The 57720-nt window shown below is 43.8% G+C and overlaps 1 protein-coding gene across 1 annotated transcript; it reads right to left on the bottom strand.

The window, feature by feature from the left end:
* Positions 1–24313: 24313 nt before the first annotated feature.
* Positions 24314–55948, bottom strand: LOC147084934 (low affinity immunoglobulin gamma Fc region receptor II-like). Its single transcript, XM_085979379.1, has 9 exons — positions 55936–55948; positions 48096–48386; positions 44302–44315; positions 41848–42139; positions 38575–38676; positions 34474–34501; positions 34253–34305; positions 26955–26992; positions 24314–26041 (listed from the first exon to the last, which is right to left on the bottom strand). Exons 1-9 carry the CDS (start codon positions 55946–55948, stop codon positions 25901–25903), a joined length of 972 nt encoding a protein of 323 aa, XP_085835505.1. The 3' UTR covers positions 24314–25900.
* Between the last annotated feature and the right edge of the window lie 1772 nt (positions 55949–57720).

Raw genomic sequence — 57720 nt, forward strand, 5'->3', positions numbered from 1 at the left:
TGCTTCTATCTTCTATGTTTCTATGTTGCTATGCTTATATAAAGCGATATGCACGACCTCAGGAAGTCCAAAACCGGCCTACTGCCATTTAACTAATTTGTAGTTGTATTCAATGTTGTAATGTAAAGTCGCACGGATGCCAATTTGCACACAGTACGATCCCACAGGAGTAGGCTATTCAGCACCTTGACATGCTCCACCGTTCAATGAGATCAAGGTTGACATGTGAACTTACTCCATATACCTGCCTTTGGATCATATCTTTTAATAGCTTTGGTTAACAGAAAGCTCTCAATCTCAGATTTAAAATTAACAATTGACCGAGCATCGATTGCCATTTGTGGAAGCGAGTTCCAAACTTCTACCACCGTTTCTGTGTAGAAGTGTTTCCTAATTTCAATCCTGAAAGGCCTGGCTCTATTTTTTAGACTATGCCCCCAATCCGAGAATATCCAATCAGTGGAAATAGTTTTTCTGTATCTACCCTATCTGTTCCCCTTGATATCTTGAAAACTTTGCTCGGATCACCTCTTAACCTTCTAAATTCTAGGGAATACAACCCTAATTTGTGTAACCTCTACTCATGCCTTAACCCTTGAAGTCTGGACATCACTCTAGTAAACCTACGGTTGCACTCCCTCCAAGGCCAGTATATCCTTCCTAAGGATTGGTGCCCAGAACTGCTCACAATGCTCCAGGTGTGGTCGACCCAGGGTTTTGTATAGCTGCAGTACAATTTCTACCCCCTTGCGTTCTAGTACTCTAGATATAAAGGCCAGCATTCCATTAGACTGTTTGATTGTTTTCTGTACCTGTTCATGACATTTTAATGATCTATGTACCTGGCACCTCAGGTCTCTTTGGACTTCCACTGTTTTTAGCCTTTCACCAATTACATAGTACCCTGTTCTTTCCTTTTAATGTCCATGGTGGATGAGCTCACATTTGCAACATTGAAATCCATTTAGAATCACAGAAACATAGAAGATTGGAGCAGGAGTAGGCCATTCGGCCCTTCTAGCCTGCTCCGCCATTCAATGCGATCATGGATGATCATCTAATTTCAGTACCCGGTCCCTGCTTTCTCCCCATACCCCTGGATCCCTTTAGGCTTAAGAAATATATCCAGCTCCTTCTTGAATATATTTAATGAATTGGCCTCTACTGCCCTCTGTGGTAGAGAATTCCGCAGGTTCACCACTCCCTGGGTGAAGAAATTCCTCCTCATCTCTGTCCTAAATGGCCTACCCCTTATCCTTAGACTGTGACACCTGGTTCTGGACTCCCCGACCATCGGGAACATCCATCCTGCATCTCGTCTGTCCAGCCCTGTCAGAATTTTATAGGTTTCAATGAGATCCCCTCTCATTCTTCTAAACTCCAGCGAGTACAAGCCCAATCGTCCCACTCTCTCCTCATACCTCATTCCTGCCATCCCAGGTATCAACCTGGTGAATCTTTGCCAAAGTTTTGCCCATTCGCTTAAGTTGTTGATACCATTTTGTAATTTAATGCCCCCATCTACGCTACCTCCAACACGATCTATCATTGTGTCAGCGGCAACTTTGGATAGATGACTTTCTATGCCATCATCTAAGTCATTAATGAATACAATGAATAGTTGAGGCCCGAAGACTGATTCCCGCGGGTCACAACGAGCCACATCCTGCCAATTAGAGTAACTACCTATTATCATAGAAACAAAGAAACATACAAGAGAGGAGCAGGAGTAGGCCATTCGGCCCCTCGAGCCTGCTCCGCCAATCAATGAGATCATGGCTGATCATCAAAATTTAGTACCCTGTCCCTGCCTTCTCCCCATATCCCTTGATCCTTTTAGCCTTAAGAAATATATCCAACTCCTTCTTGAATATATTTAATGAATTGGCCTCTACTGCCTTCTGTGGTAGAGAATTCCACAGGTTCACCACGCTCTGGATGAAGAAATTCCACCTCATCTCTGTCCTAAATGGCTTACCCCTTATCTTTAGACTGTGACCCCTGGTTGTGGACTCCCCGACCATCGGGAACATTCTTCCAGCATCTAGTCTGTCTAGTCCTATTAGAATTTGATAAGTTTCGATGAGATCCCCTCTCATTCTTCTAAACTCCAGCGAGTACAAGGCCAATCGACCCAATCTCTCCTCATAGGTCATTCCTGCCATCCCAGGTATCAGCCTGGTGAATCTTCGCTGCACTCCTTCCATGGCAAGAATATCCTTCCTCAGAAAAGGCGACCAAAACTGCACACAATACTCAAGATGTGGTCTCACCAAGGCCCTGTACAACTGCAGCAAGACATCCTTGTTCCTGTACTCAAACCCTCTCGCTACGAAAGCCAACATACCATTTGCCTTCTTAACCGCCTGCTGCACCTGCATGCTTATATTCAGCGACTGGTGCAAAAGGACACCCAGGTCTCGTTGCACTTCCACATCTAGCAATCTGTTGCCATTCAGATAATAATCTGCTTTCCTGTTTTTGACACCAAAGTGGATAACCTCGCATTTATCCACATTATATTGCATCTGCCATGCTTCTGCCCAATCACCCAACCTGTCCAAATCACCCTGGAATTTCTCAGCATCCTCCTCACAGCACACATGCCCACCCAGCTTTGTGTCATCTGCAAACTTGGAGATATTACATCTAGTTCCCTCATCCAGATCATTAATATATATTGTGAATAGCTGGGGTCCAAGGACCGATCCCTGCGGTACCCCACTAGTCACTGCCCGCCACTCAGAAAAAGAGCCTTTTATTCCAACTCTTTGCTTTCTGTCTGCCAACCAGTTCTCTATCCAAGTCAATACCTTGCTCCCTACTGCCTGTCTCCTGCTGCTCAGCCAATTTCCTAACCAGGTCAATAGCACATGGAAGCAATTATGTAATGACGAAATAATCTGTTTTGCCGAAGTTTGTTGAGGAATTAATGTTGATCTGGACTCATGGGAAAGCTCTGCTACTATTTTTTGAATAATTGGATCGGATCTATCACATCCACCTGAGTGGACAGGTGCGGCCTCAGTTTATTATCTCAACTGAAGGAGAGCACCTCTGAAAGTGTAGCTCTCCCTCAGTACTGCACTGGAGTGTCACCCTAAATTATGGGCTTATGTCCTGAATGGGGCTTGAAAGCATATCTAGAGTGCTACAATTGAATCAAGTCTGAAAAGTGTGGAGAACTTTTGGGCTAGAAATTGTGATCGGAGTCATACCTCCAGAGCATGCCTCCGACACGCAAACAAATTATAAAATTAACTGCTGCCAGCCAGGCCACGCAGAGTTGCAGTCTCATGACTCGAGGCAGAGTGCAGCGTAATGGCTCATGGATACCAGGGCTGCAGGCAGTGTGGAAACGTGCCTGGGATCACGAGGGCCTGGTCCTCGGCTAACAAAGGAGAATTCCATTCCAATCGTTTCCGAAGTGAACCCCCTCATAAAATGCATTGGAATCACAAAATGTAAAAAGTATACAATTGACAGAATTGGAATTTTAATCATAATAACCTTCATTTCATCAAACTGAAAAAAAAATTGTTATTAATTTCATACTTCATTAAAACTGTATTCCTGGCCAACGTTTTGCATAAACTCATTTAATACAGTGATTCTGCTTAATTTTGGATATGTAAATGTTTAATTTAAGCCTTAGATATCCCCTTGTGCTGAAGCAAACATGCCCTGCGCCTGCTTGCATCAATTGTAAGACTTCAGTGGGCAGTTGATGGCCAATCATTGGGGAACTCTGTGCTAGTGATTGCTTTTACGGAGTCGCCCACAGTCCACCTGTACCTTGACAGGCCTCAGGTTATGGATTACGTGCAAGCGCATGTGGAAATCCAGAACTTGAGGGGTATTTCCAAGGGATTAAAATGGCGTACGCTGAGACTACAGACACCACAATTTCAGGGCCAAGATTGTGCTCCTTTCATTTGAAAATTGCTGCCCTTTTATTGGCTTTTACTTTTCGTTAATCGATTGCTCTTTTTCATCTTATCATAGAGCCTCACTCTGTCATTGGAATGGTCCATTTGTGCCTCAGTGTTGTGGTTCAGATTTTACTGGTTATTATCATTGCCGAACATTTTTATTCCAATGTAAGCAAAGTTAAAGGTAGGTACTGGTTTTCATCACACTTCTTCCATTCTTCACTAAAACTTCAGGATATTACTTTGCATTAAAATAATATAGATCATAGAACTAATAGATGCAACATTTTCTGATGAATGAACTGCAAACGGTCATGTTCAAGTATTCCACCCAATACATGTCCTAAAGAATGGTTTCTGGGATCCGTCAGAGTTGACATATAACTGTAGGGAAAGAGAGAACGAAAGGACGAAAGAAAGAAAGAAAGATAGAAAGAAAGAAAGAAGGAAAGAGAGAAAGAAAGAAGGAGAAAGAATGAATGAGAGAAAGAAAGTTGGAAAGAAAGAAGGAAACAGAATGAAGGAAGGACAGAAAGAACGAAAGAAAGAATGAAATTGAAAGAAAGAAGGAAAGAAAGAATGAAAGAGAGAAAGAAGAGAAAGAAAGAGAGAAAGAAAGAGAGAAGGAAAGAAATAAGGAAGGCAAGAGCGAAACAATGTAAGAAAGAAGGAAAGAAAGCGAGAACGAAAGAAAACAGGGAAATTTGAAAGAAAGAAAGAAGGAAATATTTTTAAAATTCTATCATGCGATCTTGGGTGTCACTGCAAGCCCAGCATTTATTGCCCATCCCTAATTGCCCTTGAGAAGGTGGTGGTGAGCCGCCTTCTTGAACCGCTGCAGTCCGTGTGTTGAAGGTGCTCCCACAGTGCTGTTAGGGAGGGAGTTCCAGGATTTTGACCCAGCGACGATGAAGGAATGACGATATATTTCCAAGTTAGGATGGTGTGTGACTTGAAGGGGAATGTGGAGTTGAATGTGTTCCCCTTTACCTGCTGCACTTGTCCTTTTCAGCGGTAGTGATCGCGGGTTTGGGAGGTGCTATCGAAGAAGCCTTGGCGAGTTGCTGCAGTGCATCTTGTAGATGGTGCACACTGCAGCCACGCTGCACCGGTGGTGGAGGGAGTGAATGTTTAAGGGTGGGGTGCCAATCAAGAGGGCTGTTTTGTCCTGGATGCTGTCGAGCTTCCTGATTTTTGTTTGAGCTGCACTCATCCAGGCAAGTGGAGATTAAATCAATATATTAAGTGTGAGGTGGCAATTCCACAAAGACAAGTTCACGGCCAATGTGGATTGGAGCTGGCTAACATTTAGAATAAAGGTAGAAATTGCAGCCACTTTCTGAAAGGCAAACAGAATAACGGTGTTTTTGTATTCTTCTTCTGATCGGTAACTCAACCAAGCCGATACCATCCAATTCTTTTGATTGTACCATTTGAGCAATGAGTCTCATTTTCAAGTGATTGAATCTCGGTGATGTTCAAATATGTTCTAATTAATTTCTTCATGGAAATATACAGCTATTATTTCTCAAACCTGCTTTTGCTTTGCAAACTAAGGTCAAGGACCAGATGAAATGGACTTCAATGATAGCATGTGCGATTTTTAAAAAACGGTTTGCGTTTAAATGATGAAATTCTTATCGTGTTCGTGCTTTTTTGTTTAATTTACTTGCCAAAATATCTACTCATGATCGCTCAATGTCTTTTTTCCTTTAACCTTCTGAAGCAGATGTTTTATCTTTACTTGGTTGATATGAAGAATTTTGTTTTTGCTCATCTGTGAATGCACTGCTCAGGGTTAGGTCGTGGCTCTGTTTATATTATTAATTTCCACCTCTGTATCATCGCCCGTCTCGGCCCTTGCCTCAGCTCATCCGCTGCTGAAACCTTCATCTGTGCCTTTGTTACCTGTAGACTTGACGATTGCAACACACTCCTGGCTGGCCTCCCACATTCCACATTAAGTTAACCTGAGGTCATCCAAAACTCGGCTGTCCATTTCCTAATTCGCGCCAAGTCCAGTTCACCCATCTCCCCTCTGCTCGCTGACCTGCATTGGCTCCCAGTTAAGCAACGACTCAATTTCATAATTCTCACCCTTATTTTCAAATCCCTCCGTGGCCTCGCCCCTCCATATCTCTGTAACCTCCCTCATCCCCAAAACCCACCGAGATATCTGTGCTCCTCTAATTCTACCCTCTTGAGCATCCCTGATTATAATCGCCCAAATTTGGTGGCCGAGCCTCTTGTTGACTAGTCCTTAAGCTCTGGAATTCCCTCCCTAAATGTCTCCGCTTCGCTGCCTCTATTTCCTCCTTAAGATGTTCCTTAAAACCTATCTCATTGCACAAGCTTTTAGTCACCTGCCCTAATTTATCATTAAGCGGCTCAGTGTCAAATTGCTTGTCTTAAAATATGACTGTGCAGCGCCTTGGGACGTTTTGTTGCGTTAAAGGCGGTATATAAAAACAAACTGTTGTTGTTGTAACTGGTAACATGGTTTTAGCTGTTTCATTGCATTTATTAAAGTGCCCGTTCATTTCAAGATAGAGTTTAACGCACACATGTGCATCAAGATCCCCAGTAATGTGCTTGATGTTCATATGTAGCAGTTATATACAAGTGATTGACGTTATCCATTGCAGATACACAGGAGAGTTGCATTGATGGCTGCCTTGCACAGTCTTGGCACGGACTATAGCACTTGTGGGCGAGCAGGTCTTGTGTGAGTTATACAAACACGTTGCTGGGCTCTAAACAATGTTCAAATATGTTATTGCACCTGCCTTAGTATCGTTGCCAATCCAAGGGGTGGAATTGATCTTCACTAGGGGGGCTCATAGTGAAGCCAAAATCAGCAGATCCCTCAAACTATGCAAGGCCAGCATTTATTGGCAATCCCTAATATCCCTTGAGAAGGTGGTGGTGAGCCGCCTTATTGAACTGCTGCAGTCCTTGTGGTGAATGTACTCCCACAGTGATGTTAGGGAGGGAGTTCCATGATTTTGATCCAACAATGATGACGGGATGGCGATATATTTCCAAGACAGGATGGTGTGGAATTTGGAAGGGTACTTAGGTGGGGTGGTGTTCACATGCGCCTGCTGCCCTTGTCCTTCTAGGTGGAAGAGGTCGCGTGTTTGGAAGGTGCTGCCGAAGAAGCCTTGGCGAGTTGCTGCAGTGCATCTTGTAGATGGTACACACTGCAGCCATGGTGCACCAGTGGTGGAGGGAGTGAATGTTTAAGCTGGTGGATGGGGTGCCAATCAAGCGGGCTGCTTTGTCCTGCATGGTTTCGAGTGTATTGAGTGTTATTTGAGCTGCACTCATCCAGGCAAGTGGAGAGCATTCCATCACAATCCTTACTTGTACCTTGTAGATGGTGGAAAGGTTTTGGGGAGTCAGGAGGTGAGACATTCATCACAGAATACCCAGCCTCTGACCTGCGCCTGATGCCACAGTATTTAATTGTCTGATCCAGTTAAATTTATTAAAATTGAGACCCCCAGCATAATGGGGCATTGGGCGATGGTAATGCCAATGAATATCAAGGGCCGGTGGTTCGACACCAGTTTTTTTAAATTAGACATTGCCTGGCACTTGTATGGTGTGTATATTTCATGCCACTTATTAGCCCAAGCCTGAACGGCATCCAGCTCTTGGTGCATGCGGACATGGACTTCTTCATTATCTGAGGAGTTGTGAATGGCACTGAACACTGTGCAGTCATCAGCGATCATCCCCCCTTGGATCCTCTCGTCACCCCACCCTGTGCCTGTCAATGCCTCATAAAGTGCTTTCCCTCTCATGGTTAGCTGTTTACGGATTGCGATTGCTTCATGCTGCTCTTTAGACAACCCAGCAAGAATCTTCCCCCATTAGAGAGAAAAATTGTGCCCGTTTTACAAGCCGCCCGATTTTCTTTTTCAATAGATATAAAAATCGTGCAATGTGTAATGCATGCTATATCGTCTACTTTGCTCTAGGGCCACAGTGTCATTTCAACCACATTCTGCAAGCTTTTCGGGCTGTCTCCCCACTCCAAACCACTGGAGGCGTCACCCAAAACCTTCCCCATGCCTGGGAAAGGATGCCTAAATAGTTCTGATGTGAATGTTTGTTTTCTGAATGGAATTGTACTGCTGCATATACATTGATTTATTCATCAATAAATATTTAACGGCAAATCTTGCATTATCATTTATTCCATTTTATAACTTGTTATCTATAGTTTCCATTGTAACTACATTCTTTTGCATTTTTTGCATTGGTGAAAGAAAGAAAGACTTGCATTTATATAGCGCCTTTCGTGACCACTGGACATCTCAAAGCACTTTACAGCCAATGATGTACTTTTTGAAGTGTGGTTACTGTTTCAATGTGACTCCCGCTTTCGACAATTTCCTCCCAGCAAGCTCCCACAAACAGCAATTTGATAATGACCAGATAAACTGTTTTATTGTTATGTTGATTGAGGGATAGATATTGGCCAGATCACCGAGGCTAACTGCTAATTTTCGAAATAGTGGCCATGGGGTCTTTTACCGCCAGCTGAGAGAGAAGACAGGGCCTCGGTGTAAAGTCTCGTGCAAAAGATGGCACCTCTGACAGAACAGCGCTCCCTCAGCACTACACTTGAGTGTCACCCTAGAATGATGGACTCAAATCCCTGGAGTGGGACCTGAACCCACAACCTTCTGACTCAGAGGCGATGGCTGACACTTTATCAGCTGTCAGCTGGTGTGACGTTTGTAAATAATAGCCTAAATGCTACTTAATGGAAGCTCAGTGCAGTGGAGATAATGAGGTAATGGGGAAGTAGGAAGAATGGTATAATGCAAATAGACAAGACCACCTTCAATTTCTCCATCGGGAACCAAGCTATATGTGAGTGCCAGACTCTATCATGTGTCTCACTCTTGAGAGCTCCAGCAGTAATGGCCCAGAAATTCGGGTCAGGGGCTTCCGCGGGTGCAAGCCCCCGACCTGCGCTTACCTAGCGCGCCGGCCGTTGAGCTATGGGCCCCCGTGGGATTCCGATCCTCGCCCTCCTCCAACTGCTGGCATGCAGTGCTTGCGTATCCCAGGGGTGCAGTTAGTTCGATGCATCCCCTGAGATCACGTGGGCCATGGGGAACCAATCGGAGCAGGGAATGCCCATTCATAAGTTTGACAGGAAGAGCTGTCAAAACTTATAAATACTACGGGCCCCAAAACATCACTAAATCTTCAAATATTTTTTTTTTAAATCACATTTTTTAAATAAAAGATAAATTACATGAAATAACTATTATAAACAATAATATAAATTTTTGAAAAATATAATTTTATTTTCTAACGGGGCTTAAAATAAACTTACCTTGCTTTAAAGTATTTAAAAATAATAAACCTGTGGAAAAAATGTTTTAATTTTAATTAATTCACCACTTTCCTTGTTAAAAGCAGGCCTTGCGCCTGCTTTTTATGTGCAACTTCTGGAGACTTACCCTCCTGGGAAAACCTGCCAAAAAAACGTAAGTTCGATGCGCACGCGCTGCCTCTCCGGCGCGCGCATTTGACCTCTGAACCTCTTCGTCCAGGGGAATGGATGTGCCGGTTTACCACTTCCATTGGGCTTACGGGTGAGTACCCCGTGCATACTCACCCGTGGAGACCCGAATTTTTGGGACAATTATATAATGAGATACTTTAACAACAGATCTATGTATGGATATTTCCAATCTTATAATGAAACTATACAATTCTCATGCTGAATTCAGTTAATTTCATAGTAACGTAGGAATAGGAGTAGTCCACTGATGCCCACACACCTGTTTCGCCATTTTATTAGATCATAGCTGATCTGTACCTGGACACCATCTATCCGCCTTGGTTCTGTATCCCATAATATGATTACTTATTAAAAATCAATCAAAGCTAGTTTTCAAATTTCAATACAAAAAGCCTCAGCTATCTCGTGGAGAGAGCGCCTGATTTCCATTTTAGTGTGAAGAAGTGCATCATGACATCACCCCTAAACGACCTAGCTCTAATTTAAGGATATGCCCCCTTTGTGCTGGACTGCCCCCGCCAGAGGAAATAGTTTCACTCTATCTCCCCTATCATCATCTAAAACACCTCAATTAGATCACCCGTTAACCTTGAGTACTTAAGGGTATACAAGCATAGCAATTGCAACCTTTTCTCATAATTTAAACCTTTCAGTACCGGTGTCGTTCTGGTGAATCTGCACTGATCATCCTCCAAGCCCAATATTTAATTCCTGATGAAAGGTCATCGACCTGAAAGGTTAACTCTATTTCTCTCTTCATAGATGCTGACCTGCTACGTATCTCCAGCATTTCCTGTTTTTATTTCTGCTTTCCAGCATTCAGCTTTCCTCCCCCCTGCCATCTGGGAGACACGACAGATGCATTCGCACCAGAACGACTAGACTTAGGAACAGCTTCTTTCCCAGGGCTGTCATCCTACTGAACTCCGCAAATAAACTCTAAAGCCTGCACATCTGCCAATGCACTTTATTATGTTTATGTTTATGTATTACAAGCCAAATGAATGTTGAATGTTTAAATGTCTTAATTTAAATGTACACTATCGGGAGCCGCAAGCCTACATTTCATTGTACTGCACTTGTGCACTAAAAATGACAAAAAAGTTGATAATTATTATTATTATTATTATTATCTGCAGTATTTTCTGTTTGATTTAATTCCTGATGCCCGGCGCCCAAACACTGATAAAAGTGCTGTGAATGTAAGCAAAAAGAGTTGGTGGATCATGTTTTCTCCGTGAGTGAAAGAAATGTGCATATCATCAGAATAGCAGGATGTTAGCATTGGTGGAAATCTGAATTATGCGGTAGAATGCTTCAATTTCAGTGGCAGTGAGGCGATGGCACTTGGCAAGTGCCAAGGTAATGTTCATAACAGAGAATGGGGAAACGCAATTTGCAATGAGCACAGAATAACGTAGAAGTGAGGTCTTCTGGACTGAGATAAATTCTACAAGGTGTTTCCTCTTGGGTACTTCATATCAACTCCCGTAGGTTCGGTGCAAGATCGACTTGAACCCTGTTTATGCTGTAATCATTATGAGTAATGCACCAGAATTATAGCAATTGATAGGTGTATGCCTAGGCAGCGATAATCCTTAACATTTGAGACTCCTGAAGATGCCCCATATAGATAAAAAAAATAGTTTTAAAAATCAAGTAATATTCTTTATCTGCATGTTGCTTTCTTTGTGCTCATAAATCGACTTGGTAGCACACCAACTAACTATCAAAGCAACGCGAAGTTACTGTATTCCTTGCCTGCAGAGCAGCATCCGAACAGCTTAATAAGCCGCACTTTGGACATATGCTCGCGTTCTGTTTACCAAAGTTCTTGTTTGCTAACAAGCTGTATGAACGTGTTCTGGATGATTCACACATAGGTGAGACTCCTAATCCAAAAGGGCAGTTTGTGACAACGTCAATTTGCAGGTAACAGTAGGTTAGTAAAATACGGCATTGGATCTCAACATATTCAGTAAGCCTACTCGTTGTTTTCCAGTCCCTACGCCAATCAATTCCTAGGGGACGTTTTCTCTGTCTCTTACTGGGACATACTCATTAAGATGAGGTAGGAACGTGCATTGCATTGCATTCGACGAGTTGGTTCGTGTCAGTAATTTTATTGAGAATGATCGAAGGAAGGAAGGAAGGAGGAATGAAGGGAGGGAGACATAATGGAGCAAGTTAGAGAGGGAGGGAGGCAGGCAGAAAGAAACGGAGCAAAGGAGTAAAGACTTTGTGATGTAATTCTGGCATCAAGGTTGAATAATATGAATTGCATGTTTGGGTTGCTAGCTTGAAGGCTTAGAGGGTAAATGGTTTGGTTTGTGCCTCTCCATAGCTCAAAACCCCTAGTGCTCATGCACGGTGCCACTAACGCCTCCCGTGAAATTCAGCAGGAGGTAAATTGCGGTGGCAGCCAGTACCAGCCAGCGCCGTTGCACCACCGGTGATGACGTCATCGCCGCGCACAGTGCCCAAATGGGTGCCACCCAATTTGGTTATAACTTTGAGATTTATGCTGACTGAGGTGTTGCCCGACTGATCACCAGGTTCACCATTAAAATCAATGGATATTAACGCATCAGATGCTTAATGCGTTCGTCCAAATAATCTTCTCTCAGATATTTAAACGGAAACGGATAATCAACTTTAAATGTTCAAGATTTCCCTTGGGGGAAAAATTCATTTGGTTGCGGCTCCCGTAAGCACCTTAAGAGGGCGCTAACGGGACGCAACTAGCGCCCGGGCGCGGCACTGCCCACGCCTCCCGCAAAATTCAGCGGGCGGTTCCTGGTGGCGCTAACCAGTACCGCCCTGCCGCGCTGTGCTGCTGGCGATGACATCATTGGTGTGCGCAGCGCCCCGCTCACGCCCCCACCACAAACTTCGGGTGCGCCCCCTGACTTACCGCTTGAAGCTAAGTCCGATGGGGTCAGGGGACGTACCTGCGGCCGGGGAGGCGCAATTTAAAGGTGAGGTGCGGGGCGGCCATTTTTGTTGCTGGCCGCCTGCCAGCACCTTCCTGCGCTCCCAACCCAGACCTCCTGAAACCCCCCCCCCCCTGAAATGCGCTCCAAGAACCCGGCACTTCTCTTGAGTGCCGGGCTCTTTTGCCTGCACTCCCGATCCCCGGGGGCCCAGCTGGGCCCCGGGTCACGCTGCACAAGGCCCCTCCCCTTAAAGAAGGGGAGGAAGGCCTGCAAAACTGCGGCGCGACATGCCACAGCGTGTGGCGCTGCGGCACATAATGCCGCAATATTGACACACAGTGCCCCAAGAGGGATGCTGGGTGCTTCCAGTAGCGCCCTACTTCCATCTTGGGGCGCAACCACTCAATTTCCGGTGCGGGGTTGCTAATTTTTCCAGGGCGGTACTTTTAGCACCCCGGCAAAGTTAGCTGCCCAATTGAGGCGCTACTCAATTTTTAGCCCTTTAAACTGTTCCCGTTGGCAGAAGAGTCGAGAACCAGAGGACACAGATTTAAGTAATTGGCAGAACAGCCAAAGGCGACATGTTAGGATGTGGAATGCACTGATTGAAAGGGTGGTGGAGGCAAATTGAACCATGGCTTTCAAAAGGGAATTTGATAATTACTTGAAGGAAAAAAAATACAAGGCTATGGGGAAAGGGCAGGAGAGTGGGACGAGCAGAAGTGCTCTTGCAGGGAGCCGACACGGGCTCGAGGGGCCAAAAGACCTCCTTCTGTGTGGTGACCATTCTATTCTAAATTGCAGCCGTCTTTGATGAAGGATAAAAAGGAGAAAGGTTCTGTTGTTTGCTTCTTCTGACAGCTAATTCAATAAAGCCCATAATATCTGATTTTTCCATTGTCCCCGAAATATGGTCAGTGAGCCTTCATGTCAAGTGTTTGAACCTCAGTGATGTTCCAATATTGGCCTTGTTCCACATAAAAGAATTGTGACACTTTGAACATCCTCACAATTATTAAACACTAGAATCAGCGACTCGATGGGTTATGCTTCCCACAGGATCACGGTTGAACAGTGAATCTTGCAGAGTAATGCAATTCGGTGAGATGAGAGGCTGAGCGATCTTCCCTGTGCCTTTAACATCGAAGCAGGCATGGCGAAGATAAATCGGAAAGCACTGATTAAAGTTGAACATTCCTTTTTTTGTTCATTCACGGGTTGTGGGCATCGCTGACAGGGCCAGCATTTACTGGCCATCCTGGACTGAGAAGGTGGTGGTGAGCCGCCTTCTTGAAAAGCTGCAGTCCACGATACTTCTTTGATGCGGTTTGGTACAAATGAGTGGCTTGCTAGGCCATACTCAGAGAAGCACGTGAGATTCAAACATGATTTTGTTGGTCTGGAGTCACATATAGGCCAGACCAGGAAAGGACGGCAGATTTCCTTTACGAAAGGACATTAGTGAAGCAGATGCTTTTTTTTACAACAATCTGGTAGTTTCATAGAAATATAGAAGATAGGAGCAGGCTTTGGCCATTCTGCCCCTCCAGCCTGCTCCGCAATTCAATGCGATCATGGCTGATCATCCAAATTCAGTACCCTGTCCCTGCCTTCTCCCCATATCCCTTCATCACTTTAGCCTTAAGAAACATATCCAACTCCTTCTTGAATATGTTTAATGAATTGGCCTCTACTGCGCTCTGTGGTAGAGAATTCCACAGGTTCACCACTCTGGGTGAAGAAATTCTTTCTCGTTTCTGTCCTAAATGGCTTGCCCCTTATCCTTAGACTGTGACCCCTGGTTCTGAACTCCCCATCCATCAGGAACATCCTTCCTGCATCTAGTCTGTCCAGTCCTGTCAGAATTTTATAAGTTTCAATGCGATACCCTCTCATTCTTCTAAACTCCAGCGAGTATAAGCCCAATCGACCCAATCTCTCCTCATACATCATTCCTGCCATCCCAGGTAGCAGACTGTTGAATCTGCGCTGAACTCCTTCCATGGCAAGAACATCCTTCCTCAGATAAGGCGACCAAAGCTGCACACAATACTCAAGGTGTGGTCTCACCAAGGCCCTGTACAACTGCAGCAAGACATCCTTGTTCCTGTACTCGAACCCTCTCACTACGAAGGCCAACATACCATTTGCCTTCTTAACCGCCTGCTGCACCTGCATGCTTACCTTCCGCGACTGGTGCACAAGGTCACCCAGGTCTCGTTGCACTTCCCCTTCTCCCAATCTGTTGCCATTCAGATAATAAGCTGCCTTTCATGATCATCATTACTGCTACTAGTTCTTTATTCAGATTTATTGAATTAACATTCCCCAGCTGCCATGCTGGGATTTGAACTCTTAGTCTACTGGTCCAAGACCCTGGATAACTAATCCAGTAACATAACCACTATGCTTCCATAACCTAAATGTGACAGTTGAAATCATCAGTGTACTGAACGCTGCAAATTCAAATGTCTGTCTGGGCAATATCCATCTGTTTCTCGCCTGCCTTTGCTTTGCAAACTAATGTGAGGATCCAGATGAAACCCACTTTAATAACAGCATATTATGTGGAGTTTTTTTTTAAATTGCATGGGTGCAAATGATGAAATTATTATTGTGGTTGCTATGGTTTCCTAATTTACTTGCGAAACTAGTTGCTGACGATTACGAAACATCTTTGTTCGTTTATCGTTATGTTGCAGATGTTTACCCTCAGTTGGTTCACATGGAGAACTAGCAAAGTTTTTCTCATTTGTGAATATGATGTTTAGGGTCTTGGAGTGGTTCAGTTTATATTCTTGATAGGTAACACATTTGTTGTTATGAAACAAAGAAAAACTTGCATTCCTATAACGGCTTTCACGATCACGTCCAAAAGTGCTTCATCATCAATGTAGGAAATGCGTCAGCCAATGTGCGCACAGGAAGCTCCCACAAACAGAAATGTGACAATGACCTGATAATCTGAATTTTTTTTTAGTGATGTTGATTGAGGGATAAATATTGGCCCCAGTACACCGGGGAGAATTCCCTGCTATTCTTTGAAATAGTGCCTTGGGATCATTTACATCCACGTGACAGAGCAGATTGGGCATTGGTTTAATGTCTCATCCGAAAGATGGCACCCACGAAGGGGCAGCAGGGGAGTGAGCAGATGAGTTTATGGGCACAAATAAGCATATAGTTTCCCCCAATAATATTTTTGATGTTCACATGAGGTAGTGGGACAGCAGGGATATGTGTTCATCATTGTAGATGGTGAGCAGAAACACATTGATGGCAGCCTTGCGCAATCCTGGCTCTCACCGCAACAGCTGTGGACGATCAGGGCTTGGGTGAGTTATGCAGAGAGTGCTAAGTTCTAAACAGTGCTCCGAGCCGGTTATTGTTCCGACTTAATAAGGGTGCAAAGTCTAGGGGGTAGAATTAATCTTTGCTGGTAGTGTAATTAAACTTATCCAGTAAGAGTTTTGGGCATAGAAATTGACTATAGCCCCGTTTGGGGTGCCAGCCTCGCCAGGGCGCTAAAAGTAGCGCCCCGGAAGCCGTCGCGGCCGCCCACCGGAAATTCAGTTGGCGCACCCCAGAGGGAAGCGCGATGCTACTAGAGGCGCCCCGCATCCCTCTTGGGGCGCTGCAGCTGAATATCGCTGCGGCACATCGCGCTGCATTACTGCAGGCCTTCCTCCCCTTCTTAAAGGGGAGGGGCCTTGTGCAGCGCGATCTTGGGCCCAGCTGGACCCCCGAGGATCGCAAGTGCCGGCAAAAGAGCCCGGCACCGAGGAGAAGTGCTGGGCTCTTGAAATGCAGTCGGCACTCCGCGGGGGCGGGGGGGCTCAGGAAGCCAGGGATGGCATAGCGGAGAGGTGCTGGCAGGCGGCCAGCAACAAAAACGGCCGCCCCGCACCTCTCCTTCAATTAGCACCTCTACCGCCACAGGTAGGCCCCCCTGAACTGGTCGCACATAGCGTCCGGCGTTAAAGCAGGTGGCGCATCTAAATATCGCGATCGGGGCGTCAGCTGGGCGCTGCGCACAACGATGACGTCATCGGTAGTGGCGCCACGCTAACGGCGAGTGCCGCCATTAGCATCCCGCTGAAATTAGCGGGAGGCACGGCCAGTGGCTTACGACCCACTTCGCGCCCTCTTAAGGCACTAACGGGTGGCGCAGCCCATGGAATTTCTAGGCCTTGCTATTTTCCGCAGACACGGCAGCAATGCATTTTCAGGGTTTTTTTATCGCTCCATCCCTTATATGCTCGTTAGGATTTTGACCTACAGCCATGCATCATAACTTTATTAATTGGAGAGTAAAGAGCAACTTGACATCAGAATGATTTAAAATAAACAAAAATATACTAATTTTGGTCAAATAAAGACTTGCACTTGCATAGCGCCTTTCATGACTTCAGGACGTACTAAAGCGCATTACAGCAAATGAAGTACTTTTGCAGTGTAGCCACTGTTATAATGTAGGAAACGCGGCAGACAATTTGCACACAGCAAGCTTCCACAAAGAGAATTTTTGAAAACTTTTAAAACAGGTAAGTTTATTTAACAGTCCCGTAAAAAACTAATTATTTTTGCAAAAAATTTAAATTTTGTTTAAAGTATTTAATTTATTGTAATTTCAACTCATTTTAAAAATGTGATTTAAAAAGAATGTATTTAATGTTTTACCGTGTTTATGGGGTGATCTCCATTCATTTATTTGACGGGTCCATCTGTCAAGTGCATGAAGGGAGAGTCCCTTCTTCTATTGGCTCCCCATGGCCCAAGTGATCCCAGGGACGTTTGCGAACCGCATGCACCTCTGGGCTACGTGGACCCTGCACATTTCGAGTTTGTAGAGACCCAGGAATGGAAGTGTATGCACCTTGGGAGCCCTCAGGTAAGTCGATAGATTTTTTCCAAATCGGAGGCCTCCGCACGCAGGAAGCCTCCGATCGGAAAATACGGACCAATTCTCTCGTCGATTGCAAGTCCATTTTAAGTTACAAATATCAATCAAACCCGCCACATACTCGTAGGCTCTTGCAGTCGGATGCTTTACTTTACATTTTTACTGTTTGCTTCAGTTGAATTTGGTTTTGTTTGCGCATTTTTCGACTGTTAACATATTTAAGCATTTCAAATGAGATGAGTCTTTGCCATTTCTGTTGAACCAGGCGGAGCTTCTGAAGTGCGGTACTGAGTCCTTGATTTCATTACAGATGACACAAAGCTGGGTGGGCATGTGTGCTTTGAGGAGGATGCTGAGAAACTACAGGATGATTTGGACAGGTTGGGTGAATGGGCAGAAGCATGGCAGATGCAATATAACGTGGATAAATATGCGGTTATCCACTTTGGTGGCAAAAACTGGAAGACAGATTATTATCTGAATGGCAATAGATTGGGAGAAGGGGAAGTGCAACGAGACCTTGGTGTCCTTGTGCACCCATCGCTGAAGGTAATTATGCAGGTGCAGCAGGCGGTTAAGAAGGCAAATGGTATGTTTGCCTTCGTAGTGAGAGGGTTTGAGTACAGGAACAAGGATGTCTTGCTGCAATTGTACAGGGCCTTGGTGAGACCACATCTTGAGTATTGTGTGCAGTTTTGGTCGCCTTATCTGAGGAAGGATGTTCTTGCCATGGAAGCATCTCAGCGAAGATTCACCAGGCTGATACCTGGGGTGGCAGGAATGACGTATGAGGCGAGATTGGGTCGATTGGGCTTGTACTCGTTGGAGTTTAGAAGAACGAGAGGGGATCTCTTTGAAACTTTTAAAATTCTGATGGAACTGGACAGACTAGATGCAGGAAGGATGTTCCCGATGGCCAGGGAGTCCAGAACCAGGGGTCACAGTCTAAGGATAAGGGGTAGGCCATTTAGGACAGAAATGAGGAGGAATTTCTTCACCCAGAGAGTGGTGAACCTGTGGAATTCTCTACCACAAAAGACAGTAGAGACCAATACATTAAATATATTCAAGACGGAGTTGGATATATTTCTTAAGGCTAAAGGGATCAAGGGGTATGGGGAGAAAGCAGGGACCGGGTACTGAATTTGGATGATCAGCCATGATCGCATTGAATGGCAGAGGAGACTCAAGGGGCCGAATGGCCTACTCCTGCTCCTATCTTCTATGTTTCTACGTTTCTATTGATACAAGTACTGAGTTATTCATTAGATGTTTTTAATTTGAAGGTGCAAAGGTACCACGGTGGATGTGCACAGCGTGTCCACCTATGATGGTGTCAGAAAGAGGTGGCATTTCCTTCAACTATCTTTTTAAATATTAGCCCGAGCTTCTGCAACCTTTGAAGATGTGAGTGTAGAAATGCTTTCATTAGTTGTTGCATATAAGCCTACTGATGTATGAATGTTCTTTTAGATGTATTCCCTGAGCTGTATATTTTTTAGAGGTCTTCACATGGGAAAAAAACATCTTCACCGCACTTTTGTGCTGCAGTTTCCTTTCCTTCGCGCTTGGTCCTGCAACCTCGCCCTTCGCTAAAACATTCATTTCATCCTCTTTCGTTCTCTCTAATTATCCTTCATCCCTCTGAACCCCTCCTCTGCCCCTTGTTCTCCCCTTTCTCCAGCTCCTTGCTTATTCATCTCCCTTTGCACTCACCTCCTACCACTCCCACGACTCCTAGATTCCCATCTTCACCCTCCCTCTATCCTTATTCTCTCACATTGCTCCCCTCCCTTACTTATCTAGCTACCATCCTCCTCTCCCACCAGCAATCTGTACTCCGCCTCCACCTTCATTTGCTGTCCCTTTCTCCTCTCCCTTTTCCCACTTCATTTCACACCATCCTACGCTCCTCCAGTTAATGCATCTTCCTTCAATGCCTCTCCTCTTCACATCTAAGCTATTTGCTTCAACCACCTCCTGTTGTAGCGAGACATACATTCTATCCATTTTTGAGTATAGGAATGTCTCCTTGTTTCGCTGTTGGATGTATTACTCCACACTCTTGGCCTGAACACTTCCCTTTGCAACTGGACCATGGACTTCCTAACTAACAGACTCCAGTCTGACAAATTAGGTAACCACACCTCCCCCCCCGACCCTGAACACGGGGGCCCCACAAGGATGTGTGCTAAGCCCCCTCCTCTACTCCCTCTTCACCCACGACTGTGTGGCTGTTCAGGGATATACAATATTTAGGAAGGATCGGCAAAAAGGTAGGGGAGGTGGGGTAGCATTGCTGGTAAAGGAGGGGATTAATGCAATGGAAAGGAAGGATATTAACTCGGATGAAACGGAATCTGTATGGGTAGAAATGAGAAATAGCAAGGGGAGGAAAACGTTAGTGGGTGTGATATATAGGCCTCCAAATAGTAATATGGAGGTGAGGGAAGGCATAAAAAGGGAAATTAGAGAAGCGTGCGATAAGAGAACAGCTGTCATCATGGGTGACTTTAATTTACATATTGATTGGACTACCCAAATTAGTAATAATTCTGAGGAGGAGGAATTCCTGGAATGTTTTCGGGACGGTTATCTGGACCAATATGTCGAGGAGCCGACTCGAGATCAGGCCGTTTTAGACTGGGTATTGTGCAATGAGAAGGGACTTATCAGCAATCTTCTTCTACGAGGCCCCTTGGGTCAGAGCGATCATAATATGATCGAGCTCTCAGTCGAGATGGAGAGTGAGGAAATTGAATCAGAGACTAAGGTCCAGAACTTAAATAAAGGGAATAACGAGGGTATTAGACGGGAATTGGGTAAGATTGATTGGGTGGTGTTTCTGGGGGGATTGACAGTGGATAGACAATGGCAAGCATTCAAAGATAGAATGGAAGAGTTCCAGAACATGTTTATACCGGTTTGGCATAAAAATAAACCTAAAAAGGTGACTCAACCGTGGATAACGAGGGAAATTAGGGACAGCATAAAATCAAAAAAAAGGGCATATCAACTGGCAAAAAAAAGCACCAGACCGGAAGATTGGGGGCAGTACAGGATACAGCAAAAGAGGACAAAGGGATTAATCAGGAAGGGGAAAATAGAATACGAAAGTAAACTTGCAGCAAACATAAAGACAGACTGCAAAAGCTTTTATCGGTATATCAGGAGGAAAAGACTGGTAAAATCCCAAGTCGGTCCCTTGCAGTCCGATTCGGGAGAATATATAATGGAGAATAAGGAAATGACAGACCAATTAAACTCATACTTTGGTTCTGTATTCACAAAGGAGGACACAAATAACCTCCCAGGAATATCGGCAAACATAGGGACTAATGAGAGGGAGGAGCTGACAGAAATTAGTATCTCCAGGGATATGGTGTTGGGTAAGTTGAGGGGACTGAAGGCCGACAAATCCCCGGGGCCTGATAAACTACATCCTAGGGTACTTAAGGAGGTGGCCCTGGAGATAGCAGATGCTCTAAGGATCAACTTCCGGAACTCCATTGGCTCGGGAACAGTACCCGTGGATTGGAGGGTAGCTAATGTTACCCCAATATTTAAAAAGGGGGGTAGAGAGAAAGCAGGGAATTATAGACCAGTAAGCCTTACATCGGTTGTGGGCAAAATGCTAGAGTCCATTATTAAGGATAAAATAGCGGAGCACTTGACAAATGGGGAAAGGATCGGACAGAGTCAACATGGATTTACAAAGGGTAAATCGTGTTTGACTAATCTGCTGGAATTTTTTGAGGAAGTAACTGGTAAAATAGATGGGGGAGAGCCAGTGGATGTGGTGTACCTTGACTTCCAGAAAGCCTTCGATAAGGTTCCACACAAAAGATTATCATGCAAAATTAAGGCTCATGGGATTGGGGGCAAAGTATTAACGTGGATAGAGAACTGGCTGGCGGATAGAGAACAGAGAGTTGGAATAAACGGCTCGTTTTCGGAGTGGCAGGCAGTGACCAGCGGGGTGCCGCAAGGATCTGTCCTGGGACCCCAGCTGTTCACAATATATATAAATGATCTGGATCAGGGAATTGGATGCAATATTTCCAAATTCGCTGACGACACTAAACTAGGAGGAGGGGTGGGCTCTGATGAGGATGTCAGGAGGCTACAGTGCGATTTGGACAGGTTGGGGGAATGGGCGGATACGTGGCAGATGCACTATAATGTGGATAAATGCGAGGTTATCCACTTTGGGGGTAAAAACAGGAGGGTAGATTATTATCTAAATGGCAATAGATTGGGAGATGGGGAAGTGCAGAGGGACCTGGGTGTTCTTGTGCACCAGTCACTGAAGGAGAGCATGCAGGTGCAACAGGCGATTAAGAAGGCAAATGGTATGTTGGCCTTCATATCAAGGGGGTTCGAGTATAGGAATAGGGATACCTTACTACAGCTGTACAAGGTGCTGGTGAGACCGCATCTGGAGTATTGTGTACAGTTTTGGTCGCCCCATCTGCGGAAGGATGTTCTTGCCATGGAAAGAGTGCAACGGCGATTCACCAGGCTGATACCTGGAATGGCGGGAATGACCTACGAAGAGAGATTAAATAGTTTGGGCTTGTACTCACTGGAGTTTAGAAGATTGAGAGGGGATCTCATCGAAACATATAAAATTATGGCAGGCCTGGACAGGCTGAATTCAGAGAGAATGTTTCCAATGGCCGGGGAGCACAGAACCAGGGGCCACAGTCTAAAAATAGCGGGCAAATCATTTAAAACAGAGATGAGGAAGAATTTCTTCACTCAAAGAGTGGTGAGCCTGTGGAATTCCCTGCCACAGAGGGCTGTGAAGGCTAATTCAATAAATATTTTCAAGAGAGAATTGGATATATTTCTGAAGGCTAAGGGGATTAAGGGTTACGGAGAAAAGGCGGGGACGGGGTACTGAACTGGTAAGATCAGCTATGATCTCAGACCAAGATCAGCCATGATCTCATTGAATGGCGGAGCAGGCTCGAAGGGCCGAATGGCCTACTCCTGTTCCTATCTCTATGTTTTCTATGTTTTCTATATTTTCAACACCATCATCAAGTTTGCAGATGATACCATGGTAGTAGGCCAGATCACCAACAAGGATGAGTCAGCCTACAGGGAGGAGGTCCAGCATCTCGTGAAGTGGTGTGCCAATTACAAACTGGCCCTTAACATCAAGAAAACCAAGGAAATCATTGTGGACTTCAGGAAGTCTAAAGGCAGAAGTCACACCCCCATCCACATCCATGGGGCTGTGGTGGAAAGGGTGGACAGCTTTAAGTTCCTCGGAGTCCACATCACTGAAGACATCTCCTGGTCCCTCAGTACCTCCTCTTTGGTAAAGAAGGCCCAGCAGCGCCTATATTTCCTAAGGAGGCCTGAAGGGATGTAACCTGTCACACCTGATCCTCTCTAACTTTTACCGCTGCACAATAGAGAGGATCCTGATGAACTGTATCACAATGTGGTATGGCAGCTGTAGTTCCTATGATCGGAAAGCCCTGCAGCGGGTAGTCAAAACTGCCCAACGCATTACCGGCACCCGGCTGCCGACCATAGGGAACATTTATCAGAAACGCTGTTTACGGAGGTCGCTGACCATCATCAAACACCCTACACACCCCAGCCACAGTTTGTTCACCCCGCTGCCATCTGGGAGACGCTACAGGTGCATTCGCACCCGAACAACCAGATTTAGGAACAGCTTCTTTCCCAGGGCTTTCATCCTACTGAACTCTGCAAATAAACTCTAAAGCCTGCACATCTGCCAATGCACTTTATTATGTTTATGTTTATGTATTACAAGCCAAATGAATGTCGAATGTTAAATGTCTTAATCTAAATATACACTCTCGGGCGCCGCAAGACTACATTTCGTTGTACTGCACTTATGCACTAACAATGACAATAAAGATGATTATTATTATTATTGTTATTATAATCTATTTTGTTTTTGATCTCCCGCAAGTGGAAACCTAATTTCACATTTACCCTGGACAAATGATTCATAATTAGATTGACCTCGATCAGATCACCTTTAAAACTTCTCTGTTCTAAAGAAAAGAGTCTAAAGCTGTTCAATCTTTCCCGAATGCTGTAATCTCATTTATGTTAGCATCTTGTAAATATTTTGTTCATTTTTTCCACTGATTCTGTGGCCTTTTCATAATGTGGAGGTCTGATCTGTGCAGCGTGAACAAGGTCCTATACAGGTTCAACATAACTTCACTAATTTGGAACACTACTCCCCTGAAATAAATCCAAGTGCTCTGTTAGCAGTTTTAATTTTTTTGCTGATCTGTGATGCTGCATTTAATTATATGTTCACCTTTACCATTAGTTCATTGTACTCTTCGCCACATTCAACTTCTTATATTACACGGAATAGGTGACATTTCTATCAATGCATCACATCACATTTATTTATTTTAAAGTGAATTTGACACTTATCTTCCAAGTCTACAATTTTTCTATACTGTATTATGCTAATACAATACTGACGTCATCTTATTGTATTTGCATATTTAATTAAATCTGACTTTGCAAAAACAGAAAGAAACTTTCAAGACGACAAAAAGTTTACTCGCTACATTATTCATGTTACAGATTTGATAAACTCTTTCCTTCACTTATTGAAAACTATATGCAGCCAGTGAGGTATTTAAGAGGAAGATATTTTGAACACCCGTAGATAGTTAACACACCATTTGACAAATCTCTCATCTCCGAAAATGAGCCACTGCATTATTCCAAAAAAGTGCAGCAAGCAATTCAGTTAATCCGAAGTACATTGTGCCCTTCTCAGAGCAATAATGCATTTTGCTAAATCTCTCCCTGTCTCTCTCTCTCTCTCTCTTATCTTAATTAATCCTTGAATGGCTGCATTGTTGAAAATGTATTATCATTGATATCCAGAATTGATTAACAGGCACATTCTCTGAGCAACAGATTAATTATGTTGTCTGTAATTGATTAGAGGGGATATGACTGATTCGATAATTTAAAACGGTATATAGCTTCTTGTCCCAGGAAATAGACGACTGATGGCCGAATCCTTAAAACGTTCTCGGTCCCGAGGACACTTCTACAAATGTATATCCTTCCTACATCTAATAAATAGGCATTTTCAAGCGTAAATATTGTTTATTGTTCCAGCTTCATGCAAATCGAAATTAAGACATTGCTTTCAAACTTTTTTAATCAACTGCTTCGCATCGTAAATGTCACAAATGATAAGAGATGCCCACAGCATTAGAACAAAAGGAATAGGAGCAGGAGTAGGACATTTGGCTCTTGGAGCCTGCTCTGCCATTCAATAAAAGCATGGCTGATCTTCTACCTTACCTCCATTTTCCTGCAATATCCCCATATCACTTGATTAACTTAATATTCAAAAATCTATCGATCTCTGTCTTGAATATACTCAAAGACTGAACCTCCACAGCCGTCTGGGTTAGCGAATTCCAAAGATTCACCACTTCCTGAGTGAAGAAATGTCTCCTCATCTCAGTCCTGAATGGCCGACCCCTTATTCTGAGACTTTGACCCCTGGTTGTAGACTCGCCAGCCAGGGGAAACCTCCTCCCTGCATCAACCATGTCAAGTCCTGTAAGAAATGTGTATGCTTCAATGAGATCACCTTTCATTTTTTCTATACTCTAGATAATATTGGACGAATCTACTCAATCTCTCCTCATAGGACAATCCCCCCATCCCTGGAAACAGCCTGGTGAAACTCCGTTGCACCCCCTCTAAGGGAAGTATATCCTTCCTCCTGGAAGGAGACCAACACTGTACACAATGCTCCAGGTGTGGTCTCACCGGGGCCCTATATAATTGCAGTAAGACGTCTTTACTCTTAAACTCAAATCCTCTTGTAATAAAGGCCCTCATACAATTTGCTTTCCTAATTGCTTGCTGTACCTGCATGTTGACTTGCAGTGATTATTGTACAAGGACACCCACATTTCCCATTCTCCCGCCATTTAAACAATACTCTGCTTTTCTATTTTTCCTACCAAAAGGAATAACTTCACAAATTTCCACGTTATATTGCATTTGCCATATTCCTGCCCACTCATTCGCCTGTGTATATCCCCTTGGTACCTCCATACATCATCCTCACAACATACATTCCATGTTATGATTGAAGCAATTAGTATAAAACATGTTGCTACGTGTAACAGCTTGCATGTGAAAAGCATGCAATCCTTTATACCTACTAAAAAAAAACATGCTGAGCTAAAAAAAAAGGAGGCTATATAGTTGTAGATTTTTGTGTTTACCACTAGGGCATTAAGCATGTTCTGGGCAAAGCAGAAAATTGAAAATCCGGCGGGATGAATCGCCTGTAATAGAAACCACCTCATTTTCTATTTTGATATTAATGGAAAGGAACTCTGGCCAGTTCTGTTAGAGTTGTGCATAATATACTGCCGGAATTTCGAGCCTGCCGTTCGCCCTGGTAATGCTTAATCTCCAAGCGTTAATTACGAAAATCGCGTCCCTACTCCCACCATCCGTCCCGAGAAAGCAGTTGTCTCCACAGGTCTTGGTGAGTAACATATATCAAAGCTGCTGAGAACTTTTATTTCTTTTTCACTTCGGCATACACAATGCTGTCCGCAGCAGTGGCCAAGGCAGCTTCTTTCTGATTCAGAGCTTCCATATTCAAAGTAACATAGGTGAGTTCCTGGTGGTCACTCTCTGGTACATCAGCAGACGCTCCCTGCGATGAATAACATGAAGAAATGGCAGAAGTAGATAATATACGGATAATGTGTTTCTTTACTCCTCTCCAACTCTCGTCGCCTCGCAATATCAATATTTTTCTCTCTGTCTCACTTCCTCTGCCTCGCTCTCTCTCTCTCTCGCTCTCAGCTATCTTACTCTCCATCTAGCTCTCTGCCTTTGACTGTCTATCTTTCTCTGTGTCGCTGTGTCTCACTGCAGCTTTCTCTCTCTCTTTCTCTCACTCTCTGTTTCTGTGTCTGTCTCTCTCAGAGTCTGTCTGTCTGTCTCTTTTGTATCTCACACCTCTGACTCTCGTTCATTCGTCTGTCTGTTCATTCTGTCTGTCTGTTCATTTTGTCTGGTCAGTCTGTCTGTCTGTCTGTTCGTTCTGTCTGTCTGTCTGTCTGTTTATCTGTCTGTCTGTCTGTCTGTGTGTCTGTCGTTCTGTCTGTCTGTGGTTCTGTCTGTCTATCATTCTGTCTGTCTTTCGTTCTGTCTGTCTGTCGTTCTGTCTGTCTGTCGTTCTGTCTGTCTGTCGTTCTCTGTCTTTCGTTCTCTGTCTGTCGTTCTCTGTCGTTCTGTCTGTCATTCATTCTGCCTGTCGTTCTGCCTGTCGTTCTGCCTCTCTGTCTACCTATATATATTTCTATCTATATATCTATCTGTCTGTCTGTCTGTCTATCTATCTATAAATGTATCGATCTCTATCTCTGTGTCCATCTGTTCTTCTCTCGGTCTTGTCTTTCTCTCTCCTTCTCTCTCACTCACTCTCTATCTCGTTCTTTCACTCTCTCACTCTCCCTCGCTCACTATTCTGTAGGTTTCCGACTCTCTCTACAGGAGCCAGCTTATCGGTGTTTGCAAAGCAAGAGGCATAATGATTGGTATTTGAGAAAAATTGAACTTACGTTTTTGTCAGGATCTAAAGGAAGATTCGCAATCTCATCTGAAAAGAAGGACATTTATTTTGTGAAGTCTCTGCCTGCTTTTCCAGTGAGTTTCAAAGGGCTAGAATGCCAACTGGCTGCTCGGGCAGACAACTGCCGTTGCCATGCTTTATAGCAAATGCCTAGTTACTAAATTCCTTTAAAATCAGTTGATGGGCAGTTCATGCCCGCACTGAAAATCTTCCCCGATATTAAAAAATATCCTCAGTAATCACTCATTACCACAAATTTAGCGCAAAATTAAAATCATGTTTAGATATTTGTCTTTACCAAATGGGTAATAACAATCACAAGGCCACATTTCAGAAAGCAAAATATCGCAACAAGTATAACATGGCACTTCATTTCAAAGGAAGGGAAATCTGGCGGGTTACGTTACAAGCAGGGATCAGTGTTGGGGCCTCAGCTATTTACAATCTATATTAATGGGCGAGGTGAAGGGACCAAGAGAAAACAGGGAGGGGGAGAAGTACCTGGACTCTATGTTTCAGGAGGTAGTCACAACTATGAAATTAATTAATTCAGATGGAGTCCGTGGTCAGGGACAGGATGGTGTGACTATAAGTGAGGCAGGTACGGGGATCCAGGAGGTAGTGTTGAAGGAGCCGCAGCCCATGCTCTTGTCAAACAGGTTCGAGGTACTTACTCCCTGTGAGGGACGGAACGGGGACTGCAGGGAGGATGAGCAACCTGGCCACAGCACCGTGGAACAGGGGGCCATTCAAGTGAGGGGAGTAAAAAGAAATGTTGTAGTGGTAGGGGATAGTATCATTAGGGGGATAGATAGGGTTCTCTGCAGTCGAGGGCGGGAGTCCTGAAGGCTGTGTTGCCTGCCCGGTGCCAGGGTTAAGGACATCTCTTCTGGGCTGGAAAGAAACTTGGAGTGGGAGGGGGAGGATCCAGTTGTCGTGGTCCATGTTGGTACAAACGACGTAGATAGGACAAGGAAGAAGGTTCTGTTAAAGGAGTATGAGCAGCTAGGGGTCAAATTAAAAAACAGGACCTCAAGGATAATAATCTCTGGATTATTAACTGAGCCACCAGCGAATTTGGCTAGGATAAATAAAATTAGAGAGTTAAATGTATAGCTCGAAGACTGGTGTGGGAAAAATGGGTTTTGCTTCTTGGGACACTGGCACCAGTACTGGGACAGCAGGGAGCTGTTCCATTGGGACGGACTTCACTTGGCCAGTGCTGGGACTAGAATCCTAGCGAATCATATAACTAGAGCTGTAGAGAGGGCTTTAAACTAATTAGTGGGGGGAAGGTTTCTAGAGAGCAAATAATAAAAATGACAACGGGGAAGGTTATAGACTTAGGTAGCAGTGGGGGAATTAAAAACCAGAGCGTGTCAGAAAGGGACAGAAGGTATGGAGTAAAAGATACAGTAGCAAAAGGGGAAAAAGCAGGAACTAAGTGTCACAAAACGTATTTGAAATTTCTTTATCTGAATGCACGTAGCATTTGTAACAAAATGGACGAGTTAATGGCACAAATAACTACATATGGGTATGATCTTGTGGCCATTACAGAAACATGGCTGCAGGGTGACCATGACTGGGAATTAAACATACCAGGCTATTTAACAATCAGAAAGGACAGGCAAAAAGGAAGGGGAGGTGGGATGGCTATGTTAATTAAGGATGGAATCACTGTAATACAGAGAAATGATATTGGGTCAAAGGATCAGGATAGTGCAACAGTTTGGGTGGAGATAAGGAATAATAAGGGGAAAAAACACTAGTGGGCTTGTCTATAGGCCTCCGAACAGTTGCAACTCTGTTGGACGGAGTATCAATCAGGAAATAGTTGAGGCTTATAATAAGGGAACAGATATAATTATGGGGGATTTTAACTATCATATTAACTGGACAAATCAAATTGGGCAGGACAGCCTTGAGGAGGAGTTCATTGGGTGTATTAGGGATGGGTTTCTTGAGCAGTGTGTAACTGAACCGACCAGGGCGCAAGCAAACTTAGATTTGGTCCTGTGTAATGAGACAGGATTAATTAGAAATGTCTTGGAAAAGGATCCTCCATATTCAATTAGAGGGTGAGAAGGTTGGATCTCAAACAAGCGTGCTGAGCTTGAATAAAGGAGACTATGCAGGTATGAGAGCGGAATTGATTAGAGTGGACTGGGAAAATAGATTAAAGGGTAAGACGGTACATGATCAGTGGTGTACATTTAAGGAGTTATTTTAAAACTTCCAAAAAATATATATTCCACTGAGGAAAAAAGGGCGTAAAAGAAAAGATAGCCATCCCTGGCAAAGTAAGGTAATTAAGGATAGTATCCGACTAAAAATAAGGGCATATAAGTTAGCCAAATCTAGTGGGAGGATAGAAGATTGGGAAGTCTTTAAAAGACAACAAAAAATAACTAAAAGATTGATTAAGAAATGGAAGATAGATTATGAATGTAAATTAGCAAAAAATATAAAAACAGATAGCAAAAGTTTCTATAGTTATATAAAAAGTAAAAGGGTGGCTATAGTAAATGTTGGACCCTTAGAGGATGAGACTGGGAAATTAATGGTGGGAAACATGGAGATGGCTAAAACACTGAACAAATATTTTGTATCAGTCTTTAAGGTAGAGGACACTAAGAATATCCCAACACTGGACAAACAGGGGGCTCTAGTGGGGGAGGAGCTAAATATGATTAAAATCACTAAGGAAGTGGTACTCGGTAAAATAATGGGACTCAAGGCGGATAAATCCCCTGGACCTGATGGCTTACATTCTAGGGTCTTGAGGGAAGTGGCGGTAGAGATTGTGGATGCATTGGTAATAATTTTCCAAAACTCCCTGGACTCAGCAAAGGTCCTGGCAGATTGGAAAACTGCTAATGTAACACCCTTATTTAAAAAGGGTAGTAGGCAGAAGGCTGGAAACTATAGACCTGTTAGCCTAACATCTGTGGTTGGTAAAATTTTAGAGTCCATTATTAAGGAGACAGTAATGAGATATTTGGATGAACATAATTTAATCGGACAAAGTCTGCATGTTTTTATGAAGGGGAAGTCATGTCTGACAAATTTGCTTGAGTTCTTTGAGGAAGTAACATACAGGGTGGATAAAGGGGAACCAGTGGACGTATTGTATTTAGACTTCCAAAAGGCATTTGACAAGGTGCCATACAAAAGATTATTGCTCAAGATAAAAAATCACGGGATTGGGGGTAATATTCTGGCATGGGTGGAGAATTGGCTACTTAACAGAAAGCAGAGAGTTGGGATAAATGGTTCATTCTCAGACTGGCAATCAGTAACTAGTGGTGTTCCGCAGGGGTCCGTGCTGGGTCCCCAACCCTTTACAATCTATATTAACGATTTGGAGGAGGGGGCCGAGTGTAACATATTAAAGTTTGCAGATGATACAAAGATGGGAGGGAAAGTAGTGAGTGAGGAGGAAATAAAAAACCTGCAAGGGGACATAGACAGGCTAAGTAAGTGGGCAGAGATTTGGCAGTTGGAATACAATACTGGAATGTGTGAGGTTATGCACTTTGGCAGGAAAAATCATAGAGCAAGTTATTATCTTAATGGCAAGAAACTGGAAAGTGCTGTAGTACAAAGGGATCTGGGGGTCCTGGTGCACGAAACTCAAAAAGTTAGTATGCAGGTGCAGCAACTGATCAAGAAGGCCAATGGAATGTTGGCTTTTATTGCTAGGGGGATAGAATATAAAAACAGGGAGGTATTGCTGCAGTTGTACAAGGTATTGGTGAGACCGCACCTGGAATACTGCATACAGTTTTGGTGTCCTTACTTAAGAAAAGACATACTTGCTCACTCGGTTAATCCCGGGGATGAGGGGGTGGACATATGAGGAGATGTTGAGTAGATTTGGACTCTACTCATTGGAGTTCAGAAGAATGAGAGGAGATCTAATTGAAACATATAAGATTGTGAAGGGGCTTGATCGGGTGCATGCAGTGAGGAGTTTCGCAATGATGGGTGAAACTAGAACTAGGGGGCATAATCTTCGAATAAGGGGCTGCTCTTTCAAAACCATGATGAGAGACACATCTTCACTCAGAGGGTAGTAGGTCTGTGGAATTTGCTGCCCGAGAAAGCTTTGGAAGCTACATCATTAAATAAATTTAAAACAGAAATAGACAGTTTCCTAGAAGCAAAGGGAATTAGGGGTTATGGGGAGCGGGCAGGAAATTGGACATGAGACGAGGTCCGGAATGGTCATGGCCCTGTGTGTAGCGAAGCGGGCCCAGGGGCCGTGTAGCCTGGTCCTGCTCCTACTTCTTGTGTTCTAATTCTGTGTTAGATTTCAGGAGATGGTTCTATTCACAGGGATTAGTGGAGACATCGAACAGGCTGCCAGCTAGGTGTCCTTTAAGAGTAAATTGGGCCTGTTCCTGGCTGGGGTGGAGATCACCTTTTACAGAAGGTAAGTACTGTGGGAAATATCGGGACAGAGTGATCTCCTGGACGAGTTTCGATCGCCTAGATGGGGCGGAGAGGAATTTCCCAGATTTTATTCCCCAAATTGGCCATTGGGTTTTTTATCTGGTTCTTCGCCTCTCCCAGGAGATCACATGGGTTCGGGTGCGATGGCGAGTGATAGTAGATTTGATGTTAGGATCAGATCAGCCATGATCTTATTCAATGATGGAGCAGGCTCGAGGGGCCGATTGGCCTACTCCTGCTCCTATTTCTTATGTTCTTATGTTCTTAAATGTATCCAAAATTGATCACAATACAATGCAAAGTGGGACAGTAAACTGTGAGGAGAACTAAAAGAGTCTGCAGAGGGATGCAGATAGATTAAGTCAGTGGGCATTAAGGTGGCAGACCAACTGTAATGTAGGGAAATGTGAGGTTATTTACTTTGGTAGAAAGAATAGAAAAACAGAATATTTTATTAACGATGAGAAACTTTCAAATGTTGGTGTTCAGAAAGATTTGGGTGTCCACGTGCAAGGAACACAGAGAACTAGCATAAAGGTACAGCAAGCAATATGTAATGGAAATGGCATGTCGGCCTTTATTGCAAGGCGGGTTGGAGTATAAGAGTAAGGACGTCTTGCTACAATTGTACAGAGCCTTGGTGAGACCACACCTGGAGTACTGTGCACAGTTTTGGTCTCCTTATCTGAGGAAGGATATACTTGCCTTGGAGGCGGTGCAACGAAGTTTCATTAGATTGATTACTGGGATGAGAGGGCTGTCCTATGATGAAGGATTGTTTAGAATGGGCCGATATTTCTGGAGTTTAGAAGAATGAGAGGTGATCTCATTGAAACATACAAGATTCTGAAGGGGATTGACAGGGTAGATGCTGAGAGGATGTTTTGCCTGGCTGGAGTGTCTGGAACTAGGGGGCATAGACTCAGGATAAGGGGTCGGCCATTTAAGACAAAATACGGAGGAAATCTTCACTCTGACGGTTTTGAATCTATGAATTCTCTACCCCAGAGGGCTGCAGATGCTCAGTCGTAGAGTATAATCAAGGCTGAAATAGATACATTTTTGGAATCTAGGACAATCAAGGGATATGGAGATCTGGCGGGAAAGTGGAGTTGAGGTCGATGATCAGCCATGATCTCATGGAAAGGCGGAGAAGGCACGAGGGGCCGAATTGCCTAAACCCGCTCCTGTTTATTATGTTATTGTGTTCTTATGTAGGCATGCGTCCCTTCCATGGAGCTAGTACCTTTTCCACCCCGTTCAGATGGTGCCAGGTAGCCAGGCTCCAAAGAGCTAAATTTGAATCCACGACATTATTAATTGATTCACATATTTGGGGGACAAATTTGTACATGGGTGTGACGCAATAAAGGCATTATCGCTCCTGTCATCTGTAATCCGCTCAAGTCTTCAATCAGTTCCATTAACTTGAATAGATTGGAATATCAGACGTGTCGTACAACTGTTCACATTCAAAGGCATTACCATCGCTGAATCCCCCACTATCAACATCCTGGGGGTCACCATTAACCGAAAACTTAACTGGACCAGCCACATAAATACTGTGGCAACAAGAGCAGGTCAGAGGTTAGATATTCTGCGGCGAGTGTCTCAACTCCTGACTCCACAAAGCCTTTCCACCATCGACAAGGCACAAGTCAGGAGTGTGATGGAATTCTCTCCACTTGCCTGGATGAGTGCAGCTCCAACAACACTCAAGGAGCTCGACACCATCCAAGACAAAGCAATCCCTTTGATTGGCACCCCATCCACCACCTTAAACATTCACTCCCTCCACCACCGGTGTACCATGGCTGCAGTGTGTACCATCTACAAGATGCACTGCAGCAACTCGCCAAGGCTTCTTTGGCAGCACCTCCCAAACCCGCGACCTCTTCCACCTCGAAGGACAAGGGCAGCAGGCGCACGGGAACACCACCACCTCCAAATTCCCCTCCAAGTCACACACCATCCTGACTTAGAAGTATATCGCCGATCATTCAACGTCACTGGTCAAAATCCTGGAACGCCCTCCCTAACAGCTCTGTGGGAGCACCTTCACCACACGGACTGCAGCGGTTCAAGAATGCGGCTCAGCCCCACCTTCTCAAGGGCAACTAGGGATGGGCAATAAATGCTGGCATTGCCAGCGATGCCCTGATCCCATAAATTAATTTTTAATAATGTGAATCCGCCTGTTTGTTTACAGGCCCGTGTCAAATTTCACCCGCATTGTATCTAATTCAATCGTATGCAGGGTATTATTTTGCATTTTTCATTCCATATTATTTACACCAGTGCATTAATAACTAAAAGCCGATCCAGCTACAAGTATTACAAATTAAGCCATTAAGATATCTGTCACTGTTAGCGTCGCATAGAATCATATTGACCTGGATCTTACGGTCGGCAGCGTAACTACTCCAAACGCAATGCGCACTTAGCTCAATGTGCCAAGCACTTCCTCCGAGCTTTACACGGAAACTACAAAAATTGCCTGAGCAAAATCTGAAAATGATTCCCTTTCCGGCCGCATATAGCTTTTAGAAATTCTTGGAATTGACAGGCGGTATGTGTCACGCCCTGCGCCTGTTTGCATAAGCTGTTAAAATTGTAATGTTGCTGAGCAATTAGCCCTAATCTTTGGCCAGCAATTAGAATATCCCCATCGGTGCAAATCATCTGTCAAGTCGGAACGGAACAGAGAGCAATTTCGGGATGATGTGCACCTGCATTCGCATGTGGAAATTCCGAACGTGCTGCACATTTCCATGGCAAATTCTGGCCCATTATAATTAACCTTTTTCATTAAAGCAACACTGCACTTACACGTGTTATCAGCGTCTTCGTGACTCGTAACACCACCTGCAGAGGCTGCCCTACTGTAACATACACAAACATGTTATATTATCCTAAATATAGCCCCAAATTAATGTTTAGTCTCTGCACCATTACCTAAGATGCAATGAACTTGAGTGATTAAAGTATAATTGCATAATTTGCATAAAACTATGAGTATCAAAATAAAGCGTGTCTCATGGTGTTCTCACCTCTCAATATTTTGCCTTCTTAATTGTCCTGCAAGGTAACAATGGGAACATATAAATCACTATGTTAAATTTCGCAATAAAGTGACCCAAACTATCAAAATTTCCACTGTTCAATATTAATACAAGTGAAGTAGATTCAATTGTTTAATATGCACCCTTCCCAGAAGAAATCAAGGAATGGAGACGTGCATACGCACAAAAGGTGCAAGAAAATATGGAATGAGAAAGAAAAAAACAGTTTCCTCTACTTGGTTACCTCAGCAACAACGCGAACTGCTTGCTGTTATAGGTCTAGAAATTCGTCTCTTCCTACCCCAAAATATTGACAGCAAAGTCGGAAGCTATTACCACCTTAAATAGTATTGGGCCTAAATTTGCGTTGGAAGTGCACCTCCAGAGTACGCCTCCGACCCGAAAAATAAATCCAAAAGTACCTGCTGGCTCTCAGGAAGGATATACTTGCCTTGGAGGTGGTGGATCGAAGGTTCACTAGATTGATTCCTGGGATGAGAGGGCTGTCCTATGGTGAGAGATTGTGTAGAATGGGCCTGTACTCTCTGGAGTTTAGAAGAATGAGAGGTGATCTCATTGAAACATTCAAGATACTGAGGGGGATTGACAGGATAGATTCTGAGAGGTTGTTTCCCCTGGCTGGGGAGTCTAGAGCTAGGGGTCATAGTATCAGGATAATGGGTTGGCCATTTAAGACTGAGATGAGGAGGAATTTCTTCACTCAGAGGGTTGTGAATCTTTGGAATTCTCTGCCCCAGAGGGCTGTGAATGTTGAGTCTTTGAGTATATTCAAGGCCGAGATCGATAGATTTTTGGACTCTAGTGGAATCAAGGGATGTGGAGATTGGGCGGGAAAGTGGAGTAGAGGTCGATGATCAGCCATGATCTTTTTGAATGGGGGAGAAGGCTCTAGGGGTTGTATGGCTTACTCCTGCTCTTACTTATTATGTTCTTCTGTCACGGGCATCGGAGTTGTTGCGTCCTTGGGCTGCATAAAGGCCCACGGATCCCAGTTAGGCAAGCGGTTAGGAAGCGTCCCTCGGTACACGTGAGCCAGATCAACACCCCATAATAGACTGATGAACAAGGTCAGAGAATGCGGAGTCAGGGGACAAGCAGCAGACTGGATTGCTGGCTGCCTTCAGGACAGAAAGCTTGGAGCAGGAGTAACGTGTAGCTGCTGAGAATGGCAGGTGTGTCTAGAACGAGGGGTCACAGTCTCAGGATACGGAGTAGGACGTTTAGGACTGAGATGAGGAGAAATTTCTTCACACAGAGGGTGGTGAACCTGTGGAATTCTCTACCACAGAAGGCTGTGGAGGACAAGTCACTGACTCTATTTAAGAAGGAGATAGATAGATTTCTATACACAAAAGGCATCAAGCGGTATGGGAATATGGTATTGAGATAGAGGATCAGCTATGATCATATTGAATGGTGGAGAAGGCTCGAAAGGCTGAATGGCCTACTCCATGTTTCTATGTCTCTATAGAGGCTACGGGATTTTTTCCGTCCACCTGAGAGGGCAGACTTGGTTTAATATCTCATCTGAAAGACGGCACCTCCGACAGTGCAGCACTTCTTCAGCACTGCACTGAGGACTGTCAGCATGGATTTTTGTGCTCAAGCTTCTGGAGTGGGACTTGAACCCACAAACTTCGGACTCAGGCGAACTGAACCACAGCTGACACTATGAAGGGTAAAGGGTAGCTATTCACAGTGGCAAAAGCTGGGTAGTGGTGTTCCACACGGATCAGTGCTGGGACCACTGCTGTTCACAATTTACATTAACGAATTAGACTTTGGAATCAGAAACACAATTTCTAAGTTTGTGGATGACACCAAATTTGGGGGGAAAGTCAATACTGAGGAGGACTGTGAATTCTGTGACTGCAACAAGTTACAGGAGGACATTAAAAAACTTGGAGAATGGGCATGTAATTGGCACATGAATTTCAACACGGAAAAATGTGATGTATTACATTTTGGGAGGGAGGTCACTGATCACTTGGAGGATGTGAGGCTAGGTCATGTAGAGGAATAACGGGAGCTAGGAGTAGAAATACACAAATCTGTAAAAGTTGCGACACAGGTTAGCAAGGCAATAAAAAAAGCAACCCAAGCACTACGGTTTATTTCTAGAGGGATAGAATTGAAATGTAGGGAAGTTATGCTAAACCTGTATTGAACATTGGTTAGACCACACTTGGAGTCGTCGTCGTACCTGTCTTCACACTGTTCCCTTTGGGGAACAGTATGACATGGTGGAAGGATTTCTGGCCTCAATTAACGCTCCTTCCATGACCGTAACCATCTTCGTACCAGCCATTAGGGTGGTTAGTCCTATGGCGGGAGGGTTTTACGGGCTCCCACAACCCATATGAGGGGGGGGCCACCCACACCCACGGATGCAAGTATCCCACTGGATGTCAACCCAGAATTTAGAGCCGGTGCTCCGACTCCACTTGCCGGGACTGTCTGGAGCGGGGTTTGAAACCCTACACCTTCTGGCCCAGCGGCGGGGATGCTACCGCTACGCCAAAGGCTCACTCCCACTTGGAGTACTGTGTACAGTTCTTTCGCCATATTATAAAAAGGGTATAGAGGCACTGGAGAGGGCGCAGAGAAGATTTACAAGGATGATACCAGAAATGTGAGGGTATACCTATCACGAAAGGATGAACAGGCTGGGTCTCTTTTCTCTTGAAAAAAGAAGGCTGAGGGGTGACCGAATAAAGGTCTTTAAAATTATGAAATGTTTCGATAGAGTGGATATAGAGAGAATGTTTCCACTTGTGGGGAAGAGCATAACTAGAGGCCATCAATATAAGATAGTCACCAAGAAATCCAATTGGGAAGTCATCAGACACTTCTTTACCAAAAGAGTGGTGAGAATGTGGAACTCGCTACCACAGGGAGTGGTTGAAGCGAATAGTATAGATGTATTTCAGGGAGGCTGGACAAGCATATGAGGGAGAAGGGAATAGAGGGTTACGCTGAGAGATTTAGATGAGGAAAGATGGGAGGAGGCTCGAGTGGAGCATAAACGCCGGCATGGACTGGTTGGGCCGAATGGCCTGTTACTTTGCCGTATATACTATGTAATCATATGTAAACACATTAGAAGGGAGAATCTCCATAAGCAAATGAGAAATCCCCAAATAAATAAGTAATTTACACAATTCTAATAAAAATAAATATTCTCATGTTCAAAATTAATTAAAAGCTCCAAATTCAGCATTTAAAATAAAAATTGAATTGTACGGAAAATAATTTTAATCCAGGCCAAAATTTAGATGAACTAACTTTAAAGGTTTTTGTATATTTTTATCATTTAGAAAATGTAATTTAACATCTATTTTTACCCTTATGCTGGTAAAAGCAGGCCCAGTGCCTGCTTTTACCAGGCGTCAGTGTTTTCCTGGGCACTCACTGAAGTAGATGAGTCACCTCAGGAGTAGTGACCACCAAATGACAGGGTTTCAGGTCCAAATAGAGAGAGAAAAGGTTTATGCATAGTTGAGTAAGCGGGTTGAGGCAAGGTGGAAAGACAGCTTGACAGGCAGGTCTGTAGATCAGCAATGGGATTTTTTTTTAAATTGCAAGGGCATGTAATAAATATCTATCATGTGAAAGAAAAAGAGAGCAATTCTGGACCCCGTATGCGCACAGTTTCTTTTTAATCCCGAGATAGTCAAATCCAAATCTGCTCCAGCAATAGAGTTTTTTTTATGGCGCATGCGATGATCACCTGGACAGGTACCAAATTCCAGTTTACCATGCACGGGCAGCGTTATGCAAAAACCTGGAACTTGTGGGGCCATTCTGGGGGCTTCCCGATGGTGTGTATGCTGTGCATACGCCGTCATCGGCCCCGCAATATCCGGGTCAATATTTTCCAATGATCCGACTAGGCAGAGAAGCCTTTCCAAACCATGCAGTCAGAACTCTTCTACATTTGCCTTACCGTCACCTTTCACAATGTTAATGCTGGACTGGGTTTGCAGGCTGTTTGCAAAGCCCGACCAGTTTTTTGATGATCTTAGTTCACGTGAAAATTTGTACTTTCTTTCCCCCACGATCACTTACTTCTCTTCGCAAGCAAGAACCAGGTCAACGCCACAACCAGTAAAACGATGGTCCCAGCAGCACATCCCAGACCAATGTTGAGCAATAAACTGTTATCTGCATCTATACAGAGATAGAAAGATGGAAGATTGCTAAGATTTAATCAGCACACAAGAAATGTCAGCATTTACTTCCAGCTGAATGTCCAGTGCATAAAAGGGCACTAGATGATATTCTCTGCTTGACTGACTGCTTTGCGTCAGTGACACATTCTACCTCACGCCCGAAATTAAGTTCATTTGACGTGAGTATGATTATATGGGGATGAAATTGAACATGGGCAGAAAATTCAAAGAAAACGTCAGTGTGGCACTGTTCGCTTATTTTACGCCCCGTTTGAGATCCAGTTACATTGCGCTCGAAATTCCACTCGGGCGGTGGCGCAGGATCAGCGATATCAGATCGGCCGTCCGTTATATGAAGCTCATGATATTCAATTCCATTGCCGACTGATACCGCCAATATGGCGCCCGTTCTGCGCCAATGCCCGAGTCAAATTTCAAACCCCCATATCCTCACATCTCTCTGTATAGAGGGACTTTTCCTGCTGTCTCCCCTCTAGTATTGCATTTACTACACTTCCTTATAGAACCCTAACTATTGACACTAGTTTGCTTCTATCATGATTTTAAATTTTCATCGAAGCCAACTTCCGTGCTTTCATAATTTAAAAAACATAGGCCCAGAAATTCGGGTCCCCACGGATGAGTACGCACGGGGTACTCACCCGTAGGCCCAATGGAAGTGCCGATTTCGTTCATGCACTGCGCAAGCATGAGAAAACGGAACTTCTGTTCCCTTGAAGGAAGGGGTTCACAGGTGGAATGCGTGCGCCGGAGAGGCAGCGCGTGCGCATCGAACTTACATTTTTTTTGCAGATTTCTCCGGGAGGGTAAGTCTCCAGAAATTAAACTTTTAAAAGCAGATGCAAAGCCTGATTTTAACAAGGTAAGTGCTGAATGAATTACAATTAAAATATTTTTTAAACAGGTTAATTATTTTTAAATACTTTAAAGAAAGGTAAGTTTATTTTTAGCCCCGTTAGAAAATGTAATAAATTTTTTCAAAAATTAAATTATTGTTTAAAACAGTTATTTTTCTGCCCTCGCAGCGCATTCCTATGCAGAGCTAGACAGGTAGCTAACAACTTGATATCTTCCCATAAAAATCACAAGGCTTGACTTTTCTTGTAAAGCTTTACTGAAAGATTCTTATTGTAAAACTGAAATACAACACAGAAATGGAAGCACACATTAGTATACAAGTGCATAACTGATATGCATACACAAATTTAGGTACGCCTGAGCAACACAGTACATTTGGCATGTAAATTACCAAACACGTGGAAACACAGCTTACTGTGAATACACATTTAGCAAACTGGAAGGCATTCTCTTTAAATTAGTCCTGTACATAGTGCATCAAAATACAGCTTCTTGTTAACCAGCTAGACAGAGAGCGAGCACTTCACGGCTAGCTGTGTAAGTTTGCTTACAGTGAAAAGTTACAAACTAAACATTTTCTGCAACATGCAGTATACACTAATCATCTATAACATTCTCAAGTACTTACAGGCAAATAATATCCAAGACTCAGGCATGGGAACAATACAACTTCCCAGAGCATGTGCCGCTGTAGGTCTGTAGTTTACTTTAATGCACTTACTGTGCTTTACAGCACTTTACTGCACTGTTACTGCAGTTGCTAGGTACCAAATAGCCACTAGGTGGCAGCACACAATGGGAATCGACCCAACTTACGCAAACCCCTGAATTAACTGGAAAACTAACATAAATTGCCACAGAGAGACAGCACAGTTATTTGATGCAATTTATTATTATTTTAAAAGTGTGATTTAAAAACAAAATATTTGAAGTTTTAGTGATGTTTTGGTGCTTATAGTATTTATAGGTTTGACAGCTCTTCCTGTCAAACTTATGAATGAAGCACTCCCTGCTACCATTGGGTCTCCATGGCCCACATGATCCCAGGGGACGCATCGAACTAACTCCGCCCCTTGGATATGCAAGCACTGCACGCTGGCAGTTGGAGGAGGCCCAGGATCGGAATCCCACGTTGGCCCAAAGCTCAACGGCTGGCACGCTAGGTAAGTGCAGGTCGGGGACTTGCACCCGCGGGAAGCCCCCGACCCGAATTTCTGGGCCATTGTAATTGTAATTTTTATAATGGCCCGCATTTTCCAATCACAGTGTCCCTGGGATTTTGTGGGCCTTGGGGAGCCAATCACAGAAGGGAATCTCCATTCATACGTTTGACAGGAAGACCTGTCAAATATATGAATGGAGATCAATGAAAAATCATGGCAAAACTTTAAATATATATTTTTTAAAAACACATTTTTAAAATGACTTGAAATTACAATAAATTAAGTATTTTAAACAAAAATTAATTTATTGAGAAAAATAATCCAAGTTCTTTATGGGGCTACAAATAAACTTATCTTTTTTTAAAAGTATTTTAAAATGATAAATCAGTGAAATGTTTTTTTCTTTTTTGAACTCTTATCCTGGTAAAAGCAGGTCTTACTCCTGCAGGTACACAGCGCATACCCACCCGTAGGAATCGGAATATCTGGGCCAATAAAACTAGCCTGTCTATTTGAAGGAATTTTTCATATCTCTATCTCATCATACCAGGCAGCATCACTGTGAATTTGCATTGCGCCTTCTTTAACTTGTCAATGTCATTCAATTTCTGACCTCCTTACTTGGGTGGAGACGGCTCATATACTCCGAGTTAGCCTTCCACGCCCACCAGACCATGCATTAAATGGAGCAATGCCCAAGTTAAAATGGGCAAGAAATTCGACTGCTGATTTAGACGGGCGGCATATCCGATTCCGCCGCTTTCAGATCTCTGCCCTGGGGAATTTCTCAGCGAATGGATGTTAAATTCGGGAGCTCTCTGGCGTTTCAACGCTTATAAAGAAAGAGCGTTAAATAACGCTTCCAGCTTTTAATTTGTGACCATTATTTTTGGATAACAGGCGGGGGGGGGGGGTGCGGTTCAGCCTCTGCAGACTATGCATAACAAATGGGAACCTTAAGCCAGCAGATAAAAAAACGATCCCCAGTTAACTTTTGCAGCGAAATATGTATATCTCAGTTCGATTTAAAAGGTATTGGTCACCTATATTAACAAGATATGAGCGAAGGAGACAGACATTGAGATACAAGAACACACAACCTCGTTTTGAAATGTGTTGGTCCCTACCTGTCTCCGTAATCGGGACATCTTTACTGAATGGCGAATGCCTCAAATGTCCTGCGACCTTTGTTTGATATCGACAACTGTAATTTCCCTCAGAGCCTTTGCTTCGGGTATTTATGTTGAAGGTCACATTCCGCTCATCACCAGTCACAGTACGAGACTGTACAGGATTTTGTTTCTGATCTTTGTACAAGAGAAATGTACCCCCTCTGGAACGAATGTCACCTTTGCAGGAAATGCCAACATTTTCCCCGTTTGAAACTGCACCGGAATCTGGGTCCATGTAGAAAGTCGGCTGCGGCAGTTCACCTGTATGAAAAATACCGCATGAAATTGTGTGTCAAAAGTCTACTCAATAACATATGAGGCCACTTTTGTGAAAATGGAACAAAATCTGTCGCCTTCATTCCAATGCATACTTCACTTTTTATTACTACTTCAAGAAAAGGACAGATGGGACACAGGGTGAACCAGAATGTGCTGATTTTTTCTATTATGCAAGGTATTTGATTCAGTCTGTTTTTTTCTGCTTTCAATAATGACCTTTGGGTAGCCGCTTACTGAACATCTCCATTCAATCTGCAAAACCCGACCTTCTTTTGGCTCAACGCTTTAAATGACCTCCCATTCCCAGGCCGATGTTCCATTTATCTGATTCTGTTGGAACTCGGATTAATCGGCTTCTGAAAGGTTTTCATGTTTAGTTCATTCAGTACACAGCAAATAAATGTTGTTGGCATCATTGGAGAGAGAATGAGAGAGAGAGCGAGAGGGAGATTTCACTTAGCAACAGCCAGTGTTCAAGATTGATGTTTATTGTATTGCCATAATATAAACATCCAATCACCTAACATTGGGCCAGAAATTCGGGTGCCCACAGGTGAGTATGCGCTGGGTACTCACGCGTAGGTCCAACGAAAGTGCCGGTTTTGTGCATGCACCGGAACCAGAACTTCCATTCCCTTGAAGGAAGGAGTTCGGAGGTCAAACGCATGCGCCAGAGAGGCAGTGCGTATGCCTGGAAATTCCGTTTATTTCCAGGTTTCTCGGGAGGGTAAGTCTCCAGCAGCTACGCTTATAACAAGCAGTCACAAGGCCTGCTTTTAACAAGGTTAAGTGGTGAATTAAGTAAAATTAAAACATTTTTCCACAGGTTTATAATTTCTAAATACTTTAACGAAAGGTAAGTTTATTTTTAGCCCCGTTAAAAACTGCAATTACTTTTTTCTAATATTTAAATTATTGTTTAATATAGTTATTTTATGTAATTTATAGTTATTTTAAAAATGTGATGTTTTTTAAATATTTATTTGAAATTTTAGTTAGGTTTTGTGTCCGATCTCTATTCATAGATTTGACAGGTCTTCCTGTCAAATTTAAGAATACAGATTCCCTGCTACGATTGGCTCTCCATGGCCCATGTGATCCCAGAGGACGTTTCGAACTAACTGTGCCCCTGGGATAAGCAAGGACTGCGCGCCGGCAGCTGTAGGAGGCCCAGGATTGCAATCCCACGCGGGCCCACAGCACAATGGCCGGCGCGCTAGGTGAGTGCAGGTCGGGGGCTTGCACCTGCGGGAAGCCTCCGACCCGAATTTCTGGCATTGCAAACTAATCAATGGGATGTTGATGTACGAGAATTGTAAAGTTGTATGCATGCAAGACGTCTGAAGTACAGTGCAAAGATCAGTAACTACTGAATGTTGATGTATGAGAAATGTCAACTTGTGTGGGTATGAATCGGCTGAAGGAAAATGCATTGACTGGAGGCTACCAAATAAGGCCAGACCACTTCTAATTTGATACAATGAACAGTGTATAAAAAAGGAAGCATGTGTGTTAAATTTTGAGAAAAAGAGAGAAACCTATTTGAGTGCACGCTTACTCTCGGAACTGCTGACAACTCTCTGCTTGTGAACTATGTTACACTCTGAGGAAATTATACTCCATGTTTAGATTGATTTTTAATTTAATGTAGAAAAAAATAAAGTGATAAATAATCATAACACAGAAGCCTTTACTACTCGACTGAAAAACAGAAGACTGTTTAAGAACAGATGCCTGTATACTTTTAATACTTCAGGCTCTCATTTATGTTCCCTGATACCGACAGTGCAAATACTCTCAGTAATCAGAGCATTGATATTAGCATTCCTACACCCTATAATCTCCAGCGTTTCCTAAACGATACTGCCTGGTTAAAAATCACACAGTGAATTGCATTTGTTGCTGGTATTCATTTTTTTGCAAGCATAGTAAAATTTAAACAGGTTCTAAATAACCAACATGCACAGTGGTGCTCGTGGTATCCAGTAGACGGTTTGAAATTGCATATCAGCCTCTCAAAATACGATTACCCTTTTCTCCCAGGTAAAAATAATATTAAGCGTAAAACAGATATGTGGCCAACTTGGGGCAACTCATTGTCACGTCCCATAAGCTGTGCAATTACTGTACTAAAAACAAAGATTCTAGCAAAGTGGCAAAGGCTAAATAGATTGTAAACTGGGTTACAAATTAAAAATGTGGGTTCTGCGCATTTATGTTGTGACAGAGGTAGATCCAGCTAGCCGAAAATTATAAGAATGGGACATTTTTGATCTGTTAGTTAGATAAGCATTTCTTGTGCAGCCGTAAGCCCACAGCCACACCAGCAGCTGCGAGAGCCAAAAGGTGCCATTCCGGGCCTGGGAAGTAAGTCTTATTAATTGCATATCATCTTGAATTTCCTCTTGTCATAGTGAAAGCGGAGGTAGTTGAGGTACTGGATGTGCTAAAAATTGATAAGAAGGTGGCACTAGAATGGCTGGCTGTGCTTAAAGTAGATAAGGCACGAGGACCAGATGGGATGTAGCCTAGGGTGCTGAGGGAAGTAAAGGTGGAAATTGAGGAGGCACTGGCCACAATCTTCCAATCCTCCTTAGCTCCGGGGGTTGTGCCAGAGGACTGGAGAATTAAAAAATCAAATTAAAATGTAAGGATAAATCCAGCAACTACAGGCCAGTAAGTTTAAACTCGGTGGTGGGGAAACTTTTAGAAACGATCATCAGGGACAAAATTAACAGTCATTTGGACAAGTGTGGGTTAACTAAGGCAAGCCAGCATGGATTTGTTAAAGGCAAATCGTGCCTAACTAATTTGATTGTGATTTTGATGAAGTAACAGAGAGGGTTGATTTGGGCAATGCGGTGGATGTAGTGGACATGGACGTACAAAAGGCGCTGGTTAAAGTGACAAATAAGAGGCTTGCCAACAAAGTTGAAGCCCATGGAATATAAGGGACAGTGGCAGCATGGACACGAAGTTGGCTAAGTGAAAGGAAACAGAGAGTAGTGGTGAACAGTTGTCTGCGGGATGGAGGGAGGTATATATTGCTGTTCACGAGGTTATTGCTGCAAGGACCACAGCTTTTCTTGATTTATATTGATGACTAGGACTTGTGTACAGGGCGCAATTTCAAAATTTGCAGATGACACAAAACTTGGATATATAGTGAACAGTGAGGAGGATAGTGATAAACTTCAAGAGGACAAAGACAGGCTGGTGGAATGGACGGTCACGTGGCAGATGAAATTTAACGCAGCAAATTGTGAACTGATACATTTTGGTGTGAATAACAAGGAGAGGCAATTTAAATTAAAGGGTACAGTTCTAAAGAGGGCTCAGGAACAGAGAGACCCGGGGGTCTATGTGCATTCATCATTGAAGGAGGCAGGTCAGAAACATAGAAACATAGAAGATAGGAGCAGGAGTAGGCCATTCAGCCCCTCGAGCCTGCTCCTCCATTCAATGAGATCATGGCTGATCATCCAAATTCAGTACCCTGTCCCTGCTTTCTTCCCATATCCCTTGATCCCTTTAGCCTTAAGAAATATATCCAACTCCTTCTTGAATATATTTAATGAATTGACCTCTACTGCCTTCTGTGGTAGAGAATTCCACAGGTTCACCACTCTCTGGGTGAAGAAATTCCTCCTCATTTCTGTCCTAAATGGCCTACCCCTTATTCTTAGACTGTGACCCCTGGTTCTGGACTCCCCCGCCATCGGGAACATCCTTCCTGCATCTAGTCTGTCTAGTCCTGCTGGAATTTTATAAGTTTCAATGAGATCCCCTCTCATGCTTCTAAACTCCAGCGAGTACAAGCTCAATTGTCCCAATCTCTCCTCATACGTCATTCCTGCCATCCCAGGTATCAGCTAAACTCCTTCCATGGCAAGAACATCCTTCCTCAGATAAGGCGACCAAAACTGCATACAATACTCAAGGTGCGGTCTCACGAAGGCCCTGAACAGTTGCAGCAAGATATCCTTGTTCCTGTACTCAAACCCTCTCGCTACAAAGGCCAACATATCATTTGCCTTCTTAACCACCTGCTGCACCTGCATGCTTACCTTCAGCGACTGGTGCACAAGGACACCCAGGCCTCGTCGAACTTCCCCTTCTCCCAATCTATTGCCATTCAGATAAGAATCTGCCTTCCTGTTTTTGCCACCAAAGTGGATAACCTCACATTTATCCACGTTATATTGCATCTGCCATGCTTTTGCCCAATCACCCAACCTGTCCAAATCATACTGGAGTTTCTCTGTATCCTCCTCACAGCACACACGCCCACCCAGCTCTGTGTCATCTGCAAATTTGGAGATATTACATCTAGTTCCCTCGTCTAGATCATTAATATATATTGTGAATAGCAGGAGCCCTGGGACCGATCCCTGCGGTAGCCCACTCGTCACTGCCTGCCACTTGGAAAAAGACCCGTTTGTTCCAACTCTTTGCTATCTGTCGGGCAACCAGTTCTCTATCCAAGTCAATACCTTGCCCCCAATCCCATGTGCCTTAACTTACAAGCTAATCTCTTATGCGGGACCTTATCGAAAGCCTTCTGAAAGCCCAAATACACGACATCCACTGGTTCTCCCTTATTTATATTACCAGTTACACCCTCAAAACATTCCAGTAGATTAGTCTAGCACGATTTACCTTTTGTAAATCCATGTTGACTTTGTCGGATCCTGTCACTGTTTTCCAAGTGCTCTGCTATTACATCTTTTATAATGGACTCCAGCATTTTCCCTACTACCGATGTCAGGTAATTCCCCATTTTCTCTCTACCATCTTTTCTGAATAATGGGGTAACATTAGCTACCCTCCAATCCATGGCTACTATTCCAGATTCCATCGAATGTTGGAAGATGATCTGCAATGCATCTATTATTTCTAGGGCCACTTCCTTATGTACCCTAGGATGTAGATTATCAGGTTGAGAAAGCATTTAAAAAGGCTTACGAATTCTGAGCTTTATCAGGAGAGGCATAAGAGTACAAAAGTAAACAAATTATGATGAACCATTAAAAAACACAGTTACGGCCTCAATTCGAGTATTGTGTCCACATCTGGGCCCCGCACTTTGGGAAGGATGTGAAGATATTAGAGAGGGCGCAGGAAAAATTTACAACAATAGTTCAAAGGATGAGGGAATTCAATTACGTGGATAGACTGGAGAAGCTGGGGTTGTTCTCCATAGAGAAGGGAAGTTTGAGAGGAGATTTGATAGTGGTGTTCAAAATCACGAGGGGTCCAGACAGAGTAGATAGAGAGAAACTGTTCCCATTGGTGGAATGCTCGAGAACCAGAATTAAGGTGATTGGCAGAGGAACCGGAGGCGAAATGAGGGAAAGCTTTATTTTACGCCACGGCTGGTTAAGATCTGAAAAGCACTGCCTGAAAGGGTGGAGGAAGCAGACTCAAAATGGCTTTCAAAATGACGTGGCTTTCAAAATGGAATTGGATAAGTAACTGAAGGAAAAAAGATGGCAGGGCTATGGGGAAAGGGCGGGGTGAGTGGGAATAGATGAAATGCTCTTTCAGAGAGCCGACAGGGGCTCGACGGGCCGAATGACCTCCTTCTGTGCTGTAATCATTCTAAGGTTCTACTGTGAAATAATATAACCTTGTAGAAAAGTTATATAAAATGATGTTAATAGTGCATGTACTAAACTTGTTAATAGAAAAAAAAATCGTGTGTGAATTACAAACGGAGTTATTGTCGCCGGACAACCCTTTGTTGTGACGGTAACCATTAAGAAATCCACTCACACCATGTAAAGTGGTTGGGTTTGAAATCGAACACCCAAGATCCAATGTAACTGCAGCCCAAGTGTCCTTCTGTTCCACTGGATCGTTTCATTGCTGAGTAAGCACAAATTGTTCTAATCCCATTGGGAGAATAGGTTCTGTTAACATACCTCGAATAATTAACTGAACAGGGTTGCTCGGTTGTGAAGATCTCCATTGTCCATTCTCCGAGTGTAGACATTCACATGTGTAAATGTCATCAAAGCCATGATCTGCGGTGAAATCAAATGAGGTATAACATTGTCCTTTAGCAGCAACATGTTCCGTGAATAAACCTTGCCTTTGGTAATAACAGTTCATTGTGAGGGGACACTGACAGCGACAAGTCATAGTTATTTTCTCTCCGTATACAATGACTTCATATGGTGGATTCACAGAGAAGATTGGCTTCGGTAAATCATCTGAGGAAAGCGCAGTCAAAAGAGTTTAAACACCGAAAAGCTTCAATCAATTAACATCGATATTATCATTGTAATAAGCTAAGTTCAATCTGTCCTTTACCAGTGTATGCCCCTCGAACAGAAATGATAAAAGTTTCAGGAGATAGCGAGCTCTCCGCTTTCTAGATCATTGGAATTAATGAGCAATTTTTTAATTACTGTAACAGTGACATGATGTTTGAAACAACATAACAAGAAAATGCAACTGCAGTCATTTTAAAAACTGGTAAATTAGGTGGATTAGCGCCTCCCGTTATCACCCACAGGGGCAGACCAGGCTGTTTTTACTGCACCCCGCTCCCCGGTGGTCTAGCAGGGCCCCGATACCTGCGGCGCTAGGTTCCACCCTATTAATCAGGGGAGGAATCCTGCAATGAGGCAGCGGTATGCTCCAACGCATGTGGCGCTGTTGCACGTAGCCCCCCGATCTTCAGTTATGGTGCCCCAAGAAGGAGGTGGGGCACTTCCAGTCACTCTCCACATTCTGCTTGGGACACTACTAATGAATTTCTGGCGGGGGGGGTGCTAACATTTATGGGGCGCTACAATCAGTGCCGGTGACTTTGACATCCCAAAATGGTCGCCAACAAATTGATCCACCCAATTACTGAACATCAGGCGCTGCGTATAACGGGCGGCCGATCCGATGCTGCCCATTTTGCGCCCCGCCCAAGACAAATATCTAGACCATAATAATAGTGATGGACAGTGATAATAAGTAAAATTTTACAAAATGCGTACAAGCCGTAATTGCCTTTCAAGTAAGTGCAATTTTTTTTGGAATATCAGAATTTAAGAAACAATTGCGGGAAGTTGCACAATAATTCCTGCAATAGATCAATGCGCCCTGGAGTTAAATGAAATCCCAACTATCAAATATTAATTTCAGCTAACTGATGGCTATATTAATGAATTGACTATTCATTTTAATGTCGCATACTTACATATTATTTTCTGTCCGAACAACGTCTGGAAATGAACTGAAAGAGAAAAAAATGGATCAATGAAAAGTTTTGCCCATCAATAGCCTGTGGACCTGTCGCATTAACCAACAGCTCCCAGAGCTCGCATGTTATCACTTCCGAAATTGCCATCAGACTTTCTACCCCAGATATATGTGTACCTTTATAATTCAGTACAGGTAAGGTACAAAATTACAATTGACTCTAAATTATCAAACATAACAAGCATAATTATATTACTACACAATTAAACAGAACGTATACACCGAGAAAAACATTTTGAAATGTCACTTTGTGTTGCGTAGTGGATATAAATGTTAATACATTTTGGTCTAGACTATTAGAAAGAAGGAAGGAAAGAAAGAAAGAAAGAAAGAAAGAAAAAATCAGACGGAAGGAAAGAAAGAAAGAAAGATCATAAAAACATAAGAAAATAAGAAATAGGAGCAGGAGTCGGCCAATTGGCCCCTCGAGCCGGCTCCGCCATTTAATAAGATCATGGCTGATCCAATCTTGCCCTCAACAACACTTCACCGCTCTCTCCCCATACCCCTTGGCTCCCCTGTAGTTCAAATGTCTGTCAATCTCCGCCTTGAATATATTCAATGACTCCGCTTCCACAGCTCCCTGGGGTAGAGAATTCCAAAGATTCACGACCCTCTGAGAATAAATTCCTCCTCATCTCCATCTTAAATGGGCGACCACTTATTCTGAAACTATGCACCTAGTTCTAGATACCCCCATTAGAGGAAACATCCTCTCAGCATCCAACCTGTCAATCCCCCTCAGAATCTTATATGTTTCAATAAGATCACCTCTCATTCTTCTTAACTCCAACGTGTATAGGCCCAACCTGCTCAAACATTTGTCAAGAGAGAGAAGGAAATAAAGTAAGAAAGAAAGAAAGAAAGAAAGAAAGAAAGAAACAGAGTTAAAGTTTTAGGCATATAAATGTAATGAGAACTAGCAGATATTAGAGATGAAGAGTGTTAAGTCTGTGTGTCCCAGTTATGCTTATTATAAATCACTGGACACAGAGCACAAGAATAACTTTTAACAGGTCTTTACTATTCAGAGGTCAGGGCTGAACTGCCCAGCAAATCCCTACACAACGTTTATATACCGGTGTGGTCACCACCGGTATTACAGTATACAGCATCCAAGAGAATGTAGTACATCGCTTAAGGTAGTTCTCTTAAGGTGGAACAGGTTACATACACCACAATCCTCTCTTTTTAGCTTAACAGTTATATCCCCATTTAACATAACATAATAACATATAGACATATATATATACAACTTCATGCAAAACAGTTCAAAGATTCAGTCTCTGAGGAGGCCTCCTGATTCGAGTTGGATAACGCCTTTCAGGGGTCTCTGATTTTCGTTGCTGGGGTGACTCATCTAGTTGCTCTCTTATGGATTGGACATCATCCTCAGGTACATTCACTTCTGAGGTAGATGCTTCAGGTTCACTAACTTCTTCCATGGTTGTCTCTGCCGTAACCCTGGGTTCGACACTTGTTCTCGATTCTACCAGTTGGTCAGCATGACGCCGTATTACATTTTCACCAATATCTACCGTGTACATCAGGGGTCCTTGTCTGGCCCGAATTGTTCCAGATTGCCATTTCTCGTATTTATAGTCCCGGGCTAACACTGGTTGTCCTATTTCGAAACTCCGAGTGGTCTTGTTATTTATATGCTGGAACTGTTTGTTTTCAACTTCCCTCCGCACATTTGGTTTTAACAAGTCCAACCTGGACCGCAACCTCCTGTTATAGAACATCATGGCAGGACTTTGGTTTGTCACTGCATGAGTGGCGTTTCGATATGCCAGTAGGAATTTGTCCACCTTGTGTTGTAGTGGAATCTGATCTTCGTTCATGGCCTTTATTGCTTTTTTGAACGTTTGTACAAATCTCTCAGCCAACCCGTTTGTAGCCGGATGATATGGGGCAGAGGTATAATGTTTCACCCCATTCTTCTTCATGAATTTCTGGAATTCTTCTGACACGAACTGCGGTCCGTTGTCTGATCATATTTGTTCTGGCAATCCATTTCTGGCAAATATCGTTCTTAGCACCACGATCGTCTTTTCCGAGGTAGTGGTAGTCATCTTAATCACTTCTGGCCATTTAGAATGTGCGTCCACCGCAATTAAAAACAAGGAGTCCATGAATGGACCAGCAAAGTCAATATGTAACCATTGCCATGGGGTTGAAGGCCATTCCCATGGATGCAGCGGTGCAATCGGAGGTGCATTTTGCACTTTTTGGCACCCTGAGCAGCTTTTCGTCAGATCTTCTATCTGTTGTTCGATACCCGTCCACCACACATAAGCCCTTGCAAGGCTTATCATCTTGACTCCCCCCAGATGACTTTCATGCAGTTCCTTTAGAACTCTCTCTCTTAACTTAGGCGGAATAATCACCCTTGTTCCATACATCAATGTTCCTTGACAGACGGACAGCTGTTCTCGTCTTGCTGAGAATGCCGGTAACAGTGGATCACCATGTGCTGGCCATCCCTTCACTGTCACTTCGTAGGCCCGGGACAGTGTCGGGTCATTCCTGGTTTCTCTTTCAATACTTGCATTGGTGACTGGTAAACATTCGATGAAGGTTGAGTGAAATAACTCAACAGGGCAGAGTCAACCATCGGTGCCTTCTCCTCTGTAGGTAGTGGCAGGCGCGACAGCCCATCAGCATTACCATGCTGCTTTGTACCTTTGAATTCGATCTGATATTGATGTGCCCCTAGGAAAGGGACCATCTCTGGAGTCTCTGTGCTGTCATCACCGAAACACCCTTCTTAGGGTTAAAAATGGATACCAACGGCTGGTGGTCTGTCAGAAGCGTAAATTTTTGGCCCTGCAGGTAATGATTAAACTTCTTTACTCCCCACACAAGGCTGAGAGCCTCCCTATCTATCTGAGCATAGTTGCGCTCAGCGGAGGTCAATGATCTGGATGTGAACGCAACTGGCCTCTCCAGGCCATTTGGCAACTTGTGTGAGAGTACTGCCCCAATACCATATGGAGAAGCATCACAAGCCAAACGAATAGGCAGCGTTGGGTTGAAGTGAGCCAACACTTCCTCTGAGGTGATCAATGCCTTGCATTTGAGAAAGGCCCTCTTACAGTCCTCGCTCCACTTCCATGGTACTCCCTTCTGCAAAAGAGCATTCAGCGGGTGCAGCACCGTGGATAAATTTGGCAGAAACTTATGGTAATAGTTAATCAACCCTAGGAACGACCTCAACTGGGATACATTATCCGGAGCGGGAGCCTTCAAAGCAGCTTCGATCTTGTCAGGAGAATTATGAAGCCCCTCCTGGTCAATGACATGACCACAGTACGAGATCCACTTCTGAAAGAACTCACATTTCTGGCGATTAACTCGAAGTCCATTTTCTTTCAATCTGGTGAGCACCAGTTCCAAATTTGCAAGGTTTTCCTCGTCATCATCTCCTGTAATCAGAATATCGTCCAGGTAACATTGTGTGCCTGGAATTCCCTGTAATACCTGCTCCATGGCCCTCTGCCAAATTGCTGGAGCCGATGCCACTCCAAAAACCAGTCCATTATACCGGTACAAGCCTCTTTGCGTGTTGATCGTGAGATACTGGCGTGACTCTTCCTCAACTTCCATCTGTAAGTACGCCTGCGCCAGGTCTATCTTGGTGAAGTGTTTCCCACCAGACAATGAAGCGACGATATCCTCAATCCGCGGAAACGGATACTGCACCGTGTGAAGCACCGGATTAACAGTGATCTTGAAATCTCCACAGATGCGAACCTTCCCCGGTTCCCCTGGCTTGTTGCTCGATGAACACTTCATGACGGGAACAATGGGCGTGGCCCACTCACTCCAGTCTACCTTAGACAGTACTCCTGAATGTTCTAGCCCTTCCAGCTCAGCTTCCACAGCAGGTCGTATCGCACAAGGTACCGGTCTGGCTTTGAAAAATTTCGGGTTTACATGTTCTTCAACCTTGTTGTTTGCCTTAATTCCTCTCAGTGTTCCCAGTCCCTGTTGGAACACCTCTTTAGCATCGACCAATATTCTGGACAATCGTTTAGGTTTGACATCTTTTTTACCGGAATCTACCATTAGTGCTTTTAAGGAATGCCAGTCCATATTTATTTTCCTAATCCACTCCCGTCCCAGTAGTGGTGGACCTCCCTCAGGTAGCACATATAAGTCCATTCCTCAGCTTCCTTTGCCCTTGAGGACCACCTTTACCTCTATCTTCCAAATGGGGTATACTCTTTGCCCCGTGTATGTTTTCAATACAATCTCCTTATCCCGTAGGGGAATATGTGGGAATAACCTTTTGTAATCTTGCTTATTCATAACCGTCAATGCCGATCCAGTGTCCAATTCCATCTTCACTTGGACTCCTGCTATCTGAAGTGTGACCCAGATTGTTTGTAGGTCTGCGTCATTACCAACATTGTGTACTCTTAGACTACCCAGTTCATTACTGCTGGAGTCTGAATTTGACTTCTGTTCGTTCGAACTGTTCTCTGTCACCTTGTGTACCTTTCTGTACTTTTCCTGCGGTGACTTTTTGTTGCTGGTCTTCTTTCCTGACCGGCATGCTTTAGCTATGTGACCAAGCCTGCCACATTTTCTGCATTCCTGATTTTTGAACCAGCACTGGTTCTGATCGTGCGTTGTCTTTCCACAACGATAACATTTTACTCTACCCAAGACCATTTGATTGGTGCTGAGTTCCGGTGACCATAGCTGCATTTCTGCAGTGCCTCTCGCTGCGGCTTCGTGCGATGCTGCAATAGTGACAGCTTTATCAAGCGTAAGATCATTCTCCTCAAGCAGTCGCTTTTGTGTTCCTTCTTTTAACAATCCACACACAAATTTATCCTTCAGCGCATCTGCTAGTCCTGTTCCAAACTGACAGTACTTTGATAGCTTACGCAGTTCAATTAAAAATTCAGCGTTGCTTTCGTCTTTCAGCTGCGTTCTTCTGTAAAATTTAAATCGTTCCGCTATCATCAGCGGCGTGGGGTTTAAATGATTTTTCAGGACAGTAACAATATTCGCAAAAGTCTGATCCGCTGGTTTATCTGGTGATAGAAGGTGCTTCAATAGCCCGTATGTCTTCGCACCCATTGAGCTTAATAAGGTTAGTGCTTTCTCATCATCTGGTACCTTATTTGCTTTACAATATACTTCCATGCGTTCTACATACGTGGTCCAATCTTCGATATCGCTATCAAAGGTATTAATGTTCCCATGTTTAGGCATCCTTGCAAGCTTTTAAATTTTTCTTTTTCTCAAAATGGTGGCTTCCCGCGCTTGTCTTCTTCCCCCGCCTACTAAAATGGCGGCTTCCCGCGCTTGGCTGTCTTTCCCGCGCTCGTCTTCTTCCCCCGCCGACTACAATGGTGGATTCCCGCGTTTGCCTTCCTCCCCCGCTGGCTGCAATGGCGATTGTCGTGCTGCTGCCGTTCTCGCCTCCCCAGCGGTTCTCAATTCCCCGACGCTGCTTTTACTCCCCCGCGGTTCCCGTGGGCATTCACGCTTCCCCTGCTGTTGCGCCTCTCAGCCCCGCATGCAGCCCGGTCCTTTACACCGGCTGCGTTTGAGTTCTCCGCGGCTCTCGTGCCTTAAGCTGCCACAGTCGCTGTGCCTCTTGGCCTCGATTGCAGCCCGGCCCTTTTCACCGGCTGTGGTCGAGTTCTCCACCCTTTTTCCTCCATTTTCCCTCCCCCACTCCAGTCAACGTGGCCGATGTTCTGCTCGTGTCGCTGATCGGCTTACCCACCACCGTGGTAGAAGGGATGATCACTGCCTGTCACTGATGGAGGGCTTCTTGATCAGAATTTTTCTTTTTAACCCGGGTTCTCGATGCCTCCCGTGCGATGGTGCTCAGCAGGATGATGAGGGCGGATGCTTCTTCTCGACGCCCATTCTGAGGACGAAGCTGCCTTGGATGTAAAACTGCTGCAGGGTAAGATCGGACTCATCGCCACTGTTAAGTCTGTGTGTCCCAGTTATGCTTATTATAAATCACTGGACACAGACCACAAGAATAACTTTTAACAGGTCTTTACTATTTGGAGGTCAGGGCTGAACTGCCCAGCAAATCCCTACACAACGTTTATATACCTGTGTGGTCACCACCGGTATTACAGTATACAGCAGCCAAGAGAAAGTAGTACATCTCTTAAGGTAGTTCTCTTAAGGTGGAACAGGTTACATACACCACAAAGAGCATTGATAATAAATATCCGGCCCCCTTGGGAGTCTAACTACCTTCCGTCTGCCAAATTGCCGATCCAGGACAAGCCTCTGCACTTTGAACAGGGCAAGCCTCTGAACCACATGAATCCCTGGAATACATGGTCCTCCTTGCATTTCGTAGTGGAGAGGCCCAGGATCGCAATCCTCGGCACCTACAGAGCCAACAGGTTAATGCGTAGATTTATCCTGATCGGAGACATCCGCACGCATGAACCCTCCGATCGGAAATTCAGGGCCAATGTGTCTTTGACTTATGTTTATAACAGCCTCACATACCTTCTCCTTTCATCCTTTAATAGGCTTTTAGAATGTACGATAAGATTGTTCAGATCATGAGAAACATCTGTGTGATTTTGTTTAAGCTGCTAGAGCACATCATCCAGTTTGCATCCTGTGAATTGCTATTTCATGTATTTAAAATGTCAATGAAATGTCGAATATGATCAAATATGCATATTAGAAAAAAACAGCTGCATGCTGAACCCTGTGTCGGCAGTTCCTCAATTCAAGCATTTTGCGGAACTCTCTATTTGAACTTTTCATTGACGTAACGATCTTCGAGTAGTTAATGTTACCAGACAGTACACCCATGCCCACTGATCCCAAGAACAACTGAGAGAGGAAACATGTTCTAATTAGATTCGTGCACACTGTGCGGATCCTTCCAAAATACCGAGATATTGTGTTTTGGTAATTGCCTTTGTCATTGGTTTGGGGATAACGGATATGATGTGAATGTTGCTGCAGTAACCGAGATTGCAACACAGACGTCACGTTAGCTGAAGTCACTAATTAGGGCACTGGGTTAACATTAGTCAAGTTGTCACGAAAAGGAACGTATAACTTCCCGTATTCGTTATGTTGGATTGGGGTAGGGATTAGGGAGGGCAGAGTATCCGAAAGTGGAGAGAGCGAAGGAGGCAGAACAACAGGAGGGCGCGGTCATGGAGGGAGAGCGAGAAAAGTAAAAGGGGAGAGAAAGTGGAAAAAGAAATGAATGGCTCGGGTCCGGACTGCCAGTCAATGTGCTCACGGGAATAGACACAGGGGGACAACCTGTGGAATAGTGCAAAAGGTGATAGATGCACATATCGATATAGACACAGAGCAATAAATAAACAGAGAGAAAGGGAGAGAGAAAGAGAGATAGAAAGAGAGACAGATAGAGAGATTGAAAGAAAGAAAGATTGAAAGATAGATTGAAAGAAAGAAAGATTGAAAGAAAAACTGAAAGAAGGATTGAAAGAAAGAAAGATTGAAAGAAAGAGATAGAAAGCAATAAAGAATGGTAGACAGAAAATAAGAAAGAAAGAAATAGGAAAGAGAGTGAGAAAGAACGAAAGAAATATAGAAAGTTTGAAAGAAAGTAAGATTGAAAGATAGAAGAGACAGAAAGAAAAAAGAATGGTCGAAAGAAAGTAAATAAGAAAGAAAGAGAGATAGTAAGAAAGAAAAAACAAAGAGATAGTAAGGCAAGTAGGTAAAACAAAACACTGTGAATGCTGGAATCCTGAAATACAAACAGGAAATTCAGGAAACACTCAGCAGGTCAGGCAGTATCTGTGGAGAGTGAAACAGAGTTAACGATTCATGTTGGTAAATGTAATGAGAACTAGAAGATATTGGAGATGAAGTGCTATTAAAATAAGTGCAGGAACTGGGAACCACTCCCAGAAACCTCTTTTTCACACTTCCGCCATCAGACCCTCACTCCCAGGAACAATTTCCGACCACCAACCGCACCCCTGGCAGTCTACCTACTGTCTTCCGCCACATTCCCGAACCAGGGTAAGCCTCTCCACATTGTTAGATTCCCCACGATTCCCTTACCTGCTGCTGTTCTACTGTAACCATTAAAAATCCTCTGCACCCAATATGTGTTTCTAGACTTGCAACAATAGCACTCCCATTTCCCTTACACCATCATCCATTTTGTCACTGAATCACTCACGTCCTCCAACCTATCACAGACTGCCTCATTTTATTAGTTTCCTGTCCCCTTTATCCTGGCACTTTATATTCTTAAAAGCTGCTCATCTCTAACAACTTCCAGTTCTGATG

The sequence above is a fragment of the Somniosus microcephalus genome, unplaced genomic scaffold (genome assembly GCF_052327205.1).
Source record: "Somniosus microcephalus isolate GS21.2 unplaced genomic scaffold, FLI_Smic_1.0 unresolved_chr9, whole genome shotgun sequence".
Classification (NCBI taxonomy): Eukaryota; Metazoa; Chordata; class Chondrichthyes; order Squaliformes; family Somniosidae; genus Somniosus; species Somniosus microcephalus.

Bases quoted from the DNA above. Each gene is read 5' to 3' on its own strand.
- LOC147084934 (XM_085979379.1), bottom strand. The intron at 38,677-41,847 runs GTAGGGACCAAC...ATCTCTGTATAG, and splicing joins TGTCCCGATTACGGAGACAG to ATGCAGATAACAGTTTATTG. The intron at 34,306-34,473 runs GTGAGAACACCA...TGTATGTTACAG, and splicing joins AGAAGGCAAAATATTGAGAG to TAGGGCAGCCTCTGCAGGTG.